This window comes from Sceloporus occidentalis, unplaced genomic scaffold (genome assembly GCF_023333645.1).
Source record: "Sceloporus occidentalis isolate IW3139 unplaced genomic scaffold, rSceOcc1.0.p SCAF_2, whole genome shotgun sequence".
NCBI lineage: Eukaryota > Metazoa > Chordata > Lepidosauria > Squamata > Phrynosomatidae > Sceloporus > Sceloporus occidentalis.
In genome coordinates, this window is record NW_028316982.1 from 110,862,011 (window position 1) to 110,934,099 (window position 72,089).

General features: G+C 41.1%; 1 protein-coding gene across 4 annotated transcripts; it reads right to left on the reverse strand.

Annotated features, from left to right (window-relative positions):
- Positions 1–26,545: 26,545 nt before the first annotated feature.
- On the reverse strand, positions 26,546–48,821 carry LOC149318859 (uncharacterized). 4 transcript variants are annotated; one of them, XR_016280103.1, is made up of 8 exons: positions 44,519–44,979; positions 44,008–44,124; positions 30,910–31,092; positions 30,715–30,744; positions 30,246–30,363; positions 29,569–29,843; positions 27,561–27,674; positions 26,546–27,247 (listed from the first exon to the last, which is right to left on the reverse strand). XR_016280103.1 is itself a non-coding variant. In XM_089510590.1 (3 exons), exons 1-3 carry the CDS (start codon positions 44,678–44,680, stop codon positions 39,574–39,576), a joined length of 330 nt encoding a protein of 109 aa, XP_089366716.1. In that variant the 5' UTR covers positions 44,681–44,979; the 3' UTR covers positions 39,348–39,573. The 4 variants fall into 4 exon arrangements, 1 of the variants encoding a protein (XP_089366716.1); XR_016280102.1 differs by lacking the exons at positions 26,546–27,247; positions 27,561–27,674; positions 29,569–29,843; ... (1 more) ...; positions 30,715–30,744; positions 30,910–31,092 and adding exons at positions 38,788–39,170; positions 39,363–39,624; positions 48,319–48,821 and having other exon boundaries at positions 44,519–44,685; XM_089510590.1 differs by lacking the exons at positions 26,546–27,247; positions 27,561–27,674; positions 29,569–29,843; ... (1 more) ...; positions 30,715–30,744; positions 30,910–31,092 and adding an exon at positions 39,348–39,624.
- Positions 48,822–72,089: the final 23,268 nt, after the last annotated feature.

Sequence of the window (72,089 nt, forward strand, 5' to 3'; positions counted from 1 at the left end):
AATGAAAAATATTTTGGTTTTTGGGGTATTTCAAATTTTGGAATTCCAGACAAAGGAGATTGAATTTGTATGTTTTACAGGCCGGCTACAGACGGGCAAAAAGGGGTGTATTCATGACGTCATGAAGGTAGAGCCTTCAGACGGCCCTTACCTGAATGCCGTCATGAACACGCCCCCCGCACGCCCCAAGCGGGAAGAAGCGGCATTAAAAAGGTGCCGCTTTTTTCCGCTTCTTTTTGATTTGCGGCGTACGTGCGCAGCTCCGTATGTAAGCTGCTGCACGGTACGCCCGAATTGCTACACCGCAAATATAAGTTGCCTGTTTAAAAGCTCCGTGTCAGCTGCGTCGCATAATGGGTCGGGGTCCGGGACATGCGTGGTTTGCAGTCAAGCTTTAATTGCAACGTCCGCTGCCATGCAGCTGTGGAAGCTGCGGCACAGCTGCGGCGCATTTTAAGACTCGTAACCCTAACCCTAGAGCCACTTGTGCGCATGCGTTGCTAGAATCGCGGGAAGTTGTAAGTTTTGCCGGCGGATGTTTTGGTTGTAGAAAGTGATAAGGGAACGTTTGGAATTTAAAGTGTCCCCCTACACACATTCCTGCGCCATTTTCACCTGGGAACGGGCACAGTTCGGCTGCTCCTGGCACAGCTGTGTGGCGGCTCCCCTTTGCCACCAGGCAGGATGGCACAGCCATCCACCAGCACCCCGAAAAAAGGCAGGGGTACGTCTTGGTCTCATACTGAGACGGCTGACCTCATAGCTATATGGTCCCAGCCAAACATTTTGCAGAAACTGGAGCAGTCCTACCTGAATGCTGACACATATCGAGAAGTGGAAGAAGCCATGAGAGCTGCTGCACCGGTACACCAGAATTGCTACGCCGCTAATTTAAGTTGCCCATTTAAAAGCTCCGTGTCTGCTGCGTCGCATAATGAGTTGGGGTCTTGGAACATGCGCAGTTTGCAGTCAGGCTTTACTTGCAGCGTCTGCTGCCATGCAGGTGTGGAAGCTGCAGCACAGCTGCAGCGCATTTTAAGACTCGTAACCCTAACCCTAACCCTAACCCTAACCCTAGAGCAACATGTACGCATGCACTGCTTGGAAAGTTTGGACTTTAAAGTGAACCCCTACACACATTCCTGTGCCATTTTCACCTAACAATAAAAACCGCTAAAACTGTAAATATTTACATATGTACAAGGGAGGTGATGGGGGATGGCAGGGGGACAGCGGTGGCAGCGGCGACAGCTGTGGCTGTGCATTGCAGATTCAGCAGGAGCGCGGGGACCAAAGGAGAGGAGGCATCTATGATGCTGGTGACACTGGCAAAGTGCAAGCGGACAAGGATGCCAACACCAGCTGATCACCAGCTGGCAGGAGACCACCTTTGTTCTTGGGCAGAGCGGGGGGAAAAGTTTTAAAGGGGCTTGGGCGCTTTAAATGTGCCCATAGGCTTTCTGCCGCCGCTGCTTAGCGCTGCAGCTGCGCAGCTGCGCATCCGCCAGCCGGCAAAGGAAAAAAAAAGCCGCGGTTTGGGCCGCCCGTGAGGAAGCTGCCTCTCTCTTTGCGGCGTCCTCCGAGGCGGCGGTTTGGAAACTCCGGGTCTGAAACGGACCCAGGTGAGGCGTCTTCACTGCCCCCCATGTGGAAGCCCCAACACCTGAAGCACGTCCCCGGGGCGGGCGGTCTGGAGGCTCCGTATTCAGCAGAATACACCTCCAAGACGTCTTCCCCTGCCCGTCTGTAGCCCGCCAAAATTTGTTATAAGCCACTTTGAGTCCTGAACTGGGGAAAAGGTAGGATAGAAATAATAGCAGCAGCAGCAGCAGCATCACAAGCCCCAGGATTCCATAGTTTGTTGCCACTGTAGTTGAAGTGAAATTAAAGTGCTGTAACTGCATCATATGAAACTCTTTAAACCAGGGATTGCCACAGCTCATATTCTTTGAAGCCATTCTGTCCTGCGTGCCATGTAACTGACATTTCACATACACTTATAAATTGCACGCACAAAAGCCAAAAGAAATGTAAATCTGACATCTCTCTATTTCTTTCAGTCCGGAAACTTGTGCGTTTTTTTTCTTTCTTGTGTATAAGACTAAACAAACATTTTAACATAGTCTAAATAACATTTGCGAAGGTTACAGGAGGTCTGTAAAATGTTCTTACAGAAAACATCCTGCCTGCAGGCTGTCAAGTTGACTATTCCCGCTCTAAGGAAGTGCTCAAAGAGAGAAACTAGTTCCCAAAGGTGCCAATAATGAAAATGTACTGCAGCCAAAACACTTTTCAGAACAGTAGGCTCTTTATTCAAGGAAAATATTCCCAAAAAAATGCAAAACAAGTAAAAAAAGCAATAACAACAACATTGTATAGATATCCTTCCTTAGGATTCAGCAGTTTAAGTTTTCACCTTATTGAATACAAGAATATGGGTTTTATCCAAAGTTCACCATACTTTTAATAGTCTCACAGAAATGCATGGAATCTATCATGAGTAACTTTCGATCAACTATTTCTACCCTTCCCTTCTGGATTGTGTTAGTGTTAGTATTATCTCTACCCTAAGCCTTAATTTTTGGTCCACATTAGAGTTTGTTTATTCAGACATTGCTATTTGTGTGAAACATACTATGGCCAAAGTTTCCCTCAACCTGATTACTTCCAGGACTATAAATCTTAGCATTCGGTCAGCATACGTTGGTTAGAAAAGAATTGCATTAGAAAGAACATTATTCACCCAGAGCCTTGACATGAGTTCATTTGCTGACCTGTAGTTTTATAACCAGATCCGTAGCTGACATATTTTTGGGTGAGTTGATGTCCTTGGTTAAAATCTCACCTCTGCCATATCTCATTAGTTGCCTTGTTTCAAGCCATTTTTGCACTATTGAGAGTCACTACAATGTTTCGATGTTATAATGTTGGACCCACTCTATATCCCCTGAAACCCCCCCCCAAAAAAAACTCCCCCTGAAATTTTATTTTAAAAAAATCCAACACAATTTCTAAATGAAAATCCCATGAAAATTGTACAGTGGGCCCTTGTTTTACACTGGACTTTGGCTCCAAGACCCCCGTTGATGCCAAAATCCATGGATGCTCAAGTCGCATTTGATACAATGGCATAGAAAATATACAAAATGGCAAAATCAAGGTTTGATTTCTGGAATTTATATATATATTAAAGTATTTTCAAGGTGTGGATTCTTGAATCCGTGGATAAAAAAATCCATGGATAAGGAGGGCTGACTTTATTCAACCTGACTGTGTGCAAACATGTTTTCTTAAAAAGTCTCCATAGCCCCTCAAAACCCACTCAGAACCTCCCGCCTTTCTCAGATACTTTCTTCCCGCACCATTTCCTTTTAAAAATGGCAACAGGCAGTGATGTGGCATAACTTTTGGTTGCCATTTTGACAGATAAATGGAGGAAGAACTAACTGTTGCTCACCTCTGGTTTAGGGTATTTGACCAGCACTAGGGAGACCTATGTGCAAATTTCTACCGAGGCTGCATCTTCACTGTAAAAATAAGCCAGTTTGACACCACTTTAACTCCCATTGCTCAGTGCTATGGGATTCTGGGAATTGTAGTTTGTTGTGGCACCACAGCTTTCTGACAGAGAAGGCTAAATGTCTCACAAGACTACAATTTCCAGAATTCCACAGCAATGATCCAAGGCAGTTAAAGCCGAGTCAACCAAGATTATTTCTGGAGTATGGATATCCTTATATCTCTTGTTGGGTTGTTTCAGTGATACAAGGGATAACCAAGTATGTCGCCCTGAGCTCTTTGGAAGAAAAACATGTTTAAACTGCAATAAATAAAAATCGTCCCTCTCCTATCTGTGGTGTGAATGTAATGAGTGCTCGCCATACCATTAGGCAGATTGAGGTAGACATTTTAGGATGCAGAGTTATGGTGTTGTGAAAAGAGAGTAAATTGTTCAATATTAATTTATTGTTATTGATTTGATCCAGAGTTGGAGTTGGATGCATTGATTTTAATGGATCTGTTGTAAATATTATCAATTCTCAACCCTCGTATTCTGTTCTTTCCTAACAGACAGGCTGATAGTTGCCTGTGGAAATTTCTGCCTCCAGATGCCAGAATAACTTGGTTGGCCAAAGTATTATGTAACTTCATTGTGAGAGACCACCTTTGCTGACCCACGTCAAGCAGCAAAATGTCTTGGGTCGGCCCTGTGCACAACAACACTGTTACAAGCAGAGCTCTTGTAACCAGGGCTGTGAAGTCAGTACACCAAACCTTCAACTTTGAATCTGACTCTTCTATTTTTCTATTGTCCAACTCCAACTCTGATGACACCTAAAATTGCTTCTGACACTGACTCCAACCGTGGACACATCCAGACTGACTGGGAAAAATGTACCTGTTTTTTTGTGTACCAGATTTTGTACCTGTTCTTTGCAATTTTGCACCGGGTTAAATATATATTGACCTAGGCAGCTGGTACAAAAAGGCTCTGAGCTGACAAAAAAATATTCTGTGGCTACATCCACAGTGCAGAAACAATTCAGTTTGACATTATTTTAACCGCCGTGGCTCAATGCTATGGATTCCTGAGATTTGTAGTTTGTTGTGGCACCTGAGCTCTTGGGTAGAGAAGACTAAATATCTCATAAAAATACAAATCCCAGAATTTCAAAGCATTGAGCTATGGCAGTTAAAGTAGGATTAAATTGGATTGTTTCTGCAGTGCAGATGCAGCCTGTGTTACATAAAACATATATTAATCTTCAAAATAAATCCAGAAAGAACAGAACAAAATCTGGGACTTTATGGTCTTTATAATGAATCTGGATGCATCCTGACTCTGCAGCCTTGCTTGTAATGATGTCTGGATTCATCTGAAGTGCCTGGAACATTTGGAACGCGCTGTATAAAAGCTAACTGTTATTATATTCTCTTTACTGTGGAAACAAACTGCTCCAAGACTGTTTTCTTTCACACTGGAAGAACGTAGTGATGATTCTGCTTAACTTTATTAATTTTATTTGTTTACTCTCATATCCCTTGTCAAATTAAAGCATATGAGCTAATGCCGAATGCTATAGTAGCACAGTTGGAATGTTTGCTTGGTTTTCAATTAAGCAGAGTGTGATATTATTAGACAATATTTCACAGATCTATGTTTTGTTTCATTTATCCTAGGCTGTGGAGAATCATTGCTCAATGGTGTTTACCCAGCAGACATTTTAAAAAGAGGCAGAGATTTCATAAATTACTTTGCCTAGGCTTCATTTAATAGCTGTGCTATGGGTTCTGAAAGACCTATTGCCAGTTAAAGTCTGACTTGTCACTGAAAGAGAGGGAGGCTTGCTGTTTTCCATGTCAATGAGGCATAGAATCTTTCTATGCTTTAGTCCAAACTTAAAAGGACTTGTCCAAAGTGCTAAATCCTCTCACCAAATAGGTTTGGCAATATGGATAGCACCTTTAAGGTTTTGACTAAATCCAGATCATATTCACCACCTCCCTGACGTCAAATCCACCAGCATATTGGCTGAAAACATTTCCACGTTTTGCTTCATGCTTGACTTCAGAAATGCAAGAAAATAACATTACCAAGCTCTGCAACAGAGGCATTATTGCTCATAGAACCCTAGAATCCTAGAAACATAGAGTTGGAAGAGATCACAAGGACCATCCAGTCCAATCCCTTGCCATGCAGGAACTCTCAATCAAATCATCTCTGACAGATGGCCATCCAGCCTCTGTTTAAAGACCTCCAAGGGAGGAGACACCACTACTCTCCAAGGAAGTGTGTTCCACTGTCGAACAGCCCTGACTGTCAGGAAGTTCCTCCTAATGTTGAGCTGGAATCTCTTTTCTTGGCGCTTGCATCCATTGTTTCAGGTCCTGTTCTCTGCAGCAGCAGAAAACAAACTTGCTCCATCCTCAATATGACATCCCTTCAAATATTTAAACAGGGCTATCACATCACTTCTTAACCTTATCTTCTCCAGGCTAAACATCCCCAGCTCCCTGAATCGTTCCTCATAGGGCATGGTTTCCAGACCCTTCACCATTTTAGTTGCCCTCCTTTGGATACGCTCCAGTTTCTCAATGTCCTTTTTGAATTGTGGTGCCCAGAACTGGACACAATATTCCAGGTGAGGCCTGACCAAAGCAGTATACAGTGGCACTATTACTACCCTTGACCTAGACACAATACTTTTATTGATGCAGCTTAAAATTGTATTGGCCTTTTTAGCTGCTGCATTGCACTGTTGACTCATGGTAGAGATATCGTTTTGACATTGTTGTCTTTTGTCCTAAAATCATCTAATTAAAAAAAAATCCCCCCCCCCCGATTCTCACACATTGCTACTTGCACAACACACTCTAGTTCACCTTGTACACTTAAAGGGTATTCCTCTCATGCTTTGCCACTTACAGTGCTCATGCTCCATTTCCTTCATACTCCCTCTCTTGTCTTACTTCATGCCCTCATAATGCACCCTTCTCTTGTTTCTTGTACCCTGCTGCTCCAGCAGCTCACACGCCTTCCCTTCCCCTCCTCCCTGCCTTGCCTCACCTTATATCCTTGCAACATGCTTCTTCCTTGCTTCTTACACATCACCACTTGCACTGCTTGTCATGCTCATTCCCCTTTCTTCCCATTCTCTTGCTTGTTAAACACATCTGCTTGCACTGCTCTGTCCCCTTCCCACCTCCTCCCTCCCATACATCTTTATAATGCACTCCCTTCTTCTTTCTTACATGCCACCACTTTCACTGATCGCACCTTTCCTCCTATTCCTTCCATCCCTCATCTGCTTGAACTGGCTAGAAGATATTCAAGCTCTAGGCAGCGGGGCCCTAAACCAAACTGGGTGGGTTTATTATTTTATAAATATCATCACATCCTGGACATTTAAAAATTATCCACTGGATTCCCTGTACCAGCAATCTTTTAGACTCTTGCCTGAACTAGTAAGGTGTCTTAAATGGATCCAGAAACAAATGTATCAGATTATGTCTCTATATACAGAACTATGTTAATGATAGTATGGAGGAGCTTGAAGATTTAAACTACTCACTCATTTATTGTAAGCAATGGAGGGAAGCCAATTTTAATCATGATAAATTGAACAGCATGTCAGGCCACCAGGCCTTGATCCATTCTCATGGTGTCATTAGCTTAAAATTTGGAGACAGCAGCCCAAAAGCTATCTTGACTATAGTAGAGCTATTGAATCCATTGGTATTTCTTGTAGGTACTGATTCAATTCCTATTGATTCAATGAGTCTGCTCAAGCTGGGACTAACCAACAGTATCCCAAATAAAATGATACAGGTTATTACTACCAGCAAAGCATGACTTTTAGAAATACTGACAACTTTGCTGAAGCTTTTGATGGAATGAGTAACATTTCTTCATAATATCTAAGCTATTTAGAGTGGGGTCTTCAGTGGATTTGGGACCATTTTCCTATTTTGCAACCCTTTGTAATATTTTTTTTTTAGTAAGAATGCCTCACTCTAAATGAGTGAATGAGTAACCATTAACATGTTACTGTGAAAATAACAAATAATGCCTAATGTGTTGTTTTTAAAAACCTAAATAGTTCCATACTGGTGTACTACACTAATGGAAACCAAGACACAAAATGGTCTAAGTACTCAGAATGAGCAGAGTGATTTAGGATGGAGTTTGGATAAGTAGTCTGGCTATCTGACCAACGTCTAAATCAGACTAAGACGAATCTAGTGCATCACTAATTATTTTGCCTTTTTTATTTATGGAATTGCAACATTGGTAGGGCTGGTCACTTTCTTCTCTAAGGTCTTTTATGATTATTCACAAAACAGCAAGCACATTCTAAGGCACTAAATGTTTTATCACAAAGAACCAAAACTCCTTGCTATAACATGTCAATAGTGGGCTTGCTGTATTTTGGTATAGAGACAGAGAAGGGCAGCATTACTAGTGGATGTTCACTTGAATTAATTCAAGCCAGCAGCACAGAGAACAGTCCAGAGCACAAAGGAAGCATTCATATTTTAGCTAGAAGGTGGCTTTATTTCACTGTGGCTCTTTTGGAGAAAAGAAAACCCTAAAGAAAGCAAAATGGGCTGGGGCTGGATGTAAATGGCAAGAATACAGGTTAAATATTGGTGCTAATTAGACAGATTGACTTCTCTGTTGTAAATGCATAGAATATGCAAAAGTTTTACTTCTAGACCTTTCCATATTTATTCCTACTCTTTTCCCAAGAAGAGCAGAAAGACTGCTGACAAAGTGGTTTCTCCTCTCTTGCCAAATCAAGTTAAGCAGACTTTGCAGAGACTCCCAGCTCCATATGTATGAGTAGCAATACTAGCTTTAGTACCATAATATCTAAAATATTTAGATGGGGGAGGTCTTCAGGTTCATCAACCCTTGTACCATAAACAGCTCTTAATGCAGGCCTGGAGAAATGTGTGGTCCTCTAGATGTTTTAGACTTCAATTCCCACAATCCCTCACCTTTGGCTCTGCTTGCTGGGTAAGACTGATGGGAACTGAAGTCCAAAGTATCTGGAGTTTTCCCTGCTCCTGCCTTAAGAGATTCCATCTGGACAGCTTTGTGGGTGCTACTGACATAATTAGAGGCATCTGTGAACCAGAGGAATGGGCTCTGGGTATATTTTGTAATTTGGCAAAGGCCCTTTTGAGTCCTAAACAGTTCTAAAGCCTTGGTTTCAACATAGCTGGCATTTTAAATATATGATACACAGCTAGCGTGGTTGATAACTGCCTTTCATAAACGGTGTAACTATTACACAGTTCAACAGTCTTAAAATAAATTGTGCATCATCAGCTATGTGTGGAAATAAACATTCCACCACTTTGAGCATCATCAGTCTCATTTCAGTGCTTGGTAGGTCATCAATGTTTTGACTCACAGCCCAATTTCAATAGTGCTGAATGCCTAAATGGCATACAGATGAGATTAGCTTGAGATGGGAGGATTCATCATCGTCACTTGTTAAAGAAAAATCTGTGCAAGATGCTCAGAGTTCAGTTCTGTGGATGTTACCTTTCTGTCATGTTTTAGTCATATGGTGACAGGACAGATGTCTTAAAACAAAGTGCAGTCATACAGATGCTTACTCAGAAGTAAGTCCCTTTGGATGTGCATAAAATTGCAGCCTTTGAAATCATCGGCACTTCTGAGTCAACAGAGATAGAATCGAAATCCTAAATAAAGCTGGGCAAATATCCCTGTCCTTGCAGTGTTTTCACTGAACAATCCACCTCCCACAAAAACATCACTCCTCTTTCTTATGACCAGTCCCATGTCTGGGAAAGAACGTCCTGATGGAACCACTGTGAGGAACCAATCATTTATCAATAACTAATAATCTCAAATAAGTTCATTTCACCAATTACTACATGATATTAACATTGTGACTTAAGAAAAGATAACTTCATTCATTCAGTGGTGTAGCTGTAACGATAATTATGTTTATAATTCAATGATCCTGCCTTTCCAGGATGCAAAAAGGAGCTGCAAAAAACAGCTCCTTTTTGCACCCTAGAAAGGGTGTGATAGCCACAGCACTATGGCTGTACGGCACTTGTTCAGCACTGCGTTGTACAGACACAATGCCGGAGGAGTGTCATGACATCACGCAATGCGTGGAGCAGCGTGTGCATCATGTGGACACAAAGCCCCGACTCAACCCCCAGGCTGGCCTTAATGGCTGGTCTGAAGAGCCCCATAATCACTGATGGCTTTAGAGTAGAAGTGGGCAAGGTGTGTTATACCCTGGCTCCTCAACATTGCCAAGCTGGGGGCAAGGGGAAACCCAAGATAAAAATGTCCAATAACATCCCAGAATCCTCCCATGGATCTACTTTGGTCCAGAAATAGCCTTTTTAACCAAACCACTTTTTAAAAAAGCAAAGGCCAACTTCTGATCACTTCTGGTTTCAATACATGGGCAAGTGCCCCAGGTAAAATCACAATGGTCCCCAGGTTGTCTGGAGTTCCTACCACTGATTTTCAGAGGTGAACAAACTTTGGTTACTATGCAGACTGAAAGAGATTCCCTCACTTTGCAGATCTGGACCTACCCGCCCCAATTTAAATATATCGAGAGGGCTGTGCAAAGACATATGACATTATCCCATTGCTTGGGGATAAAGGGAACAAGTATATTTCTCAGTTGCCTCCAGCACACTCAATTACTTCCAGCACATAATGCTGTAAAAAATGAAGCACTCACATGTTGCCTAGAGAATCACACACACAGCCACCCCTTAGATTCCCACACTGAGGTTCAACAGCCTAAGGAACATAGGCATGCATCTTTCTCTTTCAGTACATTACATCCCTTAAAAATAAGGAAGCATCCCTGTGTTGCCTAGGCAACTGAGCCATACTCATTGACTTCCTATGCTATGCTGCTGGCTAGACAACTCATGGAGGCTGTTCTTCCTGCACCTTATAGGACACTTGCCCTTACTGATGATTCCAGTTGTCTGTGCAGAAGCATGGCATTCTGTTTACAACGTGATCCTTTATTGGCTAGGATCACAAGATGAGGGCAGAAAGAAAATGACAAGGAGGAGACGGGTGGCCTATTATGGTGATGAAGCTAGCAACTTCACACTCCTCAAGCTAGCCCACCATCGCCCCCAATTTGTGCTTGAATATTCTACTGAACAGTCATTTGTCTTTGTCCTGCTTTTGACAACTACCTTCATCTTCTCTCATTGTACTCATGAAGCAATCGCAAGTCAGCCTATGTTTTATGTTTACCAATACAGATCCTATGGCTTTGCTGCAACAGATTCTCATAGCCACTGCTCTGGAGCAGTTATCATTGTACACATATCCCAAAAAGCATTGGAAACATTGTTTATTTCCTGAAACGACAAGCCCATCTTATAAACAGGAATCTTTTCAAATTGTTGTTTAACACATGAAGATTTCATAAGAAGAACTTTTAATTTAATGGGGTTAGAAACATAAATCCAAAATCCTTTTATAGTGTACCTTAACTCCTTCCTTTAAAGCAGTTATCAAAACACAATCTAACTGGTAACCTAGGGGATTTTTTGCAATAGATTTAACACAGAACAATTTCAAAACAAAAGAACCTGTAATGGAAGTGGTTTGTCTGTATTCTTCCTAGTAAATATGACAGTCTTTTGTAAACAGGCATTTTAAAATGGAGGGCTGGAAAAGTAGTAGTACAACAGTGCCATCCCCTGTTTGCAAAAGTCATTGTTTGCCTCTAAAATACAAAGTGAATCTTCCACAAATTCTATCTTCCCCACTTTATTTTCTTTTGCTCTTGCTATCTTTAAAACACTCTTACAGACCTGCAATGTGAAAGCAATTTAGTAGAATCTGTTTGGACTCTTTTCTCACATGATCCTCTAAAGATAAGCACTAACAGCCCTACATAGAAGTCCACAACATTTCTGACACACAAAACAGAAAATTCATTCCTGAAAACTCAAGTCGATGTAAAAAAGATGACAGGTTTCCTTAAAGACTTCAGACTATGCATATGCATTTTACAGCAATTTTAAAGATGATTAATGACTGCATAAATAGTAGATACATTTCACTTTGATTTAAGACTATGCTCAGTGCAGATATTACATTTAATGCAGAGAGCTTACACACAGTGGAAGAGTAGGACTGTGCATGCCTCCTTTATCTGATGTCTGTGCTTTAGATGTGATACTTTTATGCAGAGTCCTTGTACACAGTTCATGGAGCAGAACCTGAAACTTATCTTTTTGGCCTACAACTCGCAAAATCTCCCCACCAGCCTGGCCACTAACCATACACAAATAGGTTAAGATCCTACATCATCTCAGAGTAGCATAAATAACCACCAACTACGTTATGCTACAATGGCACAGCACAATCCTTATATAGAATACCAATGTCATGCAAAGTATGGAAAACATGTACATAGCTGTCACCTCATTGCTCAATGCACAGAGGCAGTATGCAATGTTTAATGACACTAGGTTCGTTATTATGGATTTACAGTGGTTCCACATGAGGAATTCATCTCCTTGCACCTCAGCAGAATACATCCATGCCACATTGCCCAAAAAGTCACTCCACATCTGCAGTACAACTTATGCCTGTGTATGTCACCAATAGGATTCTAGCCATAGTCCTCCTAGACAAAACAAACTGAGCACCCATGTTGCAAAAAAGTGATGTCCAGTTAGGATTTTCTCCTGACATTTTGCAGTCTGAGGCAAAAGGTAAGATGGTGTCCACTTCCATTACATTTGCAGAAGCCAACTGAACAGGTTGCTGAACCTTTTTTCAACAATAGCAAGACTTGAGGTATGGCCTTCAAGAGGAGAAAGACTAATGGGCCCAACTAGAATGTGTAGAGACCTGGCACTACATGAATGCATGGATTCATGACTATCAAGAGGAAAGGGTAAGGCTTCCAGGTATTCTTTGTTATAAGGGATGTCCCTTATTTGAGAGCCTCAAACCTGGTCCCTTACTGAATTTCAAGGTGTCCATTATTTAAGAGATATCTCTTATTCAAAGGCTGGAAAGCTTGTACTTTATGTACATTTAATGGAATTCCAAAAACATACATATCCCAAAGAGTATCAAAGAGTTTGGGGAGTGAGGGCCTTTTATGAAAAGATGAAGCCAAGTTACAGGAGTGAGCAAGCAAACACGTTTGAAGCTGATTGCCAATAGAGATATTTATGCCTTTCATCCCCTTCTCCTCTGCCTAAGCACTCCAGCAACCATTCAAAATGAGTGAGATGGAGTAGAGTGCAATCTCTCTTTGGCATGTTCACAGAGATGGCCTTTTTATCCTAATAACAATCTTGTGTAGTAGGTGAAGGTAGGAGGCTGCAATTGGATCCATGATAACCACATGTCCTTTATGGGGAAGATGGGATTTGAACTTTATATTTCCATCATATGAATCTATAAAATCTTAGAGTTCATTTAATCCAACTCCCTGCCAATGGTGAAATCCACAGCTTTGGCATTGCTTGCTATCTGTTGTATTCTGTCACTCCAACTCAAACAGGATATTACAGGGCTGAGAAAGTTTCAGAAAAGGTGAATAAACATCATCTCATAGTTGACATCTTTTCTTTACAATAAAAAGCTAAAGAGTTTGGGGCTTCTGCAATCACCTTGAAGTCAAGTTGGATTGCTACTCCTTGTGGATTTGAGTGAACTTTTGTTGAAGCTTAGTATCTGTTGTTTTGGAGTAACGCAGGTCAAACGCTTAACTAGAAAAGAGTTTTTCAATTCTATATTCCACAAATGAGAGTAATAAGAGAAACAGATCTTCTATAAATCTAACCAAATCTGAGATGCAGGTAACTCTGAATTTTAATCATAGTTGTCAAACATTTTGGTGTGATTAAAATGGATTCCATAGTCACCCATTTTAAAACTGGATTGTGATAAAGGTAGATCTTTGTGCATTATACAATTTATGTTGATGAGAATGTGTTAATTTTACAGAGAAACACTTGGCTGTTAACTTTTATTTGGTATTTAGACAGAACACACCATATCAACACATACTTTTGTTAACCAAACCAGTTTTTGACAGTTTGTTATTGTGTGCAAGAGCTTTAGTTTTCACCAACTTGGGAGCAGAGTCTGTTGCGGTTTTATTTCTTGGGAAAGAGGAAAAAATGACCCCTAACTCACAAACCCAATGATAGGTTGTTGTTGTTGTTGTTTTTCATTGTCTATGCACACCTTTGTCATACTGATGACCTGAGTATTTAAAGGTGCAGTCTACTGTGACCATGCAATAGCAAATATGTGCATAAGCTGTCAACTATTTGACAGAACCCCCTCCCTGGCTTTGGTAAACTCTGGACTGAGAACTGGTGCAGATAAGGGGACTGATGGGCAGAAAAGAGAAGGAAAAAAAAACAGGCTGCACTTTAAAGAGACCACTTTCCAAAGTGCGGGAAATTTGAATCCACTGCATTTCTGGAGCTGCTTTTTTCACTCCTTCAACCGAGTGCCAGGAGGGAAAAACAATGGTGCTTGGCTGGCAGGGAGAGAGCAAAGGCATGGGCATGATCGGCCCCCCGCACATTAACCCCTCCCTCCTGAATGCCCTGAATGGGATCGGGAGCAAGTTCTCATTGGCAGCACCCTGATAAAACCCGTTGTTTTGAAAAAGAAACGGGGAAAAACTCCATCTTGAAAAAACTGGGTTAAGGGGAAATTTTGCTTGCCCCCCCCCCCCTTGAATTCAGGTTGGAAAAACTGGTTCAAGTGTGAACGACTCCCTTTTAAACCAGTTTGCAAACTGGTTTATAACATAGTGTGAACGGCCCCTTAGTATATTAACAACATTAATTGTTTGGGGTAATAAAAGGAAGGCTGTCAAGCAATGGATATACACAATTCTATCTAATGTGTAGTTTGACCCAAACTAAAAGAGAAGAGTAAAGCAGGAGGAGAACAGGAATCAATAGTGTTAAGGCGCAAATTGTAAAGATTAAAGGAATCATAAGAAAAGCCAAGGGACCCATGTATACTCTTGGAGTTTGGTATTCATACTTTCTTTGAATCCTCCACAAAACTAGGTAGCAGAACCTCTGCTGGCATATCTGCCTCCTGGTAAAATATTACACTTGAGGGCTGGCTTTACAGGAAGACCCCCGCCCACCATGATCACTACACAGCTCTGCCCTCCAGCCTCATCATTAATTCAAGAGGATGTTGAGCAACTGGATGCTACATAATTTTAATGACCTCCTCCAATATTTCCATACCCTCAAAACGCTATATATTTTTTGCTTTGATCAGCTTTTATTCAATACAGTTAATATCTTCCTTTAAGCAACCACAAGAGGATATTCTTTTTCCTCCTCTATTTTCAAAAGTATTTTTAAAAAAAACACCTGCGATCCCCTTTCTCAATGTCCATGCTTTTAGCAGAAACAGAAATGGAAATTTACTGGCAGCCCATGGTCTGATCCAGGGGATGCCTTGTCTTATGTCTTTGGGCTAGGGACTACAGTTGGGGAAGAGACATAGTTCAGAGGTAGAACACATGCTTTGCATCTGGACAGACCTGGGTTAAATCCCTGCCATCTCCAGGAAGGACTGGAAAAGGCTTCTATCTGAACTTCTGGAGTGCTACAACCACTTAACCTACCTGGGTTAATGGTCTGACTCCATAAAAGGCTGTCTTCTGTATCTTTAAGAAATGATGTCCCTTAAGTCTGCAGTGCTATGTATAATGTGGGAAACTAAGCATTCTGGAATTTCTTTTAGGCAAACATATATTGGATCACACAATGAATTTTAAAACATTAGGTGTTGCCATTGTTTCCTGGCATAGATTCTTAGCATTGTTGTGTCTATTAAAGCTTTTGTCCACATTTCCTTGTCAGTTCAGATAGGTAGGGTACATATAAGAATTGGAGACAAATTTAGCATTACAGGGGGTGGGATATTTGTAAGGCCAGCTTGGATGTGAGAAGATAAATTCATGAACACAGTTTCATCTTTGGAAACATTTGCAAATAGCTATAGGAGTAGTTTCAGAGCCAATGTGGCATAGTGGTTTGGGCACTGAACTATGACTGTGGAGATCAGGATTCAATTCCCCTCTTGGCCATAGAAATCCACCTTGGTTGAGTCACCATAACTCAAAAACAACTTGAAGGCACAAAACACCGATAGAAGTAGTTTGCAATCAGAACCATGATGTAGATGTTAAACCCATTTCTTCCTAGATTTCTGCACTGATACTCTCTCATGGTTTTGCAATTGCAGTAGTGTGCCTTCAAGTGGTTCAGTCTTATGGCAACCCTAAAGTGTGGGGATTTCTTGGCAAGATTTCTTCAGAGGGTGTTTGCCATTGCCTTCTTCTGAGACTGTGAGTGTGATTTGCCCAAGGTCACCCCTGGAGTCCTACTCCAAGAGTCAAACATTTACACCATGCAGGCTCTCTTTCCATGGCAACAATTTGCAAATGAACTAACTAACATAAAAACAAAGACCTGAAGAGAAAGAGATATATTCACGTATTTCCATTGACAGGGCTGACCCAAGACTTTCTGCTGTTTGAAACAAAGGACAATATAAAGCCCTTTCCCATTAAGTGTACTAGCATTTAAATTTTAATTTGACACTGGCAATGCTCTCATATGTTCTACTGCAGCCTGGAGACAGAAGGCTATCAGATAGATCAGGCCAGGTTAGTTCTAGGGGTGTACAGCAACCCATACCTCACTGTTTTCCAACACTGCACTCACCTCTGCTGCCTGAGGCCAGTCCTATCTATTGTCACATCTGCTTTGGCCTTCATAGTTTATGTAACATAAAGAGCTGTCAGCTCTCAGAGAAGCCTGTCCCCTCCTCCCTTATTTCTGGATGACTCATTATGCTTTGTGTTGGTAGAAAAGAAGACAGTTCAGATCAGTGGCTCATGCAGAGATAAGAGGCATGTAGCCTCTTCCCAGGGCAGGTAGTACTGTTACATCTCCATCAGAGCTGATTGAGAAATTCATCTGCACCCAAGGCAGAAACATGGGGCTTTTATCACAGGCAGCTTTTAAACCATGATTCCCATGGGAAGGAACTGGTATCAGTGATGATGATCTCACGATGCCGCTTCCCTCTTGCAGTTGCCTCCTCCCTGCCCTATCTCTTTTCATTCACAGGGGAAACCCTTGAATTAATTGCCAATTGCACAAAGTGGTAAAACAAAGGAATCATCCCCTGGTTAAGGGCAAGAGTGTGTCCTGGAAGCTCTGATCCCCCTCACTTCTCTCATCCACCCAGCCTTTAGTGTGAGCACAAACAGTTATGCATGCCGGAATTTTGTTAAGTTTGCTTCATTCTTTATAGAATCATAGAATTGGAAGAGACCACAAGGGCCATCCAGTCCAACCCCTGTTAAATCCTTTGTAACATGCCCCTAGGTTTTACCCTCAACATACCCATGGGTCATATCAAAATCCATAATTTTGGCCTCAAAACCTGCTCTCAATGCATGAGGTCAAGTTATAGTAGAGTATTATGCATGAGGTTGACCTATAGTAGAGTATATACAATAAATCAGGCCACAACAGACTCTGCTCCCAAGTTGGTGCAAACATAGCTATATAATTTCATCTGGTGCCCATATGAAGCCAGCACCAGCACCTATTGATCCTCCAACCAGAGGGCCTTCCACAATTTGGATGTTGCAGCCAGCATCTCTCCCTCATTCTCACACAATTGATCCCACTGGTGGAACAAACTTCAAGGAAGACCTCAATCCTCAGGCAGACATATATAAGAGAAAATGCTCCTTCGAGTAGCAAGGTTCCTAAGCCATTTATTGCTTAAAATGTGATCACCAGCAATTGAATTCAGCCCAGAAGCATAATAACAGCAGTGCAGTTCCTTAAAGGACTGAAACAAACGTGGTGTCATTGTCCCCTCCTTTCATTTCCCTTCTCCTCCTCCATTTGTTTTAAATGTTCTTCTCTTTCTTTTTTGCACAGTTTTGGAGGGCTACAACCTTGAAATTTTAAAAATCATTTAAAAAAACTTAAAGGGGGCTGCAGAGCTCCATGTCTGCTTGAAAAAAGTGAGGGAACCCCCAAAAAACCCCTAAAGGCATGCTGGTATAAAGGTATAAAGGACAGAGGACGGGTTTGAGTGAGAAGATGGGAAAGGAATGCGATGCCAGCAGCAGACCCAGCAGTGCAATGGAAGAAGCGAAGTGGTGGCTGCTCTAAAATCAGTATTACATTATTTTATTTTGGCTTGCAGGACTGCAGTGCAAAAGTGGCTGGTGTGTAGTTCAAGTTCCTCACCTGTTCCTTCTTTGTACTGTTGGCTTGAGAACTTTCTTACCCATATATTATTGTTCTCAGTTTTCACTTCACTTCCTCCCACACACTCCCCACCGCCATCTCTTAGCAATGTAGCCTACTAGCAGCAGACCCTATCTTTGCTATCTTGAGAAATTAGGTTTTTAGTAATAACATTTTCTCTTCACTGAAGACACCCTTATGTTAATGATTAAAGTTACACCTTGAAATTACAATATCATATGCAGAGTCTAAATGTAGTTACATGCGCATAGTTTCATGTGGTGAAAGTGAAAAATTGGTAATGTGAAAATTTGGTAAGATGAAATTACCAAAGGAATTGGTAAGTCCACACTCAACAGTGCAAGGGGTATATTTATGCTTTGAGAAATTTGTAGTAGCAACTACAATGATTGCAGTTAAGATGATAAACAAAGTGGTGATGGGGAGGATAATCCTACTATAGTTAACATAATCTAGACAGTTAAACAAATTGAGACAGACCCCAAAAATGTGTATTTTTAGCTTGCTGGTTTAATTGAAACTCTCCTGTTGCTAAGGCAGACTGCATTTAGACATTTTCTACTTTTTTTCCCTTAAGAATTGTTTCCTGTTTTTTAAAAAAGAAGTATTGGATGTTTAAAAACTATGATTACAAAAAAGAAAAAAGATGAAAGAAAAAGGGAGGAAAGGGAAGAATACATAAGGTATGAATATTGGCTAGTCATATGCATGAATATAAGTTAACTATATTTATAAAGACACATTTTCTATAAAATACAGGTTTGTGAGTGAGATGTTCTGACTATTAAATAAGACATAAAGGATGCAAATTATTTTTTCTTTTTAAGAAAATTGAGTTAAGAACTGAAATTTTAAATCTACTGGAAAGAAGTTTCCATTGAACCCAGTATAATGTACTTCTGAGTAGAACTACAGCCTTAACCCCTGATTCCTACTGTATGTGTGTATGTGCCTTCAAGTTGCCAGTTGACTTATGGTGACTCCATGAATTTTATAGAGGTTTCTCAGGCAAGGAATACTCAGAGGTGCTGAGCTAGTTCTTTCCTCTGAAATATAGCCTTCAGCACTTGGTATTAATTGCCGGTCTCCCATCCAACTACTAACCTGGGGTGATCCTGCTCAGTTCTCCAGATCAGATGGGATCTGGTGCTTTTAGGGTATTTAGGCATTCCTACTATGCACCTAAAAAAGAGGTTGACAAGTCAGCTTCTTAAAACAGAACTTGACTGAAAGGCATAATGAAATAGAGACTGCATTCTCAGAAGTATAATTTAAAAAGAATGAACCTACCACAGGGTCTATGTGATGGCTAGGATGTCCGTGAGAGATGAAGAACAGGGCTCTTGTCTCTTTAACTCTTGTGCAGTTGAGCATGTTGTAATAGTATGAGTGTTGAACTATGGAGACCAGGGTTCAAATCCCCACTCAACCATGGATGCCCACACAGTGACCTTGTGCAAGTCACACTCTCTTTGCCTTAGAGGAAGGCACAGGTAACCCCCTTCTGAACAAATCTTGCCACAAAGATCCTGTGATAGGTTCATCTTAGCGTCGCCATAAGTTGGAAACAACTTATAGGCACATAAGAAAAGGAAATTTCAGCAGGTGTTGCTTGCATGACAAGCAGTGTTTGCCAAAATTACCTCTTCTACACATTTGACAACAATCCTGTCCTCTATTTCACCTGACAACTCTAGCACTGAGAGTTGTCAGTCCCAGGCCTTGAGGTTTCAAGACTAAAACCTAAGACCACGGCACAGCCATTGGTAATATGATGTAGCATTTTGCATTAAGTTCATCTGCTCACAGGTTCTCATTCAAACACAGAGACACAGAGAAATAGAGAACATATTTTCCTGTTTGGAAATTAAGACACAACTCTTATCTAAGGGGTTATTGCCAGATCAAGGTAGAGTTAGAGGATTATTCTATTGCGCTTACTTAGGGAGGTGGAATAAGGAACATTTAATGTAGCCCATTTTCTTCTAGCCTTTAAAGCAGAGGCAGAACAAAGAGGAAGGAGAGACCTGATGCCATCATGAAGGGAGGAGTAAATAGACAAAAAACCCTGGAATATTTGCAAGTTGCAGCAACAAATAAATTAATCCAGTAGTTCTCAAATGGTAAGGTAGGACTTCCAAGGGTGTGTTTTTGTGAGAGAGTTGCTCAAGGGGGTGCGAGACTTGGAGGACCTGATCCCTCCTCAACCTCCTCTTCCCAACATTTCTATGTGTAAAATTAACACATATATTGAGCTAAGTATAGAATTTATTTACATAAATCTGTTCTATTTTGAATGATGTTATTTCCTTATAAAATGTTAAAACGTAAATATACATGAATGCGCACATGAAAATGCACACACTAAACAAACAAAATTTTTATACATCATCTACATCATGTGGGTGGGTTGGGGGTGCAATGTCTGCAAGTTAATGTAAAGGGAGTCACAAAGATACAGAGTTTGAGAACCACTGAATTAATCCTTGCAAGTCATAGCAAGTGCTTGCTTGAATAGTTGAGGTGGAGATTTGCACACAGCCCTTTCTTCTTGCCCTGAAATGAACCAACCCAAACTGGAGAATTTGTACCCTCATCTCCCATCTGGAGGTGACCCATGAAAACTGGGGAGGTTATGCCATGCCCTGACATCTGTCAACTCTACTAGTACTGGTTGCAGCATTTATCTGCCAAAAACAACAAAATTCATCCTGGAAGCCCTTCTTAAGACACTAGGTTGACTTTTTCATCTCTGAGCTGCTAGTGGAAAAAGGGTTGTTACCAAATGTCCCCATTCACATGCGTGCATGAACACACATAATGTATGTTCATACCAGGAAAACCCAGAACCATTGTTTCTTTGGTGCATCCAAACCCTGTGTCTTACTTCTTTTTTCATGTTTGAAATGCAAGGTGCCACCATCTTTTCAGAAGCTGATATATCCTGAAATAGAAGACAGCAGTGACGATAAAGTATATCTAGGACATAGATGAAGGCTTTGTCAGAAGACAAGTTTGTGTGGTCGATACGGGCAAATCTGAAAAGAAAAGAGAAGAGAAGAGAAGAAACCGCTCCAGAAAAGTGGGAAGGTCAAATCCAAATTCTTTATGAAAGTTTACCAGGAAACGTATTACTTCGATGTATACTAAGAAACTGTTGTCTTAATAGGTCAGTGATAATCAATGGAAAGAAGCACTTGAAAAGTAATATCGGGAGAACATGCAGGGCATTGTGCAACAAAGCAGTTTATCAAACGGGAGGACTTGCTCTTAAATTCAAATGAAAAGAAAGTGGGGCCAGAACGCATTCACTTAAAGTCACTAGTTTAGCGCAATTACGTGAATGCGCATTGCATTTGAACTGGCTCCCCATTGCCTGAAAATAGCATGCCATTGCCCGAATTTGCGTGCGGCAGTCTATCACGCAATAACGTTAAACCCCATGATTGTGTTCAGAGTGCCTTCGGATTATACTTCCAATTCCCTTTGTCTGATAAACTCCAGAGTTTATTATTTTACGGTTGTTTCAACCTCATTGATAACCATGCTCAAGTGTCTGGTTATCAATAATGCTCACTCACATGTCGTTTTTAGGACTAGCTGTGGCGCATAGAACACCCGGCTGACCAATCAGAAGGCAGCTGAGGCCCAGCCAATAGAATGTGGGCTGGGACTTGTTTGAATTTCGTGCTGATAGAGGAGAGAGTCAGTTGGGATTTGGCAGTTGAGGGAACATTTGAGTCCAAGAGAGGACAGAGTTCCATGAGCTCCTGAGGGAAGAGTCAGTTAGGGCTTTGAATCCTGAGATTGAGCATTCCAGGATAGAGAAGGACAGTTAGGAGTAGAGTCTGAGTGGGAAAGGGCTCCCTACCGTTACACTTCCAGGACTCTAGGAAAGGGAGTGGCTGGAGTGTGATATCCTGCGGGATACTGTTAGCTTTGGTGACTGTTAAGACTAAGTTTAAAAGAGGAACTTAATAGAAGGACTGAGTGAAACTTAGTTATAAGAAACTAATGATTTAGCTAGAGAGTTATAAAACCAATAGTAACTATAACAAAGTGAAAGTAACAATTGCATAAGATATCATATCAAAAACAACACTGTTAAACCATCTTGTAAATAAAGTTTTATTTGTTTGATTCAAGAAGGACACGCCTGGACTTGAGTTAATACCATGCTACTCACAATACACAACACTGGTGGCAGCGGTGGGATGATAAGACCCCGGGTGTTGTCATCAATTAAACTTAGTAAAGGACATAAAAAGTGCTTCACATATTTGGTGGATTGTGGTGTAGAGTGGAGTGCATCACATAATTTGGGAGGCAGCGTCACGATATGTAAAATCCAGTGGCTGGGAATATGATGAGAAGTGTGCTGGAGACAATTGGTGTTACTGGGTTCTGAGTTCAAGTTACCAGAAACCCAAGATTTTATTTGAACTTAGAAAGTAAAAAGTTCAACAGTTAAAATAAAGAGGCATAAATCAGTGAGGGTAATCTCTGAGGTAATGGTCAAGGGTACTGTGTAAGAGATTACCTGTAGACTGACCAGACTGGATAAAAGAGTTAATACCAGTCCCTGAGGTAATTTGCTGAGGTAAATTGTAGGGGACTGAAAAAATAACGTTATAGTTTTAGAGTGCCTGGATTCGACAAATCCAGGCAGCCAGAAGTGTGCTTTGGTTACAGGGGTCTCAGTGCGAATTACCAGACACCCAATATTACATGTGAATTTGGAAATAGGAAGTTCAATATTATAAAATCTAGGAGTTGGTGTCAGTAAAGTGATCTCTGAGGTATTCATACAAGGGTATTTGTAGGAAATTACTTGGAACCTGACCACGCTAGAGTGTGATTTTAAGACTAGTCTCTGAGGTAAAAGTTTTGAGGTAATTGTAGGAGACTAGTAGGAGTGGATTGTGGTGTAGAGTGGAGTGCATCACACTGCCATCTTGTCATCATTTTTTATAATGGATTCCAGGCAGCCGAGTCAGTGTTTAATCTTCCCTATCACAATGTGGAATCTGACAGTTAAGGCCAAACATTTTAATACAATATGTGGAAATGACAATAATGAAATGACCAGGCCCTTCATAACATTAATTCAATCATGCCAATTGGCACTGACTTGGTGGCTTTTAAAAAAATTACCAATGAATGCAAACATGATGATAACTTCAATTAGCGTGGATTGAACAACGATATTGTCCAAGTTTAATAGGGAACTCATTTTATTTAAAGTCATGTAGCATTGCCCTTCCCAAGACTGGCCCCATAGTTCCTAGCCTTGGATACTAAGGTCCCCCTTCAGAATCCCTCCTTGGATTTGGGGTGACCGGGTCTCTAGGTGATCTTGCTGTGGACTAGTATGTGTGTGTGTTGTATTCTTTATAGTAAGGACCACCATGATTTAGAGTTAAAGAAGACAATCTGAGTCACACTTAACAGAATACAGTTGGCCCTCTGTATTTGCTGCTTTGACTTTTGCGGATTTGATTTTTCACAGATTTGATTCATATGTGCTTTCTACTAATTTCTAGGTCCTCCGTTAAATTGAGAAAAGACCCAAAAACATATACGTTAGGAATAATTAATGAAAAAATAGGAAGGAAACATGGAAGGAAACTCTTCTTTGTAACAGTTGCAGTGAGGATAGTTCAGGCTAGAGAAATGGAAAGCGGGACAAAATCCTGAGGTAACAGAGTGGATATGGAAAGTGCTGGGTTGTGTAGAAACTGATAAATTAACACATTTAATAAAAAATAAATTGAATGAGAAGTATGAAAGAGAATGAAAGGAAGTGAAAGAGTCTCTGAAAAAGATATTAAATACAATGATTGGGGGAAATGGATTTAAAGAGCAATGGAAAATAATTAGTCAAGAGTGGATATAGTAAGGTTTAAGGCAAAGGCTAAAATGCTCACAAAACTACAATCCCTAAAATTCCATGTCATTGAGCCATGGCATTTAAAGCAGTGTCAATCTGCATTAATTCTGGAGTGTAGATGCAGCCAGTTCCCTGCATGCTTGCGGCTGCTTCATACAGAAGGCACAAGGAACAATAAAGGACTGAGAAAGTTCATAATAGATTAGTTTCTATTAAACTTACTTTATGTCACAGTTATTGCTGTAACGAATGCTTGCAAAAGCACAAGTCCCCAGCAGATGTTTTGTTGAGCAATTCCTGTGTATCTGCATCACTTTGAGTGTCACTTAAGCAATTGCCTTTTCTCAATAACAGTACGTCTACGCAAAGTCGTGATGATCAAGTTGCTGGCACAGATCCTACAGTTTCTATTATTATTATTTTAATGCTGCAAAGCTGGCTGGGTATCCAAGGCAACAATTCTGCTGCTATGCAGAGTTGGAGCCACCGAAAGCAGAGGGGAAAGGGAAATTGTTGTCTTCCATTGGCAGCAGCAGGTAGATCTGGGGAGAAACTGTTACAAACAGAGCAGAAAAGGGATTGGCACCCAAGTATTCTCCTCAAAATTCTCCACATAGTCTTTAAATGCTCAAATAGTCACTAAATACTCAGAAATTTAATAACTGCATTCAACATTCTGTGGAAGCTGATTTCCAGTGGCTGATACTGAACAAAGTGTGGCCATTGGACATGGAATAATATTTATCACAGAGTAGGCAACTGTGGCCTTCCAGACACTTGGACTGCAACTCCCATAATCCCCTTCGCTATTGGCAGTACTGCGTAAGGTTGATAGAAGATTTAGTTCCCAAAAAACCCACCATCCCTAGAAGGCCAATGCTATCTGTCCCTGATTTGACAGTATTTAATGTTTAATGCAACATAGCATTTAACAGCTGATAAGTACTGCAGTAGCATTTAGGGATTCACAGGACCAGGATCTGGATTTTTCCGCATCAAGGCTGTCATCTTTAGACAACTGAATAATCTTTAAAATGGAAAAATGTGTTCCCTGAATGATCTAAGGAACCAGTCGCTGAAGCACTCCTGTTTATAGATTCTTCCATCTCCTACACTCAAACATACTTCCATGCCAAGAGCTGCAGCTATAGATGGACTCTTAGTGGAAGTTCCAGCTATCTTACCTTTGCTGTGCAATACAAGTGGCTGGAGACATACCAACCTTACAGGAGTATGCGCCACGAAATCATAACATGGATGCTTTTCTACTCATGAGCAGACGAAGAGAAGGCTGTTTTTGTGACTTCTCACATCCATCAAGACACCACCATATTTGTCCATCTTCTGGGGAGCAGAGATGATAGAAATTGCCTCTTCTAGCCTGCAGTAGCCCCACACCCTACTTAGTTTAACATTTAAAAATACCAAGTTTTCAAAACGAAGAGTTGTTGTCTGGATACTTCAAGTATTTGTCCTAACATTTTTTGTTTGTTTCTCTGTGTTACCACACCTTGCATTATTTTGGAGTACAAATATTTTGTTATATTTTATTATAATAGTTACAGAGAGGCCAAAGATTATGAACCTGGAAAGGTCAGATGATCTTTTTGGTCACATAGACCTGAGGACATGTGCAAAGGACCCCTGTGACTTTATGGCTGTGAATATTGCTGCTTCCCCACCCCCTGCTGGGTGCATTTCTTCTTGAAGATCACAGGACAAATGTTTGCTAGTTAAAAGCATTAAGGCAATCTTTCTGCTAGCTGCCATGGCATTTCCCCACACACCATCCTAGCCCAAACTCCCTCAGATTGTCCAGATCCTATTCTGGAACTGGTGAGCATTGCCAGCTGTGATCCTTTAATTTGCTATCCAAACTTGCTACCTTTGATATCGTAGTCCTCATATATATGTGTGTGTGTGTAAGTGCTTTGTGTGAATCTTGACATCCCTCTTGTTGTTCAAATAATAAGACCAAGTAGTAATTTGTACTCTGGAGTTCTACTTTTCAGAACTATGAAAATGTGTGGAATCATATGCTGAAAATTTCTGTTTAGGGTTACCCTGGCCTTCTCACTGCTCCCTATTGAGGTAATTAGATCTCCCCACTGAATTCAACTGGTGGGTGCCCTCACAGGACCCCCTGCAATTTAGATAACATGTGCCTTTGGGGTAGCAAATGGGAGACACTGCTTGTGCTCCTTGAAACCCTTTAGTATGAATCCCATTTTCATTATTTTTCTACCAGTTTTTCCAATTTAGCAACCCAAGAGCACAAAGCAATTGCATTTTCCTACGCTCCACCCATGACTTCCTCTTCTCTATTCTGCTTTCCTTTGCAGCTTCCTAGGACGTTATCAGACAAGGGAAATTGGAAGTATAATCCAATGGCAATCCGAGCACAATCATAGGGTTTAACGTTATTGCGTGATAGAGTACCACGCACAATTTCGGGCAATGGGAAGTCAGTTCAAACGCAATCATGGAGTTTCACGTTATTGCGTGAGAAGTGATCACACGCAAATTTGGGCAATGGCAAGCTATTTTCGGGCAATAGGAAGACCAGTTTGAATGTAATTTGCATTCACGTAAATTCGCTGAACTAGTGAATTCACATAAATGCGTTCTGGCCCCACTTTCTTTTCATTCAAAATTGAGAGAAATACTTCATGTGTGATAAACTCCCTGAGCAAAAACGAGCCCCAGAAAACTGTAAATCCTGTTCAAAGAAAGAGCGCCAAACCCAGAAGGAAGGTTTCATTTAGCAAGAAGGCACCCAAGACAAAATGGTGAGAGTGAACACATTGATTTATTTATTATTTTATTTCCATGCCACTTTTCTCCCCAAACAAACAAACAAGGGACTAGCAATATAAAAACACATTAAAACAATTTTAAAAGGCCATCGAAACGACCCAATTATAATGCTACAGAGTTTAAAAATTTAAAACATACAAAAGTTACAAAAAGGGGGTATTTGTTGTATTTTTTACACATTCAGGAGGCCCTCTTTGGAGGCAAAAATTGCCTGAAAATTGCACTCCCCTCAAATTGGGGCATTTGGGGACTGGTTAGGATCTTAAGGCTAGCACAGACAAAGCGTAAATTACCTGGCGCTCTCCATCTGCCAGATAAGGAACAGCGCTTCTTGGATGTACTTCCGGGTCATGTCCATGCGCTACAGTCCCAAACTTTATTCAGGCAGTATTGGGCGCTCTCCATCTGCCAGATAAGGAACAGCGCTTCTTGGATGTACTTCTGGGTCATGTGCTACAGTCTCAAACCTGTATTCAGGCAGTATTGGGCGTTCTCCATCTGGCAGGTAAGGGACAGCACGTTTTGGTTCATATCCCTGTGCAACAGTCCCAAACTTCGGCTGCGGTTGAAGTGTGCCAGCCAATGATGGTGATGTTTGGGTCACTTTCATGTTTCTGTAAATATTCATATCTCCTTTGTTGCCAAATACAATTTGCTTCACCGAATGGCTGGGGTTGGCTCGTCCGTACAGTACTGTCAAGAGAGTGTGTGGAAGTGAGTGTTTTAAGCTCTTCTTCCCAGGGTTCTGCCTCCTTTCAGCTGTTTCTGATATATATATATTTTCTTTTTCCAATGAGTTCTTTTTTTAATTATTTATTTATTGGTCCACCCCTTCCTCCCTTTATTTATTTGTTTATTTTATTGTCTGAGATAATATTTGTCTCTCCCCCCCCCCCTCCTCTTCTTCCTTTAACAAAAAAGAAGAAAGTAGGAATGATCCTACGGTTCATTCTTCTTTTTGATATAGAAAACTGAAGAGTAAAGAAATAGTGGGATCATTACATACCTTTTTCTTTAGCCAAATTAGTTTCTTTTCCTAATTCTTATTGAGATGTAGTTTTGCTTCTCTTTAGTCCTTTGAAGAATCGGTGGTTGTCACAGCATCAGACTTCACAGTGTCCTGATAAAGAGACAATTTAGGTGAAAAAATGACGTTATCTTTTTATTATTTACATGGTAATATTCAAAACAATTAAAAATTGGTCTAATATTGTCTTTAATCTGGCGGCCTGGCAAAAAACCGTTCTGTTCCTTTTCTAAAGAAAAGCTGAAGATGATTTTGAGTCTAGAAGCCAAAATATGGGTAAAAATCTTGTAATCCACATTCAACAAACTTATAGGGCGATAATTAGACATTAAGGTTGGGTCTTTTCCTTCTTTGGGGGAATCAGAGAAATGCTTGCAGCCTCCCAGGAGGTGGGAATCCCTTCTGTTCCTATAGAATTGAATACCTTGAGAAGGGGATTTACCAATTCCATTTGAATTTTTTTATAAAACGCTGGGGTAAAACCATCTCTACCTGGGGCTTTCTCATCCTTCATGCTCGCTACTGAGGTCAATATCTCTTGTTTGGATATTTTTGCATTTAGCATTTCTCTTTGTACCTCCGAAATTTGCAAATTTGTTTTTGCTTTTATATATTACCTTAATGAAGTCATGGTTTCCTTTTTATCCATGTTATTCTTGTACAAAACCTTATAAAATTCTCTAAAGGCCTTGACAATCTCTTCCTGGGAGGTAATAATAGTCTTATCTATCTTTATCTTAGTTATAGACCTCTGTTCTTTCTCTTTTAAAAAAAGTTTTGCTAACCATCTCCCCACCTTATTCCCATTCTCAAAAAAGGATTGTCTAGAGTGTTTTAAGTCCCTGGCTATTTCCAAGTTAATCCTACTTTGAACCTGTTTTTGGAGAATCTTAGCTTCATTTATTAACTTATTGTTTGAGGGATTTAATTTCAAAATATGTTCTTTTTCTTTAAGTACTCCCATCAACTCTTTTTCCTTTTCTACCCTAATTCTCTTTAACTCCGTCACTCTTTTAATCAATATTCTCCGGAATACAGCTTTGCCTGCATCCCACATTATTTTATTCTTCATTTCCAGGGTTTCATTAATTTTAAAGTAGTAATCTATTTCCTTTTTCATTTTTCCCACAAATAGTTCATCTTCTAGTAAATCATCTCTCAAACACCATACAAAATCTTTTTTCCTTTACTCTTTCAGGGACATTTCAATAAGGTTATGGTCAGATAACGATCTAGGATCTATTTCCATTGTTCTAACTTTAGTAGCTAATTTTTCTGATACTAAAAATAAATCAATACGTGACTAAGATTTATGGACCTCAGAATAAAAAGTAAAACCTATTTTGTCTTCATTTTTATATGGCCATAGATCTACCAAATTGTGTTCCTGTATCAGATCTTTACGACTCTTGGGGAGTCTTCCCTGATTGTCTTTTATCTTTTGGGATGCTTTCCTATCTCTCTTAGGCTTAAGAACCCCGTTGAAATCTCCTGCCATGATGATGTTATCCTGATCATATAACATTAATTCCTCATTTAGTTTTTGATAAAAATAGTCTTTCCTTTCAAATGGACCATAAACATTAACCACTATCATGGTCATTTCACCAGTGTCAATTTCCAGTATTTGATATCTTCCTTCCTGATCATTTTTGATTATCCTTGTTTGAAACTTTTTGTTGACCGGTGAGGAGAAAAAAAGGCTACAAAAGGAAAAAGAAGATGAAATGAATGTAGATTCTTCTTATATTGTTTTCACTCTTTATTTTGTTTGTTTAAGTCTTCATGAAAAGAAAGCACGTTCTTCCTTTCAAGTACTGATGAGAGTCCCAGACCTTAGGTTATCCTTCCGGACTCCTTCCCAAAAGACGAATAAATTTTCCTTCAAATTGAAAGTATTTATTGTGCTACCCTGTCAGGTCTTTCCGGGGTAACTCAACAAATTAAAAAGGTTGCGCCTAAGACTGAGGTCCAAAGACCAACTCACCGCAGTCCCGGCTGTCTTGCAACCTTTGCCGAACCCGCTCCCCTCCGTTCCCCTTGAGGGGGAATGGAGGAAAACTGCAGTTCTCGGGTCCCCTTCAGACCCTCATTCAAGCCTCCTTTGGCTTGGGCACCCTAGTGGCCTCCGACCAGTTGCCTCCTTAGTTGGGACCATAAACGGGTTTAGTTGCGGTGGAATGGAGAGCAGAGCAACTGCTATACGCCTCCGCTCGTCTCAGCGTTGCAACCGGAGCTCTCTTCATCAGACTTCACAGTGTCCTGAAAAAGAGACAATTTAGGTGAAAAAATGACCTTATTACAAAAAGAAATATCAGATTTTAAATCTGAAATACGTAAAATAATAAGATCAGATTTGAAAGAAAATTATATTTGCATGACAACCCTAAAACAAACCTTTATTTTACAAATTCTTTTTAAAGACTAAAACGCATGAGGAGTATGTTATACCCACAATGATTAAGATAGCATATGTTAATATAACAGGCATTTAAAAGGCAAATAGAAACTGAAAGCATAACATATATGTATTAATGGTTAAAAATTAAAGTAAATGGCATATACTATTGAACCTTCTGAGGAGACTTGAATGTTATGCTGTATATGTAATTCTTTCATCTGTGTTGTGATTTGTATCTTACAAATGTTGTGATTAGTACTTACATCTGACAGATAATCCTTCAGTAAACGATGAATCTTTGCCTTGAGACGTAGGTTCTTCTTTTTCGCTTTCTTGTATTTCTTTTTTTAATTTTCTATATTTCATGAGAAGCTCCTCAGCCTCAATAAATCAAAAACAGTTATTATTATTATTATTGACCTTTACTTATATAGTAAGCTAAGATAAGCACATTATTATTATGATTATTAAAATTTATTTCTATTTCCTGCCTCTCCCTGTGGATCGAGTCGGGATTACAGCAATTAAAATATTACAAGAGTAAAAACATATCAAATACATACCATAACAATAACATTATTATGCAACACATAATCAACTCTTATAAAAACATACCACACTACTAGAGGTGAAGTATCTTACAGTGGGTTTGGTGGATTATTATTATTATATTTTATTTATATAGCGCTGTAGATTACACAGGTCTGATAAATAAAAAATTAAAAAACTCACCTTCTTGTAACAGCAACATTTGTGATGAACCTGGGAAAAATAATGAACGCCATTAATTATAATCAAAGCAATATGGCATCTCACACAATAGTGTCATAGCTTCAAAAAGGACACTTATTCTGTTAGAGATTAAAGTCTAAAATAAATGTAAATTAAAACTTTAATGTATTAAATAATTAAACAAGCGACACGTACATTTACTTCAGTAAATTGCTCAATCGGTGGAAGAAGGTGGGACCTCCCATGCACACATTCCATTTGAAAATGGGAACTAGTAATCTATCCACATTTTTCTCCATTTGGAAATATCTTCCAGACGAATATAGAATTTGGGACATTTGATCTCGATTATGATTTCTTCTGTCCATTGGAAAACAGCTGAGAAAATGTGAAAAGAGAATACCTTGTGTTAGACTCTGTCTAATGCCTTCAGTAACCATTCGTTAATGTCTATTCCACCAGGGTTTTTTTTTCCAATTCTTTACTATTATAACTCTAGCTGTTATTAAGTACAATAACAATTTTTTAATGTTTCCTTAATTCATCCCTCTCTGACATATTCAACAAAATTGTTTCTGGTTCTAATCTCATATTAATTTGGTATATGTCCATTATTATCGTCTGCATTTCTTTCCAAAGATCTTCACCTGTGGGCAAGTCCACTACATATGGTAATAAACCATAGTGGCTATTGCATCTCCAACATGCTTCTGATTTATTTTTTGACATCTTTGCTAATCTCGATGGAGGGAGAAGCCACCTATGTAACATTTTCATTAAGTTTTCCTTTAAATCTGCACAACATGTAAAACTTTTCCCCAGGCCCTTTCCCATCTGTCTAATTGTATATTTCTACCTATATTTTTTGCCCATTCTATCATACATCCTTTTATTGTTTCCTCCTCTAATTCCAATTTTAGACACATTTTGTATAAACTTGAGACGGTCCCTCGGTTCCTCTTTTCCCTTTTCTATTATCTCTTCCAGATCTGTCTTCTCAATTGTTATACCTTCTTGTTCCACATCTTTTCTAAATCTTGCAACTAATTGTCTGTACAGGAACCAACTCAGTCTTACATTTTCCTTTTCTAAATCTTCCCTACTTTTTATTACTAGTTTCCCTTTGTCTGTTTTCAGATCCTTGTATTTGAGCCACTTTTTCCCTACCAACTTTCCTCTTTTCATAAATGCTTTGTGTGGGGACACCCAAGATGGCATTCTTCTATAAATTTTGTCTTTATACTTCAGCCAAATTCTAAGTAGTGATCTACGTATTATGTGGTTGTTAAAATCTTTATTTTGCTCCAATTTACCATACCACATATACGCATGCCACCCATACCTAATATTAAACCCCTCCAGATTTAGCAAATTTTCATCTTTTAGTTTAATCCATTCTACTATCCAGTCTAAACAGTTTGCTTCATAATAAATTTTAAGGTCTGACAATGTTAATCCTCCCTTTTCTTTTATGTCAGTTAAGACCTTTTATGTCATTTAAGACCCATAGAAATTTTGAGAGGTCTTTTTTCCATTGATTAAAAATTTGGTCTTTCAATATTATTGGGTAAATTTTGGAAATAGTAATGCACTTATTATATTTATTTATTATTTAATTTAATTTTTTATGTTTTTAATTGAACTGTTTCGAAGGCTGTGAACCCACTCTGAGTCCCATTCCTCGCCCTCCTCCCACAGAAGAAACAGAAAATTGTCCTCAGACTCACTCATGTTGCCCACCCCTGTTTGTTGTTGTGTGCCTTCAAGTCATTTCTGGCTTATGGAAACCCTAAGACAAACCTATCATGGGGCTTTCTTGGCAAGGTATGTTCAGAGGAAGTTTGCCATTGCCTTCTCTTGAGGCTAAGAGCATGTGACTTGTCCAAGATCACCCAGTGGGTTTCATGGCTGAGCTGGGAATTGAACCCTGTTCTCAAACCACTATGCCATGCAACAGAAGGCTAATCACTCCTAGGAAGATGAGGCCTAAATGTGATTGCCAGTTTAAGCCTATTCCTGGCCCTGAGGTTTCTGGGCTAAAACCTGAGACCTAGGGATGGCTCCTGGTGATGTCATTAAGTTTACAGCTTGCCATTCAAACACATACACACTATATTTTCCTGTTTGGAAATTAAGAGACAAATCTCAGTTAAGATACTGCTCCCAATGAATGGATTATTCTTTCTCACTTACTTGAGGAGCTGGGATAAGAAACACTTAATCTAGCCTATTTGCTTAGCGAGAAGGTGGATGTGGAGCAGAATGAAGAGTGAGTCATGGCGCCACAATGAATAGGAGAGGAGGAAGCTAACCAAGTAAATACATGGATGCCCAGGAGAGTATTTCCAAGTTACAGAAAGAAATCAATTAAGCCTTGCAAATTGTAGTAAGCAGGTGCTCTATGAGCCTAGCTGGAAATTTGCACATAGCACTTTGCTCAGAGCTGAGACTTCTAAAACTCAACATTTGTGCCTTCATCTGCTGTTTGGAGATGATCCATGAATACTGGGAGATTCAGGACCAGACCCTGAGATGTGGCAACCCTAAGCCTAAAATACCCATCTCCCTACACAGGTACTTAGCTCTTTTCAGTACTGATAGCTACTGTGCCACCTTGTGGACCTCAGCAATGGCGTCACTGCAGTGCAGTAAGTGCAGAACAGCAGCTTCCTCTTCTGAGCAAAAGGGCCAATGGACTGCAGCACGTAAGGAACCTACTAACTACTCGGCTCCATTTCATGCCTTTCAGATCTCTGCAGTTATGAAGATTTCTGGTATTTGCTTCTCGTCCAGAAATATAAATGGACATGCACTCTCCTCTAATGAAAACGTATAAGTAAATAAAACTGCTTTCTACCACCTTCCATCTTTTTAGCATTTCATGTCCTGTCCCAATCTCAATATTTCCCTTTTGGAAAAAGGGGGAAATAGTGCTGGAGAACTATAAAACTGCAATTTCCAGGGTGTGTGTATTTTGTTAAGTCCACAGATGGCGTGGTGTTTGATAGACAATGAATACTGCCTCATAGTTTGGTCATCAATCATCCTGTAGAAGGGACTAGCACTGCATCTTGCTCTGCTCTGTCTCCACAAAGAGAGGGTGCTTTGTTCTCAGACCCAACATGCCAGTATTGTCATTAATTTGAACAATTACATGCATGAGTCCCACTCCCTTGGAAACACTGATGCCATCTTGCAATTATTCCTTTAGAAACATGTTTCTTTTAAGACGTAGTTGGGGGCACTTATTGACACAATAGCTGTCAAAGCAGGGAAATGAAATTTAGACTGAACCGTTCAGCGTTTCAACCATTCAATATTTCCTTTGCAAATATCCTCCCCCCCATTTCCACATTCCATCTATAATTGTACTTTAACAGAACAAAAAAGTGACAGCTCAAGGTTAATTACTTGATCACACTGACTGCCAACAACCCAGCACGCAAAACTATTGTATTCCTAAGAAGAATGAACGCAAACAACTAGAAATTTGTTTTTGTAGGAATGAGAGCGACATTCTTTACTGCATTAACATACGTTGGCACAAGATGCTTAGATGCCTATTGCATCCCAATATGAGGGTCGCAAAATTGGAAAACACTGGCCAGGCTCCAAAGAATTGTGTGACAAGTCCCACTGATCTTTTCGGCTTAGGTTTCTCAAATGCCTAGGTCTTCATATCACTTGGCAAATACAGGGGAACTTTGCAATCTTGCATGCTGGTCAGCTCTCTAAAGAAACCACTCCAAATCTAGTAGGTAATGGACCCAAGCGTTTCAATAAGCCTGGTTTAGCTCTTTGGATCACTGCAAAGTCAACAGCTTTATAAGAAAATGTGAAGTCTTATCCCTTCATCTAGCTAGGGCTGTTATTCATTTATTTTATTTTAAATATTCATATCTTGCCTTTCTGCTGGTCAATCAGCTTCCAAGGTGCCTGGCAATAAGTGAAAATCAATGCATAATAAATGGCATTTTAAAAAGATGTTGACTTGTCAGGATGTGGTGGAAGGTAAAGGGTTAGAGAGATGGAGATGATGATGGTAGTGGTGATGATGGTGATGAATAGAACCATAGAGTCAGAAAGGACCTCAAGGTCCATTAAGTTGAACACTTTGTCATGCAGGATTAATTTTGATAGGAGGATATCACACGACTGAAATTGGAAGTATAATCCAGTGTCATCCTGAATGCAATCATGCCTTTTCACATTATTGTGTGAAAGGTTACCACACACAATCGCTGGCAGTCCGAACGCACTCCAAATGCAATCACACACCAATCCACAGTTAAGTAAATTCAGTGAACTAGCGAAGTCACAAACCCTATTCCTAGGCAACTTCGCACTCAGTGTGCTGTTGTTTGGTATGATGTACATGTCTCCTTTGGTCCTGGTCCCCCCCCCCAAAAAAAAAAAAAATCTGGAAGGGGGGTTTCCCTTAAAGCCACACTGCAATTCCGCTTCAATTTTGCTTCCGCTTATCCTTCAGCATTGCTGGGGGGTAGGGGGGCTGCTGCCTGCTAATTAAGAGGCATGGACCTGGAGCTATTGGATAACTGTTATATTCACATTTTCACGTGAGAAGAGTGAATATATATTTGTTTTAACGTGAATAGAGGTTGCTGCACAGTCCCTAACCCTAAAATCGGCACCAGTACAGTGCATTTGGGCTGTCTGTTTTGGCCCTAAAGACACACAGAGATTTGTGAAGTGTTCCATATTTGATGTTAGTGTAGTATAATGGAAGATGTGAATATGTTTTTAACTTTTAAATTAATATATTAAAATGGTTTGTGTTTTGATTTTTGTATTTCAGGCTGTTTTTAGCTATGCTGTTTTAATATACAGTGTGAGCCACTTTGGGGGAAAAGTGTAATGGAAATAAAATAAAACAAAATGAGCAGACATTAAATGTAAAGGGCATGATCTTTGAGCAAGTAATTTTTCAGGACAATGAATCTTTTGTTCTCCAGAAGTATTAGAATACATTTTCCACAATGCTTTGCCATTGGCTGTGTAGGATAGGGCTAATGGAATATGTGGTCCTAAACATACAAAAGGACCAAAGGACCTCTACTATGGGATGTCTTTTATTATTATTGAGGATTAAATGTACAGCTGTAACTTCATCATTACTGAAATCAATCAGTACACCAGAGCTCAAATATAAGGTTTGTGGTGGGAAAAAGACAGAGGAATTAATCACTAGGAGATGAATTAAAACTCCTAGAGGCAAACAGGTGCAAAAAGTTTTTTGGCATTTTTGATACACAACTATTTTGTATGAAGCAGATGGGGGATGTACAGAGAAGAGATGGGGAGTAAATAAACTTGTAGCCAGAAGTTTAACTGAGGCCGAATTTACACAGAATTTGTCCTTACATTATTATTATTATTGTTATTGTTATTATTATTATTATTATTATTATTATTTATTTGTATCCTGCTCTTTCCCCAGAACTGGGATTCAGAGCGGCTCACAACATTAAAACAACAGTACAATTAAAAACATAGAAAAGTGGTACATTAAAATGGAATTTAAATTATTATAATCTTAAAATAGATTGATTATTAAAAGAATAAAACACAATTTAATTTTATTACTATGATCCAACTTGTTCTGTTGGAATGCACAACGTTCCTCTTTTTCTGATGTGAAAACAGTTATTTTCAATACCTGAGGACTTTAAGGCACTCTTTAAAAACTTCCAGTCTACTCTGTTGTTTTGGGGAAGAACTAGGTTTTTAAACTGTGTGGTTTGACCCTTAAATTGGGATCACAGGGGCAAATCAAGGAGACAGGAAAAACAAGCTTGAATCTGTTTTTTCTTTCTTTCTAAAAGTGGGTCTAAACCCCACTGATCTGACTAGCCACTGCCAAGGTGGCTCGAATGCACATGGCCTGTAAAGCTGTGACACTGGGTAATGTTTTGGGTCACCTCCCTACCATCCATGCACAATGTCACACAACCACAACACTGGCGACTTCCTGTTGCCGAGATGCCATTTGATGCAGTCTAGATAAAGAAAAGTAATAGTGCCACTCTATTCTGCTTTGGTCAGGCCTGACCTGGAATAGTGTGTCCAGTTTGGGGCACCATAATTCAAACAGGATGTTGACAAGCTGGAGCGTGTCCAGATGAGGGCCACCAAAATGGTGAAGGGTCTAGACACCATACCTTATGAGGAGGGACTTAGGAGTCTAACACACAGAGGCAAATTGCTTAAATCCTGTGCAAAAATGCAATTTAAAAGTCTGAAAACCCCCCACAAAAGCAGGGTTATTTTCAGACATGTTTGTGCAAAGGAGAAATAACGTGACATTAATCCGAACAGAAATTCCTCAAAACCCACTCCTTTTTACTTTGGGAAATAAATTCACACTTCCAGGCAGGGTTGCCATAAGTCAGAAAGGAGTTGAAGGCACACAATAACAATAACAACAACAGAAGAGGAAGAAGAGGGGAAGAAGAGGAGGAGGAATAAGAAGAAGAAGGGGGGAAAAGAAGAAGAGGAAGAGGAAGAAGAGGAGACTGGAGGAGACAGACTGGCGTGGGGCTTTTTCTCCCTCCTTCTTCCCCTTTTCTCCCCTCCCTCAGAAGCCATAGCCACCTGCAGAGAGAAGCCCCAAAGGAGGGGCGGGAAAGGCAAAGTAAAGGGAGTCCCTGGTACCTAAGGTTGCCATAAGTCTGGACCTCCAAATGTAGGACAAATTTTTCAAGTGTAGGGCACATTTTTTAAAAATGGAAAACACACGGAAAAAATTGGCAGGGGAAGGTGGGTTGGTGCTGCGCGGGCCCCGAACTGGGGGCTGGGGGCCAAACCAGACCGGGAGGGGGCCCCCAAAAGCGGGTTTGTCATGGGGGCCGCCAGGTTATGGCATCCCTACTTGTGTGTATCTGGTTGATGAAGCAGGAGCAGCAATTCAGTATTAAATGCCTTTTCAAAAATGGCTGGAGGGGGCTATGGTAGAAAGTCAACATGGACGAGAAGAGGATGGATACAGGTGTCTATTTGAGACACCCATATCCATCCACAGCCATGGCTGGAGGGTTGAGAGCAGCCCAAGGAGGCTAAATGGGGAGAATGGGGCTTTCCTCCAGCCAGATGTGAAGGCTGGATTGCTCTGCTAAGAACAACCAGCGTGCCAAAACATCTGCAATACTTAAAGCTCCCTGGTGCTTGGCCTCAGCCCACGTTTCCATCTTTTACATATGGGAGAGTGTCGAGACCACCATTTCCCTGCTGCTTGCACTGCAAACACCCAAGCCACCTTTTTAAGGACACATGACTGCTCTCCAACGTCACATTGCATTGCAATGCTTGTACTTGATTTATTGTAGAAGCTAGTTAAGAAAAAAAAAAACAAAAGGCGGATATACAAGCCGTGGCAGATTCTGCTGGAATATTATACATGCTTTGTACATGTTTTTAAAAAGTCCTCAGTGTCGGAAAGAGAGAACACGTTCTGTCAGTCATCTAAAGCTTAAGTGAGGCCGAAGGATTTAGCTGTCTTCAGTATTGTCGTCTTGTGTTTGGGCTGCCAGGACGATAAGATGCAAGGCTATTGCAGTGTGTGTAATTTGGTAGGTAAAAGTAATTTTCCAGATCTTATGTCACACGTTAGGTTTTCCCAGCACTGCCAGGTGAAGAGTTAAAGGTGTGAACTTCATTTTTGGAAGTGACTTGTGATGTTTTTTGCCACAAGCCAATGGTGCAGACTTATTTATCGCAAGGACTGCTAACTGGGCACAACTGGCCTGGTGTAAAGTCATGGTGCCCATTTTCACAACAGCTTTGCTCCTCCGGATCCGGGATCAGTAGAGGCAGACTCATGATATGTCTGTTGTGATGTTCGTAGGGAGTGTGATGAACGTCCGTCGAAAGGCGGCTGATCCAAAAGTCACAGCAATAACAGCAGCAAATGAAGGCAGAGGCCTCTACAGTAGGATTACCCCACTCCCCCAAAACTTTTAAGACAAGTGTGTAATACATATTTTTGAAAGACACTGCACAGGTTTTTAAAATGGAAATTGCAAAAATTGAGGATGCCACTCAATGGACTTGGATGGACTTGGGAGTTCAATTTACGGGAAAGGTGATTGGTCGCTTGGCAGGTGGTTATATGCCCTTGGTACAGTGAAGCCTTCACGTATTCTTGCTAGCCTTCGTGCCATGCATGCAAAATGCCCGTCAACATTACTTCGGCAACTACCATGTGTGTTACACAGATTGAGGGCTGGCAAACATCTGGGTACTGATCTTCCCAGTCTGGCAAAATGATCATAAGTTTTTGCTGGATTGTTTGGCAGACTGAAACCTTGTCTTGTAGGCAGTGGTGTCACATCTATGTATTCTCTCTCAGATTGGTCCATGTGTACATTACTATAGTAATTTATAGACTGAACTTTTCCAAAAAATCCTTGATTTACGCTGGCAGTTCTGTTTCTACGGCCCTGCATTTTTAATAAGAATAGAATATTTTCTGTTACTAGGAGCCTAATAAGAACCCATCTCGCCCCCTCTGCCACCGACCCCATCATCCCCTGACTGATCCTGCATCCCGATCCTGGCCCCCATGCCAGCATTCTCTGAGGATGCCAGTCACAGCTGATTTGCTGTTGAGTGGGGCATTTAGAATTTAATACCTTCCCAAACTACAAATCCCAGGATTCCATAGGATGCATGGCAGTGAACATGGAATCAAAGTGTTATGACAGTGTGGTGTGGAAGAGAGCGAAGATCATGTTTGTATTCCCTTCCTTTGGATGCCAGTTGCTGGAGAGCATCAGATGGAGGGAGAGTTGCACTCAGGTCTTGCTGGTAGGCTTTCCATTGGGGCAACTGAATGGCCACTCTTCAGTCTGATCCATCAGCTCTCTTATGGCTCCCAGCCACAGAATTTGGGAACTACAATTTGGAGGAGAAATGGACAGAAAAATGTACTGCATTATGAATTATGGCATCCCTACTGGTACCTGCCGGCTTGCCTTGCCTTGCCTTGCCTTGCCTCTGCTGAGCACTTGATGAGCAAGGAGGAAGGCTGGGGACAAGGTAGGCATTAAGAATGGCTGGCTGCCACACCAGGAAGCCCCTGCCATGCGGCCTCTCCCTCAGCCTGGAGGCAGCCATCTTGGCTGCAAGGAGGCATGACTCAGGTGGTCACATGAGGGGAAGAGCCATTCCTGCCTTGTTCCAGGCAGGCACAGTTTGTCAATCAACAGTCTTGACTGGAGATTGACAAAATCTGACCTGGAACAAGCAGGAATCCGGCATTGGAGGATGGAAAGTGCCCAGACGGGCGGGGCAGTTTTTAAACCCTCCAATCTGGGACTGTCCCAGGGGAAAGCGGGATATGGCAAGCCTACCCAAATATCATGTAAAAAACAACCCACAAAAGTGGTTGTTTTCACTAAATCTAGTTTCTGGCTCTGTGTGATAAACTCCTTAGGGAGCTGGGTATGTTTAGCCTGGAGAAGAGACAGTAAAGAGGTGATATGATAGCCCAGTTTAAATATTTGAAAGGATGTCATATTGAGGAGGGAGCAAGCTTGTTTTCTGCTGCTCCAGACAACAGGACTTGGAACAATTGATGTAAGCTACAGGAAAAGAGATTCCAGCTCAACATGAGGAAGAACTTCCTGACAGTAAGAGCTGTTCAACAGTGGAACAGAGGCCCTCGGAGAGTGGTGAAGTCTCCTTCTTTGGAGGTCTTTAAACAGGCTGAATGGCCATCTGCCAGGGTAGTGAGTTCCTGCATGGCAGGAGGTTGGACTTAATGGCCCTTGTGGTCTCTTCAAACTCTATGATTCTATGAATGTGCGTGCATTGCAGGAATAAAAAAAATGAAAGCAAAACCAAAAAAAAACCACCCAACTGTATAGCAAACATGTGGGCAGTAGAAACATCCCCTTGCACCAATGTGGCTATGTAATGGGGCTCTCCTATGGCTTTTCAAAACAATTTTAGTTTGGATTAAAACATATTTGTGTGGCCATAAAGGGGTTAAACCAAGACAAGAATACTGCGCAGTGAAGCTGGAATACTGCCCTCATGGAGTTGGGGTACAGCCCTAGGGCAAAGAGGTGCAATAATATATTGTGTTTTTGAAACACAACTACTTTGTATGCAGGCAGTAAGGAAATAATCTTACAGTCGGGAGTTTATCTCAGAAAGAAAATTTAGACATGGTATCTGCACATAAGAAGACAAGAAACATGCATTTCGTGGAGACTAGGGAATCATCAAATGTGTTTGCCAAGGGTTATTTGGATGTGTAGGCCTCAGAGAGTCCAACATTTGAAAAACCAAATGCATATCTAAGTTCAAACATCTGCAAAGCCTTAATGGATGAGCAGGCAGGATTCCTTGATAATTAAATTACCAGCTCTGAGGTACTAGATATCATTAAAGGGCTGAATAACAATAAGTCCCTAGAAAAGAACCTATTCCCAGCAAAGTACAATGAAGCCTTTACAGATAACTTGGCCTAGCTCTTGGCTGAAATATTGGTGCGTTACAGACCAAACCGCGCGACTCCCGCACGGAGTAAAAAAGAAGCTCCAAAATGGAGCTTCTTCCTGCAGCGCAGTTATGACGCCGCGAGGCGCCAATGCCGCACTTGCGACATCATAAGCGCCGCGTGACGTGCGGGCGCTATGCGTCCAACACATAAAGATGGCGGCACCCGTGTGTATAGGGCGCCGCCATCTTTACGCCCTCGTCACGTGCTAGGGGTGAGGCCGGTGTGGACACTAGGTCCTCAGCCAACCCCTAGCACATGATGGGGGCGCCAGAAGAGCCCGTCTATAACGGGCCGTTGAACAGTATTCATTAGAAAGAGTTTGTTTTTGGTTGTTGGTTTTTTTGTCATCTTGGGAGAAGCCAGGAGAATGGTCCTGTACAAAGAGGGTAGGGACAATGATAAAATGGAGTCACTCCAGTTGATATATCTGTTTTACCAGGACATTACAATATTCATATCAGGGTATTTCATAAGATTATACAGGTCTAGTCAGATAATGATCAGCATGAGGAGGCAAACTGCAGACAATATAAGATAGAGGATAAACTTATTTGCATTAAGACTACCCAAAAACCCCTTATGAAACCATAGTTGATATTCTGCACTGGCTACTACACGTTCTGCTGGCCTGTAGGTGCAGTGAGGGCTGAGCGTCCGGATGCTCTAAGCCCTCACCGTGCTGCCCGGGCACTCTCTTGGCACATGCCCATTTACACGATGTGCGCCATTATGATGCTCATTGGGCACAGTGCCCAAACGGCGCTGCACACTAGGAGCTTCATCATGGCATACAAGCATGTCTATGGCGCTGCTTCTGGGATGCAAAAAGAACCCACCCAGAAGTGGGGTTGTTGTTGTTTTTTGGTTCCTCTGGAGCAGGGGTAGGCAACCTTTTGGAGCCGGGGGCCGGGTTGGTGTCCCTCAGACAAGTTGGGGGGCCGAAGCCGGGGGTGGAGCTTCCACCCTCCGGGGCGGGGCTGCATGCTGGGGGCGGAGCTTCCACCCTCTGGGGTGGAGCCACCCTCCAGGGGCGGAGCCTCCACTGAAGCCCTGCAAGGAGGAGGAGGCGTGTGCCCGCCCTCTCCGCCTCAGTCCCTTTCTAGACAAACACCCCCAACCTGCATTCCAAAACACACACAACAGCACAGTTGTGCATTTCACATGGCTTTACTTAACATGGCCTCTTGCGTATTTCAGAGGCTTATTCCATAACCAAACCCCTTGGGTTTAACACTTAGCATGGTTTAACATGGCTATGCATATTGAACATGTCAAGGTGGTTTCACCGTTCTTGGACCAAGTGTACTTCTCAGAAGTGTGTACTGGTTTTTCTTCACTGCGCATGGGTTTGTAAAAATCACAGCAATTTACATTGGCCTTGCCTCAGAGGCTTTCTGATATCAATATCACCATTAAAGAACCAAAAACACACAGAAAAGGCACTTTGGAAAGTCACACTCTCTTGGCTTCAGAAACAGTGCCTGCATGCCTCTCAAGCTGACTCATATCATTGTCATTGTCATCATCATCATCATCATCATCATCATCATCATCATCACCACCACCACACTATCATTGTCAAAGCAAGGGAGACTTGTTAGCATTAAAAGTACACAAAACACACTTTGCAAGGTCACACTCTCTCAGCTTCTGAAACAGTAGTTGCATGCTTCTCAAGCTGACTCATCATCACCATCACCACACTATCATTGTCAAAGCAGGGAGACTTGTTAGCAATTAAAAAGAATGCAAAACAAAACAAAACAAAAACCATGTGGCCTCTGGCCACTCACCACCTTCTCCTCTTCCTCCTCCTGCTTTTCCTCTCTCCTCTTCCTCCTCCTGCTGCCCCATCTCCTCTTCTTCCTCTTCCTCCTCCTGCTCTTCCTCTCTCCTCTTCCTCCTCCTGCTCTTCCTCCCTCCTCTTCCTCCTCTTCCTCCTCCTGCTGCCCCCATCTCCTCTTCCTCCTCCTGCTCTTCCTCCCTCCTCTTCCTCCTCCTGCTCTTCCTCTCTCCTCTTCCTCCTCCTGCTGCCCCCATCTCCTCTTCCTCCTCCTGCTCTTCCTCCCTCCTCTTCCTCCTCCTGCTCTTCCTCTCTCCTCTTCCTCCTCCTGCTGCCCCCATCTCCTCTTGAGTGCCACCTGGTCCAAAGCGCCAGGGGATGCATCTGTATTGCCTCCCCATGGGATGCAGGTGTGGACACCAAAGACAGAGCTTTCTCGGTGGCTGCTCACAGACAGTGGAATTCCCTTCCAAGATTTGTTGGTTCTGCTGGTCCTGGAATGGGGGAGCTGGGCCAAGGAAGGCATGAGGCCTTTTCCTTAGTTGGAGCAGTGGCTCATAAACTGAGTTAAAACAAAGTCCAATTAAAATAATGGATAGGAACAACAAAGTTAAGTAACAGTCATATTCAAAACACGTCTGCACCAGATAGTTAACATCCAAAGCCCTCCCTGGGTGAATAAAAGGGCTTTGCCTGCCAGCAGAAAGAGGACAGAGAGGGGGTCCCACGGTCTAGGAGCAGCCACCAAGAAGGCCCCGGCTCCCGTGTTCTCAGCAGACAAGCCTATGGGGATAGTGGGACAGAGGGTCCCCCGGGTTTCTTAAAGCTTGGCCAGGCTCATGTTGGGGGATAAGCTCTGTAAGAGAGCTCACTTCATGAAAATGGAAGGCAGTTTCCTTGGAATAAATCTCAGCCTTCCTTCTGAATGTGTCAACCTTCATCCAAACCCAAAGACCAATCACAAAAAGTCCAATCTTGAGCTTACCTCAGATGTTGAATGAAATTGTTCACGGTGCTGAACCAAAGGCGAGAGCTTTCTGGGATATTTGTCATGCAAATAGTCCACACGTTCTTCAATGGCAACGCAGTTACGCAGTTCCACCTGAAATATAATGACTCGTATTAAATCATTGCATTAAAGATAGACAAACTGAAATAAAGGAGAAGGAATGGAGGTTGTATTGTCTGCAATGGAAGAAGAGGTGCCCCTCAAGATGGTGTTATATTTGGTTTCAACTGCAAGCATCATATACTCTGAATATTGGAAGGATCTGGACATATGTCTCCTTAAAGCACTTGGCGTTGTAGAGATGGACAAACCCCAGCCCTCCCCAAATCCCTCCTTGGCAGGCAGTTTTGCCGCAGCCCCAAATGGACTAAAGACCTGGAGGCATCCCTCGCTCTTTCTATCTGCCCCATACACACACATGTAATATAATGCTCCTCTCTTTCTCATTGTGCCAGAATCTGGAGGCAATATCAGAATGATTACCAACCTTTGAAGTTATACCAGACTCAGATTTGTGGTAGTACTTTCTCTGAGGTATTGGAGAAAGTTTCTTTGGAAATCTTGGATTGTATCCTCTGCCGATTTCCATAGATCCATCAGAGAGGAGGTAAAACATCCTTCCCCGTTGGTACCCGTCTCCACTTGCCATTTTTTCTGTCAAAGAATGTATTTATATGTTGCTATGATACACTTCAGATTAGAATCATAGAATCATAGAATCATACAGCTGAAGAGACCACAAGGAACATGACAGCCTGGCCAAAGCTAACAAAATGAACTTCAACAGGGAGAAATGCAAGGTACTGCACTTAGGGCGTAAAAATAAAATGCACAGATATAGGATGGGAGACACAAGACTGAACGAGAGTTATATGTGTGAAAGGGATCTGGAAGTCCAAGTAGACCACAAGTTGAACATGAGTGAACAGTGTGATGCAGCAGCTAAAAAGGCCAATGCAATTTTAGGCTGCATCATTAAGTATCGGGGAGGCAGGGAAGGCCGCGGGGAGCCCTGCGGGGAGGCAGGGAAGGCTGCGGGGAGCCCCGTGGGGAGGCAGGGAAGGCCGCGGGGAGCCCCGCAGGGAGGGCCGCGCGGGGCCTCGTGGGGAGGCAGGGAGGGTGGCGCTGTTCTTCACCCTTTGCCTCCTCCACCCCAGGCTGCGCGGCCCTCCTCTTCCTCCTCCTCTGCCATTTTGTTTTTCAAAATGGCGGCGAAGTCTCACGCAACCTTTCCCGTCCTGGACTTCGGCCGCTATTTTGAAAAACAAAATGGCGCCCGGAGCGGCGCAGAAACGGCGGCAATTGGCGGCAGGATTGCACGGGGGCCGGTAGAAAGGCCTCGGCGGGCCGGATCCGGCCCACGGGCCGTAGGTTGCCGACCCCTGCTCTGGAGGCTGAAGCGTGTGGTTGCCACTGCCTCCTTCTGGGGCAAAAACGGGTGGTGTTTATCCACCCATCTGCACAGTCTCTTAGTTACAAATGTGTAACTGAGGCTGCATCTGCACTGCAGAAATAATGAGGTTTGACACAGCTTTAACTGCTATGGCTCAGTGCTATGGAATTCTTGGAATTGTAGTTTGTGAGATATTTAGCCTTTCTTGTCAGAGAGCTCTAAGGCCAGAACAAACTACAAATCCTAGGATTTTATAGCACTGAGTCATGACAGTGAAAGCAGTGTCAAACTGCATTACTTCTGCAGTGCAGATACAGCCCAAGTAACATCTCCTGGCTTGACCTCCTTAAGCCCACTAACCTGTAGCACCATCATGCAAAGGAGGCTTCTCCAGCTGCTCATCCAGAAGCAAGGGAGATGAACTTTCCAGACCCGTCCCAGCAGCAAATGAGGCTGTGACAATCAAAAGCAGGACCTCGATAGCAATAGCAAGTCCTCATCAGCCTTGAGAAGCTGTAAAAAGCTTTTGGTGGGACTCTTTCGTACACTTATTGTAGCACATGAAATGGTTTGAGTGGGCAGAACTCCATATGCAGCATCAAGTCTTAACTGGCCAGTTTATATCTAGGAATATTCCCATTCAAAGACCTTGTTCCCATTGCTCTTTACTTTGAGTACTGAGATATTTGCTTAATGTGTTAAACAGGATCATAGAATTTTTAAAAAGTAGACGCAGGAACAATGTGCCATAAGTTCATCTCATTTGTTGGTGATAAATAGTATTGCACAACACACATACAAAAGAAATGCTGGAAAGCACACAACAGCAAGGTGATTGCCAAAATGTGTATATATAGAATAATAATAAAAAAAGCCACTAGGAAACAACTTGCATGTTATATGGGCATTGCTGAATTTTCAGGAAGGTTGTTTTGATGTTTTTGTAGTTTGTAAGATACAATTAAGAAGCTGTGTTCATGCTTAAAGAAGACCTTTGAAACAAGACTGTACTAGAAGCATATATATTAATTGTATTTTTTATATATTTAGCTAATTGTTACAGTATGATCCCTCATATCCACTGGACCAATACCTAGGGCAGTGATGGCGAACCTATGGCACACATGCCAGAGGTGGCACTCACAGCCCTCTCTGTGGGCATATGTGTCGTCACCCCAGCACAGAGTTTGCCAGAGTTTGTTACTAGAAAGCCAGAGGGACATGGCACTTAGCAATAAATAAGTGGGTTTTGGGTTGCAGTTTGGGCACTAGGTCTCTAAAAGGTTCACCATCACTGACCTAGGGTTCATTTATGTCCCAAAAAAGATTTTCTCTCTCTGCATTTTCTATGTCCTCCAGCACAATTCTATGGTATGCTTCCACTGGAAAGTGTCTATAGAGTCATACCTGAGGACATAGAGATTCCTAGAGAGAAGTGGTCTCTATAGGTGTTTCTAGGTCCAGCCACATGGTTCTATAGTATGCTTCTACCAGAAGTCACGCATTTCAATAGGGTTCACTGTTATCTTCTGTTTTGCATTTCCTTAGTAAATCCAGGAATGTGGATTTTCCTAGGAGTCATACTGTATTCAGCATGATGGGCCAGTATGGTTAGAGCATTGGGCTAGGACACTGGGAGACCAGGGTTCAAATCCTGGCTTGGCCATGGAAACCCATGGGTGACCTTGAGGAAGTCACACACTCTCAGAGGGGAAAAAACTGGCCCAAAAAACCCTATGATAGGATGACTTGCCCAATGGAATCAACTTGAAGGCACACAACAACAATCTGTATTCAGTATTTCTGTATCCAAAAGATTTACTTGTGTGTGTGTGTGTGTTCTAATAGTTTGGGAGTCGGCATGGTGGAGTGGTTTGATATTGGACTAGGCTCTGGGAGACCAAGAATCAAATCACTGCTCAGCCATGGAATCTCACTCGGAGACCTTGGGCAAGTCACATTCTCTCAATCTTATAGGAAGGCAATGGCAAACGTCCTTTGAATAAATCTTTCCAAGCAACCCTAGTATAGGGTCACAATAAGTTGGAGTTGACTTGCAGGCATGTGGCAACAACAAATTCTAACAGATTGCCATTTACCTATTCATAACTGTATTATATTTTATATACACATTTTGTTATGTGCTACTGTGAGCTTCGTAGCACTTTTGCTGATGGTTTATATAACAGTTGCCCTCCCAGTGTGCTTTTAGACTTGCAGCATTGTACATTACAGACTCACTATCATCTCTAGTGTTACTTTGTGTACTTAATTTACACAGTATGACTTCACACTTTAGTTCAAGGTAAAATACATAAAGTCGGAGCTTATGCCAGTAAATATTTCATCGAGGAAGCTATTAAATCTAAATATAAACATAAAATGGGTAAATGAAGCACCTAGGAGTCTGCATTACTTCAAGCCTTGCCGATATCTTAGAAAACAACCATATTAACCTAATTGGTTCTAAAGAGTGAGCTAAAAGAGTGGGCAGAACTGATCTTAATGTAGCTCATGTGAATCCGTTCATGATAAAGTAGTCATGTTGCCAAAACTTCTGTTTGATGATTCCCAGGAAATTAATTAAGAATTGGCAGAAGCTATTTAATGATATTATAGGGAATAATAAGAGGTCTCAGCCAGCATCAGATATGCTTCAAAGGCCAATTTGCCCTTCCTAATCTACAGTTTTATAGCAATACAATCCAGTTTCAATTGTGGCTTTTAGCATGGTGGGTTTTTGGAGGGGGCAGTTATTACCTAGAGCAGTGCTTCTCAAGATATTTGATGTAGGGACCAGCAAACTCCCCCCCCCCCCCCCCGCAAGTGCCAGGGTACAGAGAAGTAGCAAAACAATTTTTCCTGAGGAGTAGAGACAGAAATCAGATACTCACATGGTTTGGGCATCAGTCGGTAAAAAAGAAGTTTCTGCTGAATGAGATTTTCATAGGTAATGATAAAAATAACCGTCAATGAATGCATTATAATTTGAAATGTTGCAAAACTTCCAAAAAAGGCAAATCAATGGAAAAACATACTGTTTTTCAGTTGCAAATTAGTTGTGTAAAATAAATAAGAGTGAATAGGAAGGAAATGCTTATTGTACAAGTTATACTATTGCAATGATCTGAACTGTTAATTAAGACTAATGAGCTGTGATTTCTCTGCAAATTTGTAGAGAAACTGTCCACTTGAGCTTGCTTCAAATATGTGTACAGTGGGAGCTTGTTATCTGCTGGGGTTGGGTTCCAGGATCCCACAGGGCTCTGTCCTGGGCCCAGTGCTATTCAACATCTTTATCAACAACTTGGAGGACAAAATTGGGGGCATACTTATCAAATTTGCAGATGACACCAAATTAGGAGGAGTAGCTAATACCCCTGAGGACAGGATCAAACTTCAGAATGACCTTAATAGATTAGAAAGCTGGGCCAAAGCTAACAAAATGAATTTCAACAGGGAGAAATGTAAGGTACTGCACTTAGGGCGGAAAAATAAAATGCACAGATATAGGATGGGGGACACCTGGCTGAATGAAACTACGTGTGAAAGGGATCTACTAGTCCAAGTAGACCACAAGTTGAACATGAGTCAACAGTGTGATGTGGCAGCTAGAAAGGCCAATGCAATCTTAGGCTGCATCAATAAAAGAATAGTGTCTAGATCAAGGGAAGTAATAGTGCCACTATATTCTGCTCTGGTCAGGCCCCACCTGAAATACTGTGTCCAGTTCTGGGCACCACAATTCAAAAAGGACATTGAGAAACTGGAGCATGTCCAAAGGAGGGCAACTAAAATGGTGAAGGGTCTGGAAACCATGTTCTATGAGGAACAACTTAGGGAGCTGGGAATGTTTAGCCTGGAGAAGAGAAGGTCAAGGGGTGATATGATAGCCCTGTTTAAATACTTGAAGGGATGTCATATTGAGGAGGGAGCTAGTTTGTTTTCTGCTGCTCCAGAGACTAGGACCCGGAGCAATGGATGCAAGCTACAGGAAAAGAGATTCCACCTCAACATTAGGAGGAACTTCCTGGCAATAAGGGCTGTTTGATAGTGGAACACACTCCCTTGGAGTGTAGTAGAGGCTCCTTCCTTAGAGGTCTTTAAACAGAGGCTGGATGGCCATCTGTCAGGGATGCTTTGATTGAGATTTCCTGCATGACAGAATGGTGTTGGCCTGGAAAACCCACGCGGTCTCTTCCAACTCTATGATTGTACTTTTGCCTTGCCATTGGTAGGTCTATCCCAGGGGCACTGGGGATGCTTTTTGGTTGTCACTTCAATATACAAAACTGAACAAAGTTGCCACTCCCTATTGTTGATAGCCCAATGCAACTTCCCCATCTAATAATAATAATATTAATAATAATAACAATAACAATAAAATATTTTATACCCTGCCTCTTCCGTTTTGGGGATCGAGGCGAGTGACAACAACATTATACATAGTACAAAGAATAATAAACCAACAAGACCCCCCCCAAATCCCCACCCCTACCCCTCCCTTCCTAAAATACAGAATTACTGTATTTTCTGGCGTATAAGACTACTTTTTAAACCCAGGAATATCCTCTCAAAAGTCAGGGATCGTCTTATACGCTGGGTTTCGTCTTATAGGGCGGGTACTGAAACTTCTCAGCTGGACTGGAGAATCTGTGGGGTTGTATACAATCCAATCCAAGCAGGCTTTGTATACAACAAGTTTTCCTGCTAAGTACCTGCATGTCATAAGCATTTGAATTAAAATTACCATATTGAAATCAAATCTGATGTTTTTTTAATTTTTGTTTGGTGTACGTTGGAAGAGGGTTAGTCTTAAATGGTGAGTATATCCCAAACTCTTTATTTTAACTGGAAAAGTTGGGAGTCATCTTATACGCACAGTCGTCTTATACGCCGTAAATAAAAAATCATAAGTAGATAGAAATAGCTTGGAAAGGTACTACTACTCCTAAAATTTATTTATATCCCACCTATCCAAGCAGATTGAAGTGGCTAACAATAATAATCTGTACGTTTTGCATTGCAATTTTCATACCTGAAAACAGTGCTATTCAGTTGCTTTATTCAACTTTTTCAAACATGGGGTTTTGTTAGTGTCCTACAGAGTTGTGTTTTTCCCTTGAGCATGCACAGAGTTTATTTCCCTTCCTACTGCACCCACATCACTGAGCTTCCCAAAATGAGTAATGTTTGGGTAGGCTACAGGTTTTCAGAAATAAACCACCCTTTCTTGCTGTACCCAGGGTTGTATGATATGCTAGGAAATACCTGGGAATGGACAGCATCGGCTTATCGTCCAAGCGAGGCTGGACCCCAGTAAGCTGCTCAAGACATAAGAGTTCTGCGTTGAGCATCGTGGATTGACACAGTGGACGGCTCAGCCAACCATAAGGCAGAGGTCACCACAAGGAATGGTAGTCCATGGCCAACTCTCCAGTAGCCCTGTATGGCTTGGTCCAGATGGTCTGAAAGACCATTACAGTGAGCCCTTTGTATCCACTGGGGTTGGTTCCAGAATCTCTGTGGATTCTAAAACCCATGGATTCTCAAGTCCCATTACATGCAATGGGGTGGTGTTATTGTTATTACAGTAGGCCCTTGGTATCCACTGGGATTTGGTTCTGTGGATACCCAAATCCATGGATGCTCAAGTTTCATTACAAATAATAGAGAGTAAAATGGTGTCCCTTCTACAAAATGGCAAAGCAATCTTGTAGCACCTTGTGGTGTAGGGGTTTGAGCACTGGACTATGACTCTGGGGACCAGGGTTCAATTTCCAGCTTGGCCATAAAACCCACTGGGTGCTCCCCCTCCAGTGGGGCTCAAGGCATGCTCTGCCAGGGATGCCCCTCTGCGCTCTGCGTTGGGCAAACAGGAACGTCTCTGGGCAGAAGGCAAAAGGGACAGAAGAGACTGGAGCACCCCAAAATGAGAGGCAGAGTGTTCCCCCCCCCCCCCAGGGGGGGGATTCACCCTATAATCTCGAAGTAGATGTTTTGGAAGAGAAAAAAATGAAAATGATGATTGCATGAGCAGAGAAAACCCTTCCTTGGTGTGCTGCACTTACTGACCAGAGGTCCCATGGAAGTTAGAATCCCCCTTCCTAACACTACCTTCATGGGATAAGCAAAATGCATGGCTTTCTCAGCCATTTCCACTGTCTGGGCTAGAACTAATCTGAATAAAAACGTCCTCATCTTTGCATAAGCAGCATCCATGAAGAAAGTGTGTGTTCTTACTCTGGAGCTAATCTTTCTCAACTGATGGCTCAGATCCTAACTGTAAAACAATAAAGCTAGAAGGGGTCATGAAGACCATCCCTGACAGAGAATCCACACTAAAAGACTCCTGACAGTGATAACTGAACCTCTGCTTTGATTTTCCAATGAAGGAGAGTCCACTGGCCTCCAAGGCATCTTATGGGCCATAGCTCAGACTAAATGTCTTTTATGCTTCTGCTAGTCTAGGAACATGATAAAGATTCTGTTTTAGTCTTGTCTTTTACATAATACCTTAATTCATACGCTCTAAGTCTTTCTCTCACATTCAAAATCCCTTTTTGGTTCTGTCATCATCTCAACTACTCTAATAGGGGCTGCAGGTAAAGTCAGAGAGGCTTTGCATGAATATGAGACCCAAGGGCCACATCCCTTCATTTTTCCTGGGCCTCTTTTACTAATTTTTCTTTCTTTTTAGGATGATTTCTCCCAGTAGAGAGAAACCTTCTTATTGCCTCAGCTAAGAAGAGGCCTTTGTAATTGCCAATGTTTTGCCACTCCATTAGCTATATTTTACCAATTCTGATTTTTCTATTCAGTTTTGAGAGTTCCTATTTTAGGAGTGGCATTGGAAATTTTCAGTTTTCCATTGCTGAGAAGGCTGGCCTTCAAGGATGCAATCTCGATTTAGGTGCAAGAAGGAAACTGAGGGTGTCTATGCTATTACTCTTCACTTTCTCAGTGGTATCTAAACTCTAGGTATAAGTTTAGCTAAACTCTGGCAGTGGCTCTTTGCAAACTCTTTCCAAGAACCCCACTGGTTCAAGGCATTTTTAAAACAGATCCCTGGAGTGTGATCTAACCTACATCTAAACTTGGATGGGAGTCGCTGTGTGTATGTGTTTATGTGTTTGTGTGTGTTTATGTGCAGCATTTTCCTTCACGATGGAAGGCCTTGCCTTGTCTTCACTGAGTTGGCTTCAATTCATCCGCACCTTAGCATTGCTTTACCTTCCTTTCCTATCTTCCTTTGTTTCATCTTCCTTCTTTTCCTTCCTCCTCTCTTCTTCCGTCTTCAAACGCCTTCAGGTTTCATTCTGCTTCAAGTCCTGTATTGAGAGAAAAGCAGAGTATAAATTAAATAAACACAAACAAACAAGTCACATATATTTGTTTATTTCTTTCATTTCTTCCTTGTTTCCGCCCCCTTTTTGCTTCCCTCCAAAAGCTACAGACTTATTTCTTAGATATAGTACCTAAATAAAAAAAAACATATTAACAAGTAAACAAAATAAAAATGCATTCCCCTCATGTAGTAGCTCTGCTGCTGCTTCCATTTTTACTTAAGCATTGCTTTCCTTCTTCTAAAATAATTATAATTATAATTTATATCCTGCCCTTTTCCCAAACTGGGCTCAGGGCAGCTTAGAATATTAAAAAATGGTACAGTTAAAGACATACCAAAAGTAGTACACTAAAATATAATTAAATTATTATGATATTAAAACAGGTTACACATTATAGGAATAAAACACAATTAGGAGATTACCGCACTGGGGAAAAAACGTTCCCCAATGTGTTTTCACGGGCGCGAACCTGAAACGTGATGGGAACCCGATGGGTCTCAGAACGCTAGTTTACTGCACGGCGGAATGCTGCTGTCGCTGCTGGGCGTTCCCATCGGGTTCCCAATGTGTTCCAGGAGGCGCCATTCTGGGAATGCTTTCAAAAGCGTTCCCAGAAATGGGCCTCCTGGAACACATTGGGAACGCCCGGCGGCGACGGCGGCGTTCCGCCGTACTGTAAACTAGCGTTCTGAGACCCATTGGGTTCCCATCACATTTCAGGCTCGCGCCCGTGAAAACACATTGGGGAACGTTTTTTCCCCAGTCCGGTAATCTCCACAAAAAGATACTGTTAAAAATGCTTTTAAAACAATATTCCACAATCCAATTCCCGTGATTTAAAAACTTTGTGTTTTAAACAACCAACATTTGTCTATTTATTTCTCTTTCGTCCTTTTCTTGCTCCATCCCCTTTTTGCCTCCATCAGAAAGCTTTCTCCTTCAGATACATTCTCCTAATGAACAGAATAAAGAATTCATTCCCCTCATGCTCTTCCTTTGCTGCCTCTTTCTTCTTCACTTTAGGGCTGCTTTTTCCCTTCTTTCTTAAGCCCTGGAAGCCCTTCAGTCTCCATTCATGAATCCTTCTTGACTTGTAGGGTTGCCATAATTCTCTACTATAAACCGGGACAAAATGTAGGACAAAATTTAGACTAAAATGTAGGACAATGGTAGGATAAAATGTAGGACATTTAAGGTCCTCCATTCTTCTTAAATATCCTACCTTTTGGGCTAAATTTTATCCTACCATTGTCCTACATTTTGCTCTAAATTTTGTCCAACATTTTGTCCCGGTTTATAGTAGAGAATTATGGCAACTCTATAATAATCTTGACGTAAAAGCAGGGCATAATCTAAGCAAATCCTTAGAAAAGCCACATTTTGTGTGTTTCCTTCCTCTCTCTGCCTCCAAGCGAAGCAAACTTCCTTTCCCTCTCTAAAATTAAAAGAATAGCATCTCTTTCTCCTCAGAGGAGGCCTCCCTGTTTCCTTGCTGCCCCTTCTTCCCCTCAGCCTCTCATTCCGCCATTTTTATAGAGCCTACTCCCCTCTCCCTCAGAGGTGCTTCAGCCACCATTTTGTCTCCGCCCAGCAGCCCTTTTATACTGCCCCGTCCCTTCTCCACTCCCATTGGCCCCAAGGGCTGTCCTTCACGCTGCAACAGCCACTCAGGAAAAAAGGCGGGAACAGAGCCTGCTCTTATTTCTCTCACAGTTTGCTCCTGACAGTTCCTTTTCTCTCAGGTGGAAAAAAAGGCGGGAAGAGAGGCTGCTTTTATTGTTACAACAAGATGACACTACACTGTGGGGGAAATAAATTACACAAATAAGCAAATATTCACCCCTAGGAAAACATGTGATGACAATGATATCAACTTTCATTTATGGTGGACATGTCTGCATGTTATTAGGCTTATTCCTGGGTAAATTGGACTATAAATGTATTCAACATTGGGCATAAATGACTTAGAGCTTTACTGCATGACAAAGGAAAGCTACAATGGTGTGGTAAAAAACCTGCTTTCTCCTTGTCTCTCCACATGATATCTCAGCACTTCCATCCTCTTTCCCAAGGGAGATGGTTGTAAAAGCATGCCTTTTGTCATGCTGGAAAAAATCTGCTTGGCAAAAGGCATGCTTTTACAACCGCCTCCCTTGCAAAGGAGAACAGAAATGTCATGACAGCATGTGGAGAGGCAAGGAGAAAGCTGCTTCTATACCACTCCATCAAAGCTTCTTTTTGTCAATGTGTTAAGGCTCTTAATGGTTAAGGATTTGGAGGCTAGGGAAAAGCTTTAAACACAAATGTTTCAGATCTGTGTACCTGTGAATTGAAAACAAGAAGTGATAAGATGGCCATAGTTGTATTTTCCATTTGAAAACTTCTACCAAAATTTTGATTTTAAAGGGGCAACGTGATTTCTTCTGTTCATGAAATCTATTTGCAATATTTCTGTTGGAATATTTATATCCAGCTTTTCAACAAAAAAAATTAAAATATTGTAAAAAAATAATTAAAATAGACATATTACAGTTCATACGCATAGTAAAATATAGGACAACAATTTAAATGTTTTAAAAATCCTCTAGTATTTACAGTACTTAAAAGCAATTTTTTATCATCACATTTCTCACAGACAATTACAGTGGTTTGCAATAAATAATGCAAAAAGATATTTCAGTAGTAAATTAATTCTGCTACTGCAATCATACTCCTGTTTGTAGACGTAAGTTCCACTACGGTCAGTGGAGCTAACTCCACACAAGTGCATGATAGCCAGAGAGCTGATCACAGTAGCTGGGAAAGCAGCTATCTTTTGGAGGCTTTCTGAGGGGGTTTTCAAAGACAGCCTCGTGTACAGTACATTTCATGAAAATTATCTGAGCTGGGTTCATTGTGGCTAGGCTATCTTTGTCTAGGAAGGGATGCACCAGCCTTCAGTTGAACGGAGATGTTGCATCCTGAGCCTTCACTTGAAGGTGCCTTTACACTACAAAGCTATATCAGTTTCTGGCTGCTTCAACTGTCTTGCCTGCAGCCCATGGGATCCTGGGGTTTGTAGTTTAGTGACGTACTTAGAATTCTGCCATACAGAGCTCTGGTTTTTGTTTACAGAGAATTCCAAGTACCTCCCCAGAGTGCAGATCTCAGGAATCCATAAGACAGAGCCATGAGAGTTTAGATGATATAAAGATAACGTAAGTCGCACAGATACCCCCTAATAGTGCAATTAGCAGCAATTCCAGACTGGAAACCTACTCTATCAAGGGAATACAACCCCAATAAAAACAGATTGTACACTTCCTTACTGATTACATAAATATCCTGTCAACAATACCTTCTTTATATATGCACTTAACTTCCTGTTTGTTACTCCTTATTCGGACTAGTGCTGATTCAAGGGACTGATACAGCACTTCCATGACTATCCAAGGAGCAGGACAAGTAGATCTGTGTGAGATCAGCACACAATGATACCACTTTTTAATCTCAAAAGCACTCCACCCAGTGAGCTCATTAAATTCTGAAGGAATCCCTTGTACAGGTGCCAGGTTTTCTTACATGTGATTTTACAGGAAGCTGACTGCTGCCACATTCAAGACACATTGATCAGATTCAATACCAGGAGGCAAACAAACAGCAGTACCTCTCTGTAGATGGCCTACTTCCTAGACCTGAACATCAACAACTATCCAGCATTGTCAGCCCCAAACACAGAGAGAGTGAGTTTGCAGCCCTCAAAATGTTGTGGGACTACAAACCCCATTATCCTTTGCCATCAACTGTGCTGGCTGGGGGTGATGGAAGATGGAGTCCATCAATATCAGAACAGGCACAAGTTCTGCACTCCTTCTTTAGTGCTATCAGTCAGAACCAAAATGATACTTGCAAAGAAGTCTCCCATCTGCAACTCCTGCATTAGAAATAGTATTGGGAGTTTACAAGCAATGGAGGTAGTCCAGACAGCAACCTTGACGTCTGGTGTGAGGGGAAAAAAATCCAAACAACTCTCACATTGAAACTGGATGATGTAAGCGTGAGCGAAAACAAACACAGACCCTGGGCGCAATCAATCAGTTTATATCAACATACAGAAACACTTTTAAGTGAATTCAGCTGTGGAATGGATGCTCATAATTTAAAACTGTGACAACCGCAATGTGCATGTGTATTGTCTCCAGACAATGGGATATTAATAGCATTTGAGATGAAGTCAATATGTCACAAGGAGCGGGAAGACTATTGTCCTATTAATTGTAAGATTAGTGATGCAAAATGTTTACTAATTGGGACAGGCTGGATGTTGAGCTCAATGTGTCCTTAGAGAGGGACTTTCATTATTTAGAATGAGCATAGACAGGCAGTGAGGTGGGATTCAGGGCAAGAGAATAGCTTTATGTTAGACTACCTTCTGCTTGATAAAGCTCTGGTGTATAAGATGCCACAGCAAATGAAATGCTTTACAGCTAATGTGATTAAACGGCTCTTTTTACTTTTTCAGTACACCAAATCCAAGCTCTTTCTAATTAGAGATGTTTCATCTGTAAAACAAAGTTCTTAAGATACCATTGCCTGTTAAGATTATCAGTTCTTTCTTCCTTCCCCAGGGACCATTTTTGTAAGCAAAGCTTAAATTGTTTGGGTTTTTCCCCCTTGTGCATGTGTCTGAAAAGGATGAATTCAACATAATCAAGGAAGGAGAAAAAAAGACATATCTCAGGATGCAAAAAGATAATCTTTAGGCTTTTTAGAAAATAAAGACAAGGTTTTAAGTATCCTGAGAGATGTCTCCATTTTCCTTGCTGATTCCTCCCTCCCTGCCCCTGTTCAACATAAGCCTAGTCAATTAGCACTGGATATTTTGCAGGGGTTATCTAAGAGCCAGAGTCTTCAGTTCCTACACCTGTTAAAAACAGAAATATGGGACAATGTTCCTCCTATCCCCACCAAACAAGAAGGAGCTTCAATCCTGAAGTTGCATTAACATCTTCCTAGATTTAGATATGACCTAGCACATTAATGGATGACCTTTCTATGGTAAGAAAGCTAAGAGAAGAGAAATTCCAAAGTTAAAGCCTCACTTGAGTGATTTGGCACCAGTGCTGTTGCTGCTACCCTTGTTGGGCCTAGAACAAGTATAAGGAGAAGACTACCCAACCTTCCAAAAAGAGTATTCTATAAAAGCGTGCAGTGCCTTTGTTGCAATAGCTTCACTGTTTTCTGGTCTGTTTCAGGACTGGTAATTATCATCTCTTCTAATTCCTGATTCCTCTCTATCTAACCTTTCACAACCTTTTTTCTTGTAGCCCTGTATGATTCCCTAAGGTTGCATTGGTTTTGTATGTTTGTATGCACCTTTGCACATTTCTAAATAAAACCTTTATATTTACTGAAACTCAAGACTCTCTGCAGTTAGTACTGGCATACACAGATGAAAAGATCCTGGAAGCTACTCACCTCTCGTAGGCCTCCTATTGAGCTAATATTTCCCAATATTTCAAGGAGATGCTGACACTGCTGGTGGGGACCCCCATGACTCCTATCTTTTAGAGTAAAAGTAGATAGCTTGACACAGATAAAACTAATATTTTTATTAAAGGATGTTGACAGTTGGGTGTGTTTTTTTAATGCAGCTGGCTATGCCCTTGGAGCAAGGGAAAGTTGAGAGAGCTTTGTGGAAATCCATCTGTCTGACTGCATTTTTTAAATTATTTTATCTTGTTGTACTGCTTTATATAAGCAAAAAATTGAGGGTAGGTGTTTCCAAAGTCCCTCAGATGACTGATGTTTTTAGGGTTGTAGAAGCCAACATTTTCAAATAATTGCTGAATATGTATCTCATATCTATTAGTATATTATATTATATTATATTATATTATATTATATTATGTAGAGATCTTTCATGTTTTATATATGCTTTACCTGTCCCCTCCTCCTCCACACTTTGGAATGGCCTTCTGTCACAAGAACTAAACTGACATTAAACTCAAAAAACCTCACAACCACACCACAACCACAAATTTGTCAGTTGGACAGATGAATTCAATGAAGAAATGATCATAATAATTAAAATGATGTTCATATGAAAAGGCAAGGCAAAAAATGAGTTGTTATTATTAAGAGGAATCTATAATTTCATCTTCCTCAGTATAATACATCTCAAACACAAACTTTTTGCTGTTTGCTGAGTTGATAAGAATCCCCATGAGGAATGTGCCTCATTAAGTTTTGCTAGGCTTACTTATTTGAAAAGATCATCAATCTGAAATGGCACAGAAAAATCTGAGATTTGTTATGGTTTCTAAAGTGGAGTTGTGGGTCCTTGTTTCCAAATGGAGAAGACCTTTGAAATGAGCTAACCCATAGAGCACATTTTGGCTGAAAGTCCATTGGTGTTAAAGATCCAAGTTCCATATACGTATACAGAGTGAGTGTGAGAGACAGCCTCACACTGATACAGTTATTTGCAAGTATTTCTACAGACCCTCATGGCTGCTCCCTCCTTCCTTTCTCATCCCATCAACTGTCTCTTCCAGCAAGCTGCCATCACTTCTTAGTTCTTAGTTCCAAATCGGAACCTTTAACTTGATTCAAACAATCATGATAGAATTGTCATGTTCTAAGTCTTGGGAACCAGGCTTATTATAGTCTGTTTGTTAAAGGTATGGAACATCAATGTTCCTGTGTGAAAGAACCAGGAAAACCAGGCATGCCAAGACGCCAGCCAAGTTCCACTACACTTTGATCGCAGCATAAGTATGCAGCAACATAGTTGCACTGGATCCCAAAGTCATGCAACTGAATGTGCAGTTGACACCAAGGCCATCAGCACACCTGCTGCATAGTGATCAAGCAGCCAGGTTGAAAGTGAGAGAGAAGGTGATGTGTGTGCTACCAGAAAGGCTGGCTGCTCTAAGAAACTACACTGACACATCTTCTGAGAAAGGACAACTAGTTTTTCACTAATATAGTTCCCCAGCAAAATTCTGGCCTCAATCTGCTCTCATATTAGCTGGGAGGTAGACCTTGTGCCCTGCTCCCAAAGAAATCTGTTCTCTAGGTATCCATGGGAAAAGAACCTGAGAGTTCAGTATATGAAAATTCACTTTTCCACATTTTTCATTTCCACACTTCCAGGGACGTTAGGACTGTTTTAAAGTGGGCTCATCATTAGCAGGGAAGTTGTTATTAATTTTGCCTCCTTTTTGTTATTTTAAATAAATTTTGTTATTTATTTTGCAAGTACGAGCAATGAGAGGCATTGAAACATCCTTAAATATGAAGACTCTTACAAGCACAAACTGCACTTAGAAGTGCCCTCAGTGTGTTCAGTGTCACTTACTCTCAAGAAAGTGTGCATACTATAGATTTCAGGCAGCCTTTATTGAAGGCTCATTGACAATGGACATCTTAATATTTCTTAGTGCTTGATCACTTAGTACAGGGGTAGGCAACCTTCGGCCTGCGGGCCAGATCCGGCCCGGCGAGGCCTTGGGACCGGCCCCAGCCCGGTCCTGCCGCCGATTGCCGCCGGGGCCTTTGGGGGGACAATTGTCTATAGACGCCTCAGAAACATGCATTTATATTAACATTTTTTAAAAAATTCACAATTTTTTTCACATGTCCTCCAATTTTTAAACAAAGTGTCCTCCATTAAAAAATTTTGTCCTACATTTGTCCCGGTTTATTTATATACTTAATTTTTTTTACAATCATTTAATTATTTATTTTTTGACTTCGGCCCCCCAGTTGTCTGAGGGACAGCAACCCGGCCCCCGGGTCAAAAAGGTTGCCTACCCCTGACTTAGTACATGTCTGATTGATAATTGCAGAAAAGAATGGTAAAGCAGAGACAGGGAATGTTTACATTTGGTGAATGCAAAAAAGGCAAGCAAAGAAGAGTTCCTAGCCAACTCTGGACCCAGCAGCAAGAATACTATTATAAAACGGGCTAGAATTGGTGGCCCTTCAGATGTTTTTAAACTGGAAGTCCCAGCATTCCTCACCATTGGCTATACTACCTAAGGCTACTGGGACTTGCAGTCCAACAACATCAGAAGAGATGCAAGATTCTCAACCTGATTTACGGTATGCACCAAGCAGTCTCCAGTTCAAATCTTGCTTTGGTGTGGACACCAGGAAACCATAGCTCAGATAACATATCTCAACCTCACATGAGATGATGATGCTGGTCTTCCAGAATGATTGTTGCTACAGCAGGGGTAGGGAACATGTGACTGTCCTGATGTTTTTGGACTGCAACAGTCATGATTCCTCACCACTGGCTATGCTGAATGGATATGATAGGAGTTGCAGTCCAAAAATATCTGGAGGGCTGCAACTTGTAAGGATTATTCAGACAGATTTATGTGAACTACTGTGCATGCTCAAAAACTGCTAAATAAATATTATATAGTATTTTCTGGAGATGCACCAAGGTAATCTATTTTCTAGAAGCAATCCAACATTTGCAGAATAATAACTTAACAGCTGTTGATTTATTAAATTTAAAAATCAGTTGAAGTTTGCTTAGGTCATTACTCACCTAAACAGTAGGAGAAGAGCTCAAAGTTGATTGAAATGAAAACACTGAAATGCAGTGAGCAGAGTATCAGGCTTCATTGTTGAAGACTAGCATTCAAATTCTTACTCAACCCTGAAATGAACTGAGAAAACAGCTCAAGCCAGTCTCTAGCTTACATGCCTCACAGGGCTAGCATCACTTTGCTTCATCATGTCATTAACTATTTTTCCACCATGGCAACTGCTTTTAACACAGCAAGAAAGCAGTAAGAGCAGATGTGATAAGACATACTCAGCTCACTAAACCATAACCAAGAATTTAATTATCTTATTTTTATATTTTGGGTTTAATCTCCTCACCTATTAAGGAATCTTTTTAAAGTCCCACAGTGTTATTTGATAACCTACTGAGGCATCTCAACTAAAAATGAGCACAAAGAAGTTCATTGTGTCATTGTGGGACCCTTGTTCAACCGCATGGCCATTAAGCTGTGAGGTTCCACACGGCATTACCTTGTCTCCCGTACTGTACAATCTACATATCAAGGCGCTATGAGTAGGCCATTAGGGTTGCTGGGGTTGGGTGCCATCAGCTATGCTTCTCTTTCTTACCTGGGTTGAATGAGCTTGAGTGAGTCCCTGGATGAGTGCCTGGATGTTGCAATGGGCTGGTGAGGGTAATAAACTGATGCTGATTCTTTATAAAATGGAGAATTGGTGGTTCTCAAGTCTAGGAATGAGGTTAACTCTCTGCCATGGTTAGGGATGCATTCCCTTGAAAGAGCAGGTGCATAGTTTGGAAACACTGTTAGGTCTAATCTACACTACAATATTAAGGCAGTTTGACACTGTTTTAACTGCCATGGCTCAATGCTATGGAATTCTAGGGTTTGTAGTTCTGTGAGATATTTAGCCTTCTCCGTCAAAGAGCTCTGGTGCCACAACAAACTACAAATCCCAGGTCCCATAGATGGCACACGATAGTTAAATCAGTGCCAAACCTCATTATTTCTGCAGTTCTTACATTCATCTGTGTCACCGGAGGCTCAGCTACTCCACAGCTTGGACTGCTTGAGGCCAGTTTTTACTGATATGCCAGCTACAGAGTTTCTTAGATAGGGATACCTTAGCCATGGTAGTTCATGCACTGATAACTGTAGTTCGATTACTACAATGCATTCTATGTGGAATGGCCTTTGGAGACTATTCAGAAGCTGCAGCTGACCAGAAGACTATATAGAAAACACATAACACTCTTTTAAAAAGCAATTACACTGTCTGCCAATTTGCCTCTGATATGTGAAGGAGTTCCTTTCCCTATAAACATCTGCCTGAAGTCTAATGTATGATGGAGAGCCCCACTCCTCCACCACTTTATATCAACATCACCCTGTAGGAGATGGCGTTCTCTGCTATGGCACCACCCAAATGGTTTACCCTCCCCTTAGAGATGTGATTGACATAGGCTTGCCATATCCCACCTGGGGGCGGGACTTTCCCGATTTGGGGCGAGTCCGCACGGTCCCGCCCCGGTTTGCCCCCGCCCCCGGGCAGGATGTGGCAAGCTAAGGGAGGCTTTGCCTCGCCGCTTGGCCTCCGCTCCCCGCCGCGATCGTGGCGAGGCCGGGGTCCCAGGCGGCGAGTTAAAGCCTCCTCAAGGCAGAGGCTTTGCCTCGCCGCTTGGCCTCCGCTCCCCGCCGCGATCGTGGTGAGGCCGGGGTCCCAGGCGGCGAGTTAAAGCCTCCTCAAGGCGGAGGCTTTGCCTCGCCGCTTGGCCTCCGCTCCCCGCCGCGATCGTGGTGAGGCCGGGGTCCCAGGCGGTGAGTTAAAGCCTCCTCAAGGCAGAGGCTTTGCCTCGCTGCTTGGCCTCCGCTCCCCGCCGCGATCGCGGCGAGGCCCGGGGCCCAGGCGGGGAGGGAATCCTTCACTCAGGGAGGCTTTCCCTCCCCGCCTGGGCCCCGGGCCTCGCTGCGATCGCAGCGGGGGGCGGAGCCCAAGCGGCAAGGGAAAATGTAGGACAAAATTTTCAAATGTAGGACACATTTTTTTTGGTGTGTCCTACATTTGAAACTTTTGTCCTACATTTTTCCCGGTTTCGAGGTCCGGAGGTATGGCAACCCTAGATTGACACCAACACTGTTGTCATGCTGCTGGCAAGTAAAAACATTGTTGCTTACTAAAGCTTTTGGGAATTGCTGATTTGATCCAAATTTGTACACATGTGTGGTTTTAAATGGTGTCAAGTGTTTTGAATCTGTCCTCCTTGAAGTGTTAATTGCTTTAATATGCTTTTAGCTTTTAAATTATTTTACTGTTTTAAACTGTTCAAATTGAATACCATCCTGAGATTCTTGAATATAGGGCATATAGGGAATATAGTAAGCAACAAATATTTATTTATTTGTATTAACTGATTAATCAATGAAGTAATGTCTTGTCCCTGGACCATTCACCGAGCTGGCTCCCAGGTCATTTGGCCCTACTATTTTGGCATGCATTCTAATTTTATTTCAAAAGTAGTAATTATTTCCAAATGTTCATCAACAGATATAAATTACTATAATCAAATTGTATGCAAATACACACATATTTGCACACACACACATATGTACACACAGTTTTTTGTCATCTTTTTGGTAAAACCTCATTGGCTATCCTAGCCGAAGTCCTCCAGCCTGAGCTTCAAGAATGGTTTCCAAAGTACTCTTGTGCTTCCATTGGAAAAATGCAAGGGCAGAGCCTTTAGGGGACAGTTAACTAGTTGTGTGAATACTAGCCAGTGAACATAAGCTTAGTTCTCACAAACAACTCCACTTACTTGCCAGGAAGATTTTAGGCAAACCATTTACACAACATACTATAGCTTGAGCAGTGTGCCTTCCCCATTGCTTGTGCACACAGATGTCCACTACCTCATTATGCAAACATATGCCACCTTATTATTATTATTATTATTATTATTATTATTATTATTATTGTGATCTCCTTTTCCATAACACTGAATACAATGCCAGTGGGACTTTCTACATTGCCAGCATCCATTTGGTTCTTGGCTGCTCAAAGATACAAAACAGAAAAACATTCCTTATAAATCTAAAATTACTTAAATGATTTTAAAACTGTCAGTGAGAACAGTAGGTGGGAAAGAAAAGAGGTAACAATTGCTAAATTATCGATACAAGTTGTACCAGATTTGTGTAGGATATGAAGAAAATGTCAGATTAGTCAATGTTAAGAAAAACTATTGTACAATCAGAAGGGAGGAAACACCAATTTTTTAGAATGCTAACTTTAAACATCAAATCTGTAAAGAGTCGTGTTTGTCCAAAAAAACAACTCTTCATCCTACTTCCTCACCTGTCAGGGAGATCCCATAGTGGCTTCTTTTCGAGGGTCTCTGTCTTCATAATGAAGATGTGGGGCTCTTTCACACTATACAGATATAGAGCAATGTTTCCTCTTTAACTGTCATGGATGCATCCTATGGAATCCTGAGGGTTATAGTTCAATGATACACTAGGTGACCTCACTGGTTCTACATTCCCTTCTCTTAACTGCCAATCCCAGGATTCCATAAGATGTAACCATGGCAGTTAAAGTGGAACCATAGCACTACAATTATATATTACGAAAGGGCCCTTATACTGGTAATGTTTGCATCTAATGCTAAGCTACAGTTGAGAATTTATGATACCATATTATTTTATTTGCACTCTTTTTTGCCCTCCAGCCCTGGGGGGGAAAGCATGAGCTTTATTGCATGAGAAAAGAAAGCCAAAATGGAGCGGAGGAGTAATGGCACTCTCCATGCCTCTCCATATGCTGTCATAGCACTTCTATTCTCTTCCCAAGGGAAACCATTGTAAAAGTATGCCTTTTGCTACACTGGAAAAATCTGTTTGGCAAAAAGCATGCATTTATGACCGTCTCTCTCAGGAAGAGAACAGAAGTTGTTTGGCAAAAAGCATGCATTTATGACCGTCTCTCTCAGGAAGAGAAGTGCTCCAACAGCATGCAGAGAGGCATTGAGAAAGCCACTACTCTCCCACTCCATTTTGGCTTTCTTTTCTCCTACAATAATGCTCTTATCAGACAAAAATAAAATGGATAAGCCTCTTTAGTAATATCCCCCTGACCCTGTTTTTGTGTAAACAGTAGGAAATATGGGTACAGATTTGAAAAGTGAATGTTTAAGGATTATAGTTCTAGGAACCCCCAGCCAGCATGACCACTGGCTATGTTAGTTGTGTGATTCTCGTAGTCCAAAAACTATAACTTTTCCAGGCTTTGGGTATGAGAAATGTGCAAAAGAAATTATAACGGTTTGTAATATAATGGGTGGCTGTATGTTTATAAATGAATGAAGTGTTTAAATATGAAGAAATAAGATTTTGTAAATATCCAGAGGTATAAGTAGGCCAGGAGAAGGTGAAATAGATGAGGGGTTTTGACTGCAGTACATATTCCTAGAGTTCAAAAATAAGATATTTACCTTGTGTATGTGATTCATCTTTGAAGTCTTTCTTGATGTCTGTTGATGAAAAATCTGACCTTCCACCTTCCTCAAACATTTTCTGACCATCACAGAAAAGTAGAGATGGTTCTGGAGTCTGTCTTGCAGTTCACCACTGGGATGTTACACAGTGGCTTATTATCTGTTAGCCACTGAAAACCAATCCCATGGAAAAATCATAGCTTTTACTTGTGGGACCTTGAGGAACAACTTTTAGATAAATGTCTAAGAAGCATGCTGAAACAGATTGCTCCTGAGTATTCAACTTGTTAAATCGCATAAGCATCAATTACTCACAGCAGCAGAAGCCTCGTGATTTATCACTGCTCAAATGGCATCCTCCTTGAACTTCGCTGAAACACATACATAACATAAGAAGGGGAGAAATGCTTTTGTAGTATATTATTTCTCGGCTGTAATAGCATTTGCTGAATCAACTGCCCTATAATGATCACAGTATGTCCCCGCTGTGGTATTTTCACAGTAGTGTCCAGAAGTGATATTACTTACAAAAATCTGCAGGTGGAAGTAAGGATATAAGCATTCAGCCACTTTATTCTCACATGTAAGGTTGAACATTTCCCACCGTTTTCTCCTCAGTGCAAGAGAAAACAAATATTTCTGCATAGATCTGGCCAGATATTTGCACATCTCAATGTATTTCATGAAATTATTCTGCACAGAAATGCACAAGATGTTTGTTTGTTTGCATTAAAATTAGGGAGGTTTGGTGCAAAAAACAACTTTTTCATGTAAAACAAACCCCAGTATCCAGGTAGCTGCTGTGTGAAAAGACAATTTTCATACATTTCCCCCCAAAAAACCTGCATTGATAAAAATAGGGAGAGGCTTTTGTGTAGGAAAAACAGTGTTGCACCATCACCACCCAAACAAAATATTTGAACAGTAAGGAGCTAATGGAAAAAATGCACTAAATCCACAAGATTTTCTTGTAAGACAAACAAAAAAACCCAGCATGTATTGTTATAAAGACAGTTTGCTCAATACATTTTGGGTTGTAAGAAAATGAAAGGGCGGGGGCTAGGGCTGTCCAGAATTCTTGCTTTTGTATTAGGATCATTGTTAAATCAAAGCTAACCTGATGGCACATAACAACATTTTTAAAGTTTTACTGATACAGCTATGTTATTACATGCATATTTAATCCAAATCCATGTTCTCTTTTGTCTTTTGAATGATGCATTTTGTACCTTTCAAGAATAGAATATTTTGACACATTAAAAAACATGACAGCTTGCTATTGATTACATTACTGCTTTCATGGTGGCATAGCCTGTTGTACATTGAGATAGTCTGACATTCTGTAAGAATGCAAAGTGAGATCATAAATGTGCACAGTGTTCCATGTACCTAACAATAGTCCCAAACTCATGACTTGATAGGATATAGAAATTACTATACTGAAATAGAAATGCATATGTCTTAGTACAGTATATGCAGCCAATTTTTTTTCTCCCCTTTTAAATGTACCAGGCTCCCACAAAAGGCAACTTTTAGATTAGGAATTAGTTTCCACATATGAGTCGTCATCTATAAAACCTACACAAATTAAGACCTAATGCCTTGATGATCTGTGGTTTCATTGGTATGGTTAGTTCTCTCCTTTGATAAAGATTGCCTCTAATCCAAACCACTGTTGCATACTTAGTTCTGTATCTATAGAAGAAATTAAAGCAAGATTTTTTTTTTTAAAAAAAAGAACTATCAGCTCTACCTAGCAAAATTAAACTGTTAAAATTTTGTAATTTGCAAATTTATCACTGAAATACCAATTGCTGGTCATCTATGTCAGAAAGACGGACCTGCAATAATTTCTCAATTGACTTTCACTAAGCATATAGATAAGGGCTAGTCTTTCCCTTAAGCAGACTGGTGCAACTGTGTCAGGTGACAGCTAGTGGTACAGAAAGAGTGGCTGAAAAATATAGGAGGACAGACCTATCTGTGTCATATGGCTTTTCTGCACCTCCTAAACCAGCATACCATGTGGTGGAAGCCACTATCACATTTCAACTATTCAAATGGTGATCTGGTCCAGTTCTGCTGGTGGAATGGGTGGTGGGTGGATTGCCACCTTGTCCATTGGCTGAGACTGCGAAATGTCTTGGGACAGTCCATTGTACAATTCTCCTCCTAACAACAGAGTCAGTAGGAAGACTACGGACTTTAATGCACAAGTCCCATTCTCACAGCAGTCATCCTACTAGGCAAAAAAAGGGGAAAACATACTGCTTGTAGAGAAGCCATCATCACATCATCCAAGATTCCCAGTGACTGAGGCCACTGGCCCCCACCACACTCTGTTTCTGATTCTCTCTTAACCTCACCTCACCTTATGTCCTACCCAACATGCTTTTAGGGGGTGTATATATATATATATATATATATATATATATATATACACACATATACACACACACAGAGAGAGAGAGAGAGAGAGAGAGAGAGAGACTTTTTCCCAAGCAAATCAGAGCTCTGCTCCACAATTCAAGGAGTTTTTAAAAAAAGGAATAAAGTAAGGAAATAGAAAATAAATATATAAAGGTAATCAGGGTGCTTAGAAATAGAAGGGAAGAAGAGGAACAGGAGGAGAAGAGAACACTGACATTGTATGATTGGCAATCGCGCAATTGCCCTGGGAGCAATGCTCCACACCTGGGGACTTGCACGACTGCCAGGTCATTGATGGGTTTCCCCCACAAATAAAAAGGGATGGGTTAAGGCTAGAGCAGCTACAAGTCAAAGGGGTCATCGTGTGATAAGCATACTCAAAACCTCTTCTTTCCTCATGTAATCACAGTTTAAAAGTCATGTGCACAAATGTGCTAATCTTATTCCACACACAAGAAAAATACTTTAATTTGGATCAAGTGGTTCAAAGGAGGAAATATTTGTGGACTAGGATTAGACCAAGACATTTTGTTTCTGGGGTAAAAGGACAAGGTGGTACTTTCCATTTCATCAAAAGAAACAGTAAGATTAACAGGGCAGCATTATTTGCTGTAGTTGAAGTCAAATACCTAGAGCAAGCCCTGTCTCCATGCAACCAGAAGCTCCTCTAAAAAGGAAAATGGAAATTTTCATTATTTTCTGGAATTTGTTGTTTTGCAGGCCAACTCACCTACTTACTCCCATGACATAAATTTCAGATTAGCATCATTTCAGCCATTACATTCTTAAATGCCCATCTAAAATGTTTCAATTATAGCTTTTTCCCACTATGGGTGGGAATCATATGACCTTCCAAATGCTGTTGGAGCACAAGTCCCAGCAGCACTAGCCATCATAGTCAATAGTGAGTAACATTAGCCCAACAACATACAAGAAATATATGATTCCTGCCTTGGCCTAAAAGTATAAAGTGTGGTTGCAACCAACATATGCTTGCCAAACAACAATACTGCATGAATACACTTTTATTCAATAGGTAATATATTCATAGCACCATGATAAGCAAGATCTCCTTGGCATGCTTCTATATAATGTGGGATGTAATTCTTATGCTCATCAAAAATCAAGCATGGGCGGGGAGCTGTGGGAGTCAACCTCCATGTTCAGCTGCACTGCATTTTTATGCAAACATCTAGATGGCGCTGGAAACCAGTGGAAAAATAAGAGCAAGTTAAACAGATGATATTTAAAGGGGTGTAACTTCTAGAGGATACATTTTTTGGAAGCAGTGATGCATTTTCTATAATATGTTTTTTTCCTCAGCTATTCATTGCCAAAGTCCCAGAAGCCTAAAGATATCAGGATTATAAAATTTTACAGTGTAATGCAAGAACAAAGATAATAATATAGGCTTTGCTCAAGGCAAAGGATGATAAATGGCCATAGCAAAATACTTCTTTGTGGCACAGTCTTTTTCAAAAAAAATACTACTGAGATTAAAATTCTGCAAGAAACACAAGCAATTGTCAGAAGGGGAAGCTTAATGAACTCCCGCACTTGAGGCAGCCTTACGTGACTTCGGCGTTTCCTTCCCTTTTTGCAAAGTACAAAGACTGAACTAAGTGAGAATAATAATGTTCTCTAACAACTAAATAAATGGGCATGTATGTTTATGGATGTGCAGAGAGATCAAAATAGTTTCTCTCACACAATGAAAAAAAAATATCTGTGAAGTGATGAATCGCTCTGAGACGGAGGTCTAAAGCTGGTTGCTAGTCCCAACTAGAGTAGACCCACTGTATCAAATGCTGAAGAGTGAGTGGATAAGTACATAAAATCCACTGATTCACTGAATTTTTCACTGGATCGTTGGGACTATCTGGGATTTGCAGGCCTAAGTGTGGAAATAAGTGGGATGAGAGGGAATCCAGAAAACAGGCCCATAATATTGGTAAAAGACAGCTGAATGAATAATATGGCAGTGATGGTTCAAGGCTGTGTGTGTGTGTGTGTGTGTGTGTGTGTGTGTGTGTGTGTGAAAATCTTGTAACCAACTGCAGTGGTTGTCACCATTCCACTAATAATAATAATAATAATAATAATAATAATAATTTTATTTATATTTTCCTGCCTCTCCCAGGTGGATCGAGGTGGGATTACACTAGGCATTGCATCCAGTATAGCCTGACCTGCTGCCACACAAAAGTGTTGTGGGTTTTTTCCCCAGTGGCTGTGATTCTGCCGCCATAGCCAGGACTCATGAAACCATTAGGCACATGAGTCGTGACACTGGTGCCCTGCTCACGGTCTTGCTCCCAGTGGCACAGTGTAGTAACACATGACAGCTCACATGTCAATGAGACAGTTAATCTGCTCATGGTGGCTTTAAAGGGAAGTTATGTGAGGATAAAGTGGAGAGGAGGAGAGCCATGTAAGCTACCTTGAGTAACAGATAACGAAGGACAACGGATGTAAATATTTTTCTTTCTTTCAAGCAAACTTGGAGTCCTTCAGTTTCCCCAGAGTTTTCTTTTCATTCTTTTAAAGGAAAGACCTGGACAATCTAACCTTCTTTTCATAATGGACAGAGTTTCATGTATATTTTATTGAGAAGTAATGGAGGGGGGCATATAAGCAAAAGCAGGAGGCTCTACATTTGGAAAAATATGTTTGTTCCAAATGTAATTTATTGTTGGTTGTGTGCTCTTTATTTCAGCCTGCAGCTGTGCAGTAAGGGCTTCCTTTAAAACATCCATAATCCAACTTTAAAGAAAAGAGATTGTCATCTAAGACTCCAGTGCCTCCATATCCATAGATTCTGTAGCCATGGATTTAACCATCCATGGCTTGAAAATATTATTTTAAAAAATTCAAAAAGCAAGCCTTGATTTTGACATTTTTATATAAGAAACACCATTTTGTTATGTCACTGTATATAATGGACCTTGAGTGTCCATGGATTGTGGAATCCCTAGTACCAAACCCTAGTGAAGGGCCCCCTGTAAATATGGCAGGTTTTGTAGATTAATCTATTTTATTTCAAGGGAGGATATTCTTGCCCTCTAAGAAAATGGGTATAAGGAAATGAGGCTAAAAGAGAAGATGCAAGATAAAGACTGCTCCATCTCTGCTCATATATTTTTCATACCCACTCAAATCATAGTAAAGGTATATTAAACAATCAGATAATCATAGTTGTCATAGCATAGCATTAATGTAACTATAAAGGGGGGGGGGGGGATAACCTATCAAATCGGCATTCCTCCAGTCTTACTTTCACTATATACAATCTTTTCTTGCAAAGATCTCTGTGGCTTAATTGTGGATTGGATAAAACCTGGAGGCTGAAGTTTCTGCTCTCCTATTGCATTCAGAAGCGTATTTACCCTGAACATGGGGGTTTCGTCAGGTAATCATTAACAACAGTTCTGTCAATAGAAAATATCTATCCACAAATGTTACCTAATTCTTTTCTAATGCCATCTAAGCTAGAGGCAATCATCACATTCTTTGGTCCTACTGAATTCTGTGTAGGCTTTTTTGCTGGCTTCTGTTCAGAGTTTGCAAATATTATTTGTGGAATACAGATTCTAGAATTTTTCAAACAGTTGAATAGAAGTGAGAAACAAATGTAAAAGGTGACTGAACAGGGGTCAGAATCCTGAATGCATTTGTTCAGAAACTTGTGCATAGGGATAAAGAGAACTGTTAAAATAATGCAAAGCGTCAGACAAAGGGAACAGAGAGTGGGGGGGGGGGGGAACAAAAGACATCTTCCACAAGATCTAACAAATGTAAGGAAAATTCAGACCAAGAGTAGAGATGCTATATGAGAACACATTATTTTGAGAACAAAATAAAAAGTCAG

Excerpts from the sequence above, each read along its gene's own strand:
- LOC149318859 (XM_089510590.1), bottom strand. The coding sequence starts at position 44,680 with ATGGCAAGTGGAGACGGGTACCAACGGGGAAGGATGTTTTACCTCCTC. Across the intron at positions 44,125-44,518 it reads AGTCTGGTATAACTTCAAAG|GTGGAACTGCGTAACTGCGT; the intron begins GTTGGTAATCAT and ends ATTATATTTCAG. Across the intron at positions 39,625-44,007 it reads AATTTCATTCAACATCTGAG|TTCCCAAATTCTGTGGCTGG; the intron begins GTAAGCTCAAGA and ends TCCAAATTGTAG.